Source organism: Pteropus vampyrus, unplaced genomic scaffold (assembly GCF_000151845.1).
Source record: "Pteropus vampyrus isolate Shadow unplaced genomic scaffold, Pvam_2.0 Scaffold26, whole genome shotgun sequence".
NCBI classification, from domain to species: Eukaryota; Metazoa; Chordata; class Mammalia; order Chiroptera; family Pteropodidae; genus Pteropus; species Pteropus vampyrus.
This window is the reverse complement of record NW_011888807.1, coordinates 10,008,653-10,080,741: the sequence shown is the minus strand read 5'-3', so window position 1 is coordinate 10,080,741 and position 72,089 is coordinate 10,008,653. Positions and strand designations below refer to the sequence as shown.

General features: G+C 34.1%; 3 pseudogenes; 1 reads left to right on the top strand and 2 right to left on the bottom strand.

Annotated features, from left to right (window-relative positions):
• Window positions 1-20,649: 20,649 nt before the first annotated feature.
• LOC105289655 lies at window positions 20,650-47,704 on the bottom strand (annotated as a pseudogene).
• On the bottom strand, window positions 46,454-46,569 carry LOC111737449 (annotated as a pseudogene).
• A 20,279-nt stretch (window positions 47,705-67,983) lies between the features above and the next one.
• LOC105289671 overlaps window positions 67,984-72,089 on the top strand; it is an 8,545-nt pseudogene continuing 4,439 nt past the window's right edge.

Genomic DNA, 72,089 nt, shown 5'->3' with positions numbered 1-72,089 from the left:
AACTGCAGGTGGACTTGAGAGAGAGCTTTGTGCTAGAAAGTTTAACTGGAAGGACAATGGGACCTGTATAGAGAGTCTGAGCAGGGTGGAATACCAGTGGTGGAGGAGAGAGATATAAACAAAACAATAAAGAGAGTCATTGCTATGTCGGGTGAGTGACATTTGGAAGTTCTTGGGGAGTGTGGATAAGGAGTGGGGTTGTGTTTTCCAAAGAATCTACAAAGGAAGTCCACAAAGGAAAGATTCATCTTTGAACACAAACCAAGACTAGAGAAAAACAACTCCAGATCTCTGAAATACCAGAAACCAGTAGAGTAAGACCTTTCCTGCTCCTTCCCTATCTTTCCCTCTTCCCAAATCCTATACAAGTCGAGTATGGGTGGTGAGAAGAAGGGGAGGAGCACAAGATGGTGAAATGGATAAAACGTCAACCATGTTATCTTACTTTGAGGTCCAGCATGAATAGTTACAGTTTTGAGCCAGAGGACAACTTCACATTTAAATTTTGAATTTGCTATTATATGTACTGGACAACTTAATTACTTGAATGAAAATGTGAATAACAGTGAGAGAAGTTTTGAAAGTGATGAGAAAAGTCATAGGGGGGACAAAGGCAGTTTGACTATAAAAAGTTAACTCTGCACTATCTGAAACTTCCACTGAAAGTTCAGTGTATGAATGTGTATGTGTGTATATATATATATATGTATACACACACACATATATATATTTATGTGTGTGTGTGTGTGTGTGTGTGTGTGTGTATACACACATATTTGGCATAAACTTACTGGGAAAAGAGAATTACACAAGAAGCAATAGCAGATCCAGCAGTAAACGTTTTCAAGTCTGGAAACTAGCAGAACAAGTGATAACAGATAAAGCAGAACCAAGAAAGCTGAGTCTTCCTCAATGGGAGGGCCAACAATCAATTTGATTTAATTAAATAATTACTAGAAGGCTTAGGAGTTGGCTAGCACTAGAAACATGTAGAAGTAGAGATGAAGTTGGATTGCTGAACGTCTGTTTTAAAACCATTAGAATTTCTAGATTGCCTTCAGGTTCTTCCATGCCCTTCCTCTTTTCTCCCATAGCCCTTGTATATCTCTCTATATTTCCAAATAATGTACTTATATTCTCCTTCCTGACTTCTCATTTTTAGATAGTATCTTTTGAGTTCCAGCTATTTACTTTCCCACACATTTTTCTATCCCTGGTAGTTTTATGTCATTTTAGGTGATCAGTATATTTATATTATTATGACTATGTAAATATTATTTACTGCCAAGCCAAATAGGACACTCAATTATTTTTCCTGAAAATATTTTTGTTTCTCATGGCATTAACAAATACTTTTCCTTATAAATTTTTATTATGTTTATATGCTTATATCCAGAGGAATAAAATGATGAGCCATACAGGATGTTCAGTAAGATAACATCTGCATTCACAAGATTAAGTCTTTGAGGAAAAACTGAAGTTGAGGATAGAGCAAGACAGTCCTGAATTAGAACCAGCAGGCAAGTCATATTGACTAGGGAGATTTGATGTCACTTCAGTTTAATTAGTCTAATATACTGTATTCTCAGCACTGTATTAGGCACTTAGAACACAAACATATTTATTTTCAATTCGGACCATGCCTCATCTGTCACATTCTAGTGTTGGCAGAGAAAAAAATAACCAAAAAGTATTTGTTATCAGGTGATGTGGGTTCTCAAAATAGAAATCAAATTCAATTATTGAAAAATAAAGAAAATTTATTTATTAGATATGTGATATATAGACTAGGATTCATATCTGCTATATACAGTAGAGAATTGGATATGCTTTCCTGGGATGCAATTGATAAAGCTCATCTGAAGGTATTAGCTTCAATATATCTGTGGTGTTTGAAAGCCTAGCAAGAATCAGATTACCTTGGTAACACATTAAGCAATAGAAAAAAAGATTGAGGACAAAAATGTCTAAAGAACACCAATATTCAAACAGGAAGAAGACAGTCCCTTAAAGAATACTAAGAAAGTATTTTTAGAGAAGCCTCCTTTTGAAGGAATGGCCTGTGTCTGAAGGTATAACATTGCTGGCCTTGCATTTCGATCCAAAAGGGCTATCATCTGATATGTTTAGGTTTCATGAGACATATTACATATTGCTAAAAGAGAAAGTCTTTCTTGCCTTTCATTGTTCACATAATTAAGCTAAATGAAATTCGTCGTTTTATATTAACTTTGACCTTAGCTGGAAAGGAGAATTTGAATGTTGGTACACATAAACATTTCAATAAGCTTTTATTTAAAGAAAAATCAGTGTTTATCACCAAAACATGGAACAAACACAAAAAAGAGCCTCAAAAATATGCATTAGATTATGGGCAAGCCATGATTCATCATAAACAGCTGTATTACAGAGTAGTCTGAAAAATTAGAGCTTAGTGGCTTGGTAAGTCTTGAATCTTTTTTAGTTTCAATTGTCTTCAAGGAGCCCATAGTAATAAATTTTCTCTGGTATGCATACTGGTATTCTTGGGTACTTTAGAGATATAGATTCTTATTTAGGATGAAGCTGAAGAGACTGCCAACATTTCATGTGTCGGCTCTGGTAAAAACTGATGTTCGTGAGTTTCTGTCAGTTGTCACTCAGGATGGATTTCAGTTGCCATTGTGAATATAAAAAGCTCACTATCCCATTACTAATTCCCATGAGTTATTTAGTCCTGTCTTTCTCTTTGTAAAGGTTAAACTCTTATCTTTCTGTTAAAAAGTTAGATAATTAACATTCTTACTTACAATGCTTCCATAACATCTGTAGATTATGCACCATTAATCAAGTTCCTCTGCAGGCATGACTGACTTTTGCAAAGAAACTTGGGGAATAAATCCCTTCTCTTTAGTAATAACTTTGTTGTTATTATGGTTAAAAAAATCTCTTTCTGAGAAACTCAATTTAGAGTAACAGTCTCTAGCTACTTAAAACGGATATTATAAAATCATATAACAGAAATATGAGTAAATGACATATTTTAGAATCTTTAGCAGTGCTGACATCTCTTTGCATTAAAAACTTTAGAAATTGTAATTTCCAAAGCATTGCATATTTATAAAATCATTTGTATTGACATTTAAATTCTCCATTTTCAAACGACAGAAGCAAAAATTAAGGATATATACTTTATTAGCATTTTAGCTTGAATTTAGAATTCATTTGTATAGAAAAGATACAAAAAAAATCAGATTTTTAACATTCTAGAATTTCTGTGCCTGAATTATTTGTCAAGAGCACCTGCACAAGGCAAGTGCTGGACATTTATAGAAAATATGTCCTAGAAATGATTTGTTCATGGGAAAAAATTTGTTTTATATCTGTGATGTTTCCTTGACATTTTCTTTCTGCTATAGGTTTCTTATAATGCCTTCTTGATCTGTCTGAGAAGATAGGTTATGGGAATTTTTTGGAAGTTTTAGAAATCCATTAAACATAGAAATAAAACCTCTTTTTTTTTCTATAATAAGACCTTGTTTTCAATTCTCTCTCTTATATTCTCTTTTCTTTTCTTTTTACTTCCCTTGGGTAAGCGGTAGAAAATACCAAAGCACATTGAAGAAAATAATATAAGATTGTTTTGGTTGGATGACAAAAAATACACATGAATTGGGTCAATAAAACTAAATATCAGTATTTCATGACAAAAATATTAACAAAATATCTTGACTTAAATGGCTCTTTCACTAAATTTTGTATATAATAAAATTTTCAAGAATAAATATTGACAACCTGATAGAAAAGCATGTATATTTCTAAATCTCAGTGGTAGTCATAACAATATTTTTTTTAGGCAAAGGATCCAAAGTTTTGGAAGACAGAAGTCATAATTAAAAGAAAATGGGGTGGTGCCAATAGATTGTGATTAGGTGCACTGTGAAACATTATAGAGTGCAGATATCTTCTAAAAAATATCAATTAATTAAGATCTTTATATGAGACTTAGACCTTGAAAAAATATGTAGAATAATTAGGAATCAAGAAACTTGCCTGCATAAAATATTTTTCTTGTGAAAATCTTTACATTTGGTGTTCACTTAAAGTTTAATCTCTAGTCTTATTGGACAATTCATAATTACCTATGAATTTTAAAATCTTTATAAATGAGCTTATATTTACCTCTATTTCTTCCCTTCTTGATGACCTTATACTTATCCTTAAAGAGGAAAGGAAAATCTTCTCTGTGAAGATTTTGTTAAAAAATAATGTTTCCTTGATCTGATTCTATATTATTTGGAGCAGAGCTTAATCACTTTGTATCTTACCTTTGTGCTTGTGTGTTTTGTTTCTCCATGTTAAATATTATCTTGGAAAGGGGAAGGGCCATATTTCAGCCACTATGTTTCAAGAAATGAGCTCAGTGCCTGATATGAGCGGTCATAATTTTAAAATATATGGAAAAGTATGGAAATTTATGGTCTTAAGAATTAGAAACAAGAAGGGGCACAGTTAATATCTTAAGCTTAAGAAATGCTTACTTCTTTCTTTAGTTACCAATAGCCTCTGTGATTCATTACTATTTCCTAATGGAAGACTAAATTAAGAGTAAAAGTAACTAAGAATAAAGATTTAAGTGGCAGACTGATAAAAATGAACAATTCAAACATTATGAAAAAAAATACTGTGACATATTTTGTAACCTTGAATTTAAGTGAACTGTTATTTAGACACAACGGAAGGGGGCGGGGAAGACTATAAAAATTAAGCATTTGGAAAATTATAAGGTATTTCTAGATTTTACTTACTTGACCTTTAACATATAAGCAAACACAATTATGTCAGAGTAAATGTTGAGGATATCAAGTACCAATTTCCACCTGGAAATAATAACCAAATGCCCTTAAAAGTGTTTTGTACCAAAAGTTCAGCAGATGTAGGCACAAGTAATTCTACTTGCATATTTGTTCTTACATCTTTTAATTTTAAATCTATGTGTTATTTTTATTTTTAAGTATACCGAGAGCAAAGTTGACTAAAGAGATGAAAATTGTTCTACTGAGTCTTCTAATGTAAACTCACACTCAACTCTTCTCTGTCTCTCCCCACTTCCTCCCTCTCTTTGTGTTTCTCTCTCTATATGAATATATTCTTGTTTAGTCAAAGACTTCTTTCAGTTTATATTTTTTACTTCTATATTTCCAATAATTAGAACAGTGGCTGACATATAGTAGAAACTCAATAAATATTTGTGGATGTATGTTATCAAGGTAGGTCATACATAGAAACATGGTCCTTGTTTGGTAGTTAGTGATACCTAATGACAAGAAAACCTCTAATAAACACACTAATCAGTTTCACTAAATACTCCTGCTAAAATTAGAAATATCTTCTTTCTATTCCCAGTCTAGTATTTAATAAAGATAAACTAATCACAGAACCCTTCGAGGAAGGCAATGTTGATCTCTATCCCAAAAGTCCAGAGGCCAGATTGATATAAACATTGGTATATTTCCTCTAATGAATCACTTTGAACATCAGTTGTACTATAATAAAACGTTTTCTAGAATATGCAGTTATAAATATTGTCAATAAGAGAAAAATCAAGTGTTTATTGAGTTGTGTGCTGAGCTTTCAGGGCAAAGAGAATTCTTCACTTTAACAGCAGTGTATAAGATTTAAGGGTATTCAATAATCTTAACATTTTGGAGTTAAAGTTTTGAGTTTAGAAAGTTATTTATGTGACTGAGCAAGGACACACCATTTGATAGTGAGTCCTCAGATGAGAGAATCTGTCACTCCTGGATCCCCATTTAATGCTCATTTCAGTACACCCCTATAATTCAACATACCGTGCAATTTAATAAAATCCACTTATCCAAATATTAAACTAATTTAACCATTATTATAAGATAGAATGTAATGTCTTAACGTAAGCAACAATCATTCAAGGACATCTGAGTGGGAAGCCTCAGTTTTCTTAATTGATAGAAAACCCAGATTTGATATGTATAATGCATATATAGTCAAGAGCTCCATTATGTGGGAATTTTGAAAACTTTATTGTAGGACGTCTCAGATTTCACAAGCCTTTGGCATTATGATAGGCCATGATCTTCCTTGAATTGCTTCATTTTCTCAAGCTCTACAATTGCATTTTTGTTGTCCATTTGTTTTTTGTTTGTTTGTTTTTAATTTAGTGGAAATTTCTAAGAATTCTTTAGAATCTATTTCTAAAAGTTATTTTGTGACACCTTCAACTGACTAGAAGACTCTATGTTTAGGACACTGATGTAAAATGTTATCTTTGGATGGTGTAGATAATTCTTTAAAGCACTATAGTGTTTGAAAATGGCATGTGAGTCAATGCCATTTTATGAAACAATAATTAAAATAAATAATTAAAATAATGATGATGATGACAGGAGAAATCTTTTGGGAAAAGTATTTCAAACTGAATCATTGAATTCTTTCAACATTTGAAGGTATCAACCTGATAGTCAGACAATAGAACATATACAAATTAATATCTTGGTCAGGTGGAGAAGTTAAAAAAATCATTTAATAGAACTCAATGTGTAGCTATTGATTTCTTAGGAGATAGGATTGCTAAAGGCTGAATTGCTTCTATGATTAAATCACAAGCTTTAGCTCTGGCATCAGTGTTTCCTTCAGTGAAAATCACAGAGGATATCTGCAGATCCCTAGAGCTGTTTTTCTGAGTAAACTAGTAAAACATAAATATTTCCCTGAGGGGTTTTGATCCAGTGCTAGATTAGCTGCCTGAAGTTGATCATTTCAGTTTTTCTTGGAGAGATCTATAGCGGTAGTTACCTACTTGACTTGCGCTTCTGTATCTGAGAATTAAAATGGATAACAGTTGAAACCTCTGCATTTATTTAGTGTACTGCCGGGCAAGATGGAAATGTAGGTTCCTAATGTATCAGCCTTTTATTTTTCTACCTTCTGGGTTAGATATTATTGTTTTTGCTGCTTGAAAATATTGTATTCTAGAAAGGGAAGTTAGGTATTTAGAGTCTAGAATTTATCACCAGTCACTCTTTAACCTCATGAGTGAAATAAGCACCACTAAAAAACAAATCTTATGAAACAAATTACACACATATCAAATCCTCAAAACCCCAAACAAGGTTTGCAATAATAAAATGATTAAGGAACATGGGGCGAAAGACTAGGTAAGGTTTTAATCAATAAGTTTATTGGGAAATCTCAGCTTGGTGATATACAAACCCAAGATAGTTTTCTTTTCCCCCAATCTTTGCCTTTAACCATACTTCGTTGATTTTCCTCTTTTTTTTTTTTGGCCCATAATGACATCTTAGGATATCCCATAAGTTTTCTCATCACTTTCTGTTATTAAAAAGTGCAATCTAGTCTTGTCCAATTTAAAACTTTATTTCATCACCTTTTCTCCTCCCAATGCTAACTCAAGGAGTGTTGCATTTCCACAACTTGAAATCCTTTTAAAAATAATAGTTAACTCTCATTTATGTTTTATTATAGTAGTCACACTTTACCTTATTTATACTTTTAAAAATCTCTTGGATGTTAAAAATATCATGTGTTACTTAGCACTTTTATTACCATAATTATGCAGTTTTACTCTTACTCTGACTGAAATGGAGAAGAATGGAGTAAAGGACAAGGCTTTTAAAACACAAGCATGTACAAGATGTGTGTGAGCCAAAGGTGAGTATATATAAAGGACATTGTAGTTCTTTCCCTAAATTCATTCTTTTGTTTCTGAGTAATTCTCCCATACAACATGTTAGAAGCCTAATCGTTTTGGAGAAAATTGGCTTTATCTCTGGCTCTGGGGATAGGTCAGGTGACTCAAATCTAAGCCCATTACTGTAAACCCATTCTTTATCATTCAATGTGAGCTAATGAGACATGCAAAGAGATTTGCTGAGAAACTTTTGGGACATAAATTGATTAGAGTCTTCTGAGATAATTTCAAAAAGTAACTGTATCTATGTGCTTAGATTTGGAAGCAAGAATTGGGAATTGATAGTGGCCACAGTATGTTGGGTAAGTCAGTCTTGGGGTGAAGCAGAAATTTAGAGAGGAAAATGCATGATACACAAAAAAACTGGGTTCTTAATAAGATCATTCTGCTGTGGAATTAAGTCACTTCTAAGCATCCCCTCAATACTTTTGGACTTTCCAAGCAAGAAAACCAATGGATCTCATTTTATTGTTTAAGCCAGTTTCAGCTGAGTTTCTGTTGTTCTCATTTGAATACCTCCCAAGAAGTACAGAAATTTATGAGTGGACAGTTCTGCTTCTCTTAATATTTTTAAAAAACTTGAGAGATGAAAATTTTTGCTCTTGAAACAAAAACAGTAAAACATGGAGAAATTTGATAACTTTATAAACTCTTTTGCGTTGGAATGTTTTCACCATAGCCATAATGTATGAAAAATATGCATCAGAATATCTGTTATGTTAGCATAGACATTATTATACAACACAGTAACTATGTTTCCTTTCCTTATTGAGATACCTTCCTTTAAAATTTGTTTAAATAATGAATGAGATATCCAGAAAACTTATCACAAGAAGAAAGCAAAACAATCAAAAGAATACTGTTACCAAAAGAACAAAAAAATGTAAACTGAAGTTAAAAGATATTTTAACTTTAACAATATGATAAAAAGAATGAGATTACTGGAAGCATACCATAATCAACTTTTCCATTTTATTGGTTTAGTTTAAGGGTGAGATGGCTTAAGATACATTAAAGACAAATATTAGTACTGCTTTTTTTTACCTCAACACTCCTCCTTCAATCTGTTTAAACTTTATATCCTTTTTGGTAGGAAAATTAAATTATATTAATACTTATTTTCTCCATTATGATATAAATTTTAATTTTTCAGCTATTTAGAACTCTTTTTTTTTTCAGTAAGAAAAATAGTTCTTACAATCAAATTTTTGGACTTTTAAAACTATTATCTCTATTTTGGTTTAAAGAACCCATTTTGATAGTCAAAAGTCTAGGCTTCAACACTTTTTCTTTCCAGTTTGGCTCTCCTCTAAGTTAACAAATCTCAGCCTCAATGTTCAGTTTTAATTCTGGAAGGGCCACAGTAAAGATAGTTTTGAGAACAAACAAAGAGAAATCATTTGGGTTATTATTTCAAAAAGTTATTCTACTGTGAATATTAAACTTACATAAACCAGAAGTTTGCTGTGCCAACCCTTTCCTTCTCAGAGGGTACTTCTCCTAATCTGCTAAGTGTTTAGAAGTTTAAGCTTAACTGTTGTTTCATATGTCCTTTGCAAAATGTTCCTCTGTGGTTATAGGTTACTGAGGCTCTTTCGGGTTACTGTTTGATTCTGTCAACTATCACTTTGACTTTAAGACATAGTCCACTCAGTGGACTAATGGCTCTTCTTTGATTGGGTATTGGATGGAATGAATGGAGCAAAACTCCTCCATTTTTTGCACCCTGTCAGTCAGCCTTCAGAAGACTAACACACCAAACTCCAGGCATATTTGGTCAGGGAAATTCCATATGGAAATTACAACATAGAAGAGAAAAATTAAAGTTCTAGCCAGTTGGGACTTCCCTTTGAACCTGCTATCTGACTTCAACTATATCTTTACAGATACATCTTAATTAAGAAGGGCACTGCCGTGGTTACTCCCTCCTTCCCTGACCTCGGGTTTGTTGTTTATGTTCTTTTCCCTTTAAAACTTCTATGTATGAAATTTGACCTCATTTGCTTCTTGCAAATGCTAACTTCTCTGACAGGTTGGACTCTTACTGCTTGTATCCTTCTTGAGTACTACAATGGGGCTTTGGTTAGGTGGGCATGCATATTTGCAACTTCCCAGTCTCCTAGGCTCCAGTCTCATGAAAGAGTTAAAATGAATATTTGAATTTTATGTTTGTTTTCCCTCTTCACACTGTTGTTATAACTGTTAGATGAACTGTTTAGAAGACTCATCTTAGAAACATAAACTTTTTTTTTTTTTTTTTTTTTAACACAACAGAATCTAAATCTCTATTGAGGTAAGACTATTTCTTCTATTAGTGAAGCTGTTTGCTGCTACTGGGTCTTCAATATTGTACAATGGAATCTGTATAACGTACTTAGTGTTTGCTGTAAAGAACTACTATAGCTTTTAATGGTTGCTTTCTTTGTTGGATGGGGAATGGCATGCATCCAAAGTTAATTCCTGGGATTCAGATTCTCTTCTGATATGAAAGGGTAGGACTGCAAATTTCTATCACCATGTCTATGTGGAGATTCCTTTAAAGTTAATCCAGAAGTTCATTAAATTTTTAAAATGTCTTTGCTTTTGTTTCAACTTAAAAAGATTTTTGACCTTAGGCAGGTTATATTATGCCAAGCTTGGTTTTATACTTTAGCACATGACAATTATATAAGCTAATAGTTCTGCAGATCTTGGCAGACTTTTAATATATTGCCCTTTGTTTGTTCCTCTAACTTAATCTTTACTACATTCTGTCTTGTATTATAATTACATAATTAGTCATATGTTAAGGATCTTCTTTAATATAGCAAAGTTCTACTAAGCACTATGTGGGACTAGAAGCATTTATGTACATATGTATTTTTCTCTCTTCCATTAAGTGGAGATATCCTTGAAAGATGGGCCTTATTAATTATTGTGTCTCCCGTAACATGTAGCACAGTGCTTTGTTCAAAATAATTCAGGGATTAGCCATAAGAACAGAGGATGAGAAAACTATTTTCGCAAAATTTGCAAGGCTATTACCGAAGTACATATCATAATACACTGATCTTTCTCTCAAAATGATCAGAGAATAGTTGAGATCTTTGACTCCTGTAGTCTAATCATAGAACTCGGTATTTTAACCAGGAATGGAGATGAGTATGACTCTTTCATCTTTGCTTATTGGTTGTAATCAAGTTACAGGGTCATTACTTCTGATCAATCATAATGATCTCCTCCCAGGACTTATAGGTAAGGGTTGCTTTCTTTAAAAGAACTGCTCATAATTTTTTAGTGTGTTTGTCTCTTTTTCTTTGTCTGGTACGATATTTTACAGACTGTGGGTGCTTAATAAATGTTAAATGGTAATTCTTTCTTGACCTGACTGGATTTGAGGAGCTTTCAAAAATTTCAAGCAAGTGTTTTAAATGTTTTGTGCTCTTTAGGATTTTAAAATAGAATTATGATGATCTTTCCAAAGGAAGAAAGCAGAAAGTTGCTCTCATCTGAAGGCCAAGCAGTTAAAACTGATATGGTTGGTCTCTTTTGGCTCATTAATTGCATCTAAGTGGATACAGAGAGCTGAGGCTTTTGTTAAATAATTGACACACTGTTAATTCCAATTTGTAAATTTTCTGAAGATGGTATTATAATAAAGCAAAAAATGGCCTCTGTGGCATAAAGTGGAGTGGAGAGTCAAATAAATGCTGCATAGAAAGCCAAACTAGATAACTTAGGTTTTCTCCATATCTTCAATGTATTGATGCCAATTGTGATGCTTATAAACTTGTGGCTTCATCAGCGCCAAGACCGCAGGAAAGTGGCCCTGTAAATAGCTCCATATCAACCTGTATTTCCTATTGCTGCTGTAAAACAATACCAAAATTGTGGTAACTAAAAACAATGCAAATTTATTATTTGACAATTCTAGAGGTTGAAAATACGAAATGAGTCTTACCGGGCTAAAATCAAAGTATCAGCAGAGCTGCATTCATTGTGGAGGCTCTTAGGGAAGAAACTTTACTTGCTTGTTCCTGTTTTTAGAGGCTAATTACATTCCTTGGTTTATGATTTCATTCCTCTATCTTTAAAGCCAGTAGCGTACCATCTTTGAATTTCTCTCCTGCTCTGACGTTTGTTTCTCTCTGATATGCACCCTTACAATTAAATTGGGCCCACTTGGATAATCCAAGATAATCTTCCCATCTCAAAGTTCTTAATTTAATCACACCTGCAAAGGCAAAATTCCTTTTGCCATGTAAGGTAATAATTCACAGCTTTGGGGATTAGGATGTAGACAGCTTTGGGGAGGCATTATTTTGTCAAATACATGATAAAAATAATAGTTTAATTATTTTAAAGGATAATTTTATATTATTATGGTATTTTTAAGGTATGAGAGCAAAATATTATTTCAATAGGAAAATAATAAAATTAAAAATTGAGCAAATATAATGATTTGTGTGGTGAAAAAACATGGTTTTTGAAGTCCTGGGTTTAAATCATATCAGTGCTAGATATTCATGGCAGATCTTCTAATTTTCAATTTTATTACCTAAATCCTAAAGCCTACCTCATAGGATTCTTTGGAAAGTTGTTTTCTTTTTGTTTTTTTGTTTTGGTATCAACACATACCATGATAGTTTCTAGACTTTCAATTTATTAACTACCTACTCAGGGAGAGCTGAAGTTTTTATTTTATTTATTTTTATTATTATTTATGCCTACAGCACCTGATCTTTCTAGGTGGTCTCCCATCCAAGTACTAACCAGGCCCGACTCTGCTTAGCTTCAAAGATCAGACATCAGGCTTATTCAGGGTGCCATGGCCATAGATCGTGGACTGTAGCTCCACTGGGGTGTGAATTCAGGACCTTCTGTGTGTACGTTGACTTACTAACCGTTACACTATGGAACCATGTCTGAGAGCTGAAGTTTTAATTGTTAATTATTCTAAATCAGTATATTAAAAAGCATTTGGGCTGGTCATTAAATGAAACTCAGGATGGCATTTAGAATGTTCCTGGTGTAGCCCTGAGAAGAAGAGTGCACAGATGTTCTATTGTATGCTAACACTTATCCTAGTAGGATAAGACAAAAAAAAAAAAAAAAAAATTCCATTTGGACAATTTCACTACTTGATGCAAAGTTCTGGCTTCAAAGACTCCGTCAGAAATAAATGCAAAGCTGAGTGTTTGATATCAGAGTATTAGGCCTATGATCTCACAGAGTGGTGACTAGACATTAATCAAATTACTGTCTTCAGTTAGTAGATTCTGTTGAAAAAGTAAAACAAATGAGAGCAATAGGTGTTTTAATCAGTTAATAAATAGATCATTATATCCAAATGAAAATGGATGAAAATTGAATTCTACGCGACAAAAACATTATTAATTTTAACTTGAAAATACATTGGCAAGTACTTGCTGTTAAAAATTATTTTATACCTAATTTTTTCTCTTTTGATTTTGCTATGTAATTAAATTTATTCAATGGCCTCTTCATTCCATTAACATTTATCTGAAGCATTGATCTAATACTTAATTTTATTGTCATTTGATATCAAGAGTTATTAGAATTTCTTTGGAAATTTGTATCCTTTGGGTGGCTGCCTTAAATATTTTTTAATCTGGAAATTTATTTTTAAAATATTTTGGCTGGTCATGATTTGTGAAGATAAAACAGGCTACAATTGAAAAACTATATGTACTATCATATTTCTAATTTTAGTAATGAATAAAATCATATGTTTTAGAAGATTTGATTTAATGCTTTTTGAAATAGTATTAAATGATACATTTTGATTTTGTTACACCATTGGTTATATAAAATTACTAATTTTTTAACATCGAATACATTCGTGTAAATGTGCCATCAAATAGCTAATAAAGTATAAAGAAATCATTAGCCTTTCTTCAGAAAGATATCTAAGCTGGTGATCTATAAAATTTTGAGTTCTTCTGAGTGTCACTTGGAGTTCTGGGGGATGTCTCTTTTTGAATTCAAAAATCATAAATTGAATATCTTGATATACTTGAGTAAGCGAGAAATGAGCACTGCTTTTGCAATTGACTCATAGATGTGATCCTAAGCAGGAGGGCAAGGATGAAGAGGGTAAGAATGAATAATAAATGTATTCGAAAATGAGATTTAACATGTAGAGAATACCAGAATTTTTCCAGTACTCTAAAGGATCACAGTTTTTTTCTTTTGCCAGGCATCTTAAAGAATAGAATATTTTACTGATTTTTTAATCCTCATTAATTGTTATTTTATCTTATAATGAAAATAAAGTCTTTAGAAATATTTCTTGCTTCAAAAATATGCCCAAATGGCTCTTCATTTTACAGACTTTATGTAGAAAACCATATTTTCCCCTAAGATTTTCTTCTAGTAATAGTTATACTTAATATATTAAATTTTTTGTGTGTGAAAATTTACTTTCTTAACTTGACATTAGGATTAAATCATTTCAATAGCAAATAAGTGAAAATAGAATCAGATGCAAATTTTATAGGGTTGAAAATTTCCTCACAACTTCAGCTTCTTTTTTAGACATAAATTTTCCTTTTATTTTTATTTTTCTTTAAAGATTTTTTAAGAATTCCAGCCTCCCCTACTGTTGCTTCTTACATAGATTCATGTTGAATATGTATTTCTCAGCATCTAGAGATGCTGATTCAGTGTAGTTGGTGACAGGTGTCTCAATGACAAAGGCAGGAGGCCTTTAAAATCTTCAGTTTGGAAGTGTAAGGATGGGTATGACATAGGCTCATGCTGACAATCTAAAATGAAGGCTCTTGGAATAATTGCTTTTCATTCAAAAGTTAAGAAATGCAGCTGGGTCCTCTTCACCTCCAATTCTTGCAATCTCTATGCATGGAATGGAGAATTGTCTCCTTCATTTCTGAATTTCCCTTCCCTCCTTCTTTAAAGTAACTAAAGATCAATGAAAGTAGTGCTATTCTGGTTCTTTCTAAACTCGGCCTGACCAAAATAATCCATTTAGCTGGAAAATAAGTCTAATATAAATAGAAAGGCTCTGTGTTCTTATTTATAAAAGAGCGAATATCTCTTTTCCTTCCAATGACAGGGGCACAGAGGCACTGCAGCACAACCTCAGGCTAAATAGAATAAGAAAAGAGAAAGCACTGCCTTTCTCCAGAAATGACTTGGAATATTTATTCAGATGACAGGAAGAATAAATTAGCTGAAGATTTATTGGAACCTATTAACTCTTGTGCATGAGTTGTAGATTAATTGAACTATAAGAATATGTTCGTCCATGAATTTCTCTTAGCTGTGCATGGCAAACTGTATGGATGAACACATGCATTAATAATTTTTAGAAATAAACATGACACAAGGAAAACAATAGTTTGCAATGGGTTAAAAATCAAGGTAAAATCAATATAGTTATATATATCTTTACATGAATTAATTACTAACATGTTTTCTGTCTGAATTTAGCTATACATAAATACAATTCTTCATAATACAGTGAGGAAGCTTTTGTCACAATGACTTCCTACACAGCACTTTGAATTTTTAAAGAAAAGCTCTTCATAAATGAACATCATTATAACCTTAGTGCTTCTGGATAATTTGAATCTGTTTTACAATCCACTGTTTAGTAGTGTAAAGGAGCCACTAGTGGTCATAAGAGCAGCCTTGACAATTGTCAGCTTCCTATACATCCAGGGCAGTACCTCTGAAATTGATTGCTGTCAAGAACAAATCACAGGTAAATGAATATCATATCTGATAATGAAGCAGACTGAAACGGCCAAGACATTCCTACTAAATTTAAAGGAATGCAGTATCATAGATAAATAGCTGCTACCCAACCAACATTTTTCTTTTTGATTACTCTGTAGTAAGGTGGAGAGTCAGATTGGTTTAAAAATATGTTGAAGCTACTGCTGAAGTTATCATACAAATATATAATGAAGAAAAAAATATCCTCGCATGGTCATTTGAAGAGTAAAACATAGGGTAATTAGAGATGTATAACTATTTAATTCACCATTATTATCAAATGCCTGTGAATGGGTTCAAATTATTAGTTTCTACTGACAGAATCTTTTATATTTTGAGCAACATTAGGTTTTGTGTTATAGAAAGCAAAAACTCCATTGTAATTCCTGAATAAAATTTTCAGGTGGTTCTCTTTTTTATCTTTTTTCCCTTTCTCCCTTCCTTATTTTCTTTGGGGTTTATTTCCTTTATTTGTGGCTGGTAGATATATCTTAAGTATTAAGACCTGCAATTTTTTTAAAAACCTGCAGATAGGACTGTTTATTTAAGTAGCATACACACATTTTGATTTCGTAGATCCAGAAAAATAGCATTACGCTGACCTCTGTGACTGTGAACTAAAAAGACCTATGAAAATTTAGTTCAAGCTCCCCTCTTGGCAAACATATTATTAGTGAAACTCTTCAGTCTTAAACACTTTCATTAAAATGTAATAATATCATTCAAAATGAACTAAGCCATAGGTTTCTTAGTCAGCTCATTCAGGTCTTCTGTATATTTCAGAGAGCAAGTCTACAAGTTCTCCTTTTCCTTGTGTTTTCTACATACTCTTTGAAGTAGGGATTCCTTTGGACTATGACATATGAAGAATACTTTGTATCTTGTGTTTTTTTAGTGTACCAGCTGTGGAGTGATTAGTGAATCATTTTAGGACACTACATACTAATTGCTAAAATGATTAAGGCTCTTTTCTATACTCAATTCCTTAACCTATCATTTTCTACTTTCAATTTAAGCACAGATTAACTAAATTTTGATTCACTAATATGCTTATTTGGTTGAAGATCAAATTTTGTTTCTGGGAGGTTTGCATTAGTTTCCCTGACCTCTTGCTACTGAAATATCAAAACATCGTTCTTGGCCAAATAGATTGAAAGAGAGGGAGTAGAGGGGAAGTAGGGGGAGTAGAGAGGAAGGGAGAGGGAGATTCGCTTATTCTGAGACTGACTTGGGGCTAAACTGTCTATCTCACCAAGAACCACACTGAAAAATTAAACACATGAAAACATTTCTGGCATTATTCTCCACCAAGGATAAACCTCACAGAATTCATACACTAACATTCCAAACAGGTGGAGATAAGACAATTAATGTATTTTTAAAAAACTATTTGAGAGTCTCATTTTGATGTAAATGGTCCTTTTATTGCACAAAACATTCTCAGAATTTGAATATCACTGTGTTTGTACAACTCTGATAATATCATATTCATCTCCAGAGATAAGAAAATGCTACTGCATTCTCGAGAGCAAAGAGAAAATTCTGACTGATAAAATGGTCAAACAGGGCTTGATAACAATTTATTTCTGACCTTTTAATGCCTTCCATTCTTAATGATTTTCTGTCATTTCTGTCTAGCCCAGACTTAAAACCCAGTCTCAGAGGTGCTTAGCTTTATGTTGCCACTTAACTTTCAACTTCCATTTTTCAGCACAGAAAGGTAAATCATTGATTGTCACTTTGGCTTCTCAAGGTTTGTCAGGCACCCGAGTGGAATTATGACAGAGCTGAAGGGTGTTTCATATGACTTTGACTTTAATTTTAATATAATCATGGAAATGTCTTAGGACTTCTGGAACTTAATTATTCTATTAACCTCACCTCTTCTTTTGCTTGGGTTTTTGGTTCACTACTTTGGTCCTTTTTGTTCCCTGATCTGTAGCTAAATGATTAGAGAAAAAAAAAGAAAGAAATTCAGGGTCATGTTGAATGATATATTTCCTTAGCTGATAATTATCTCTTTCTCAATGCCCTCATTTTTTTTTTGTCTTCTTTTTTTTCTCTTTTACATTTTATTTCTAAGAAGATAATATGTGCATTTTTTCTATTTTGGTAATTGTGGTACAGCTGTAGTGCTGGAGGAACCACCATCTGAGAAGTTCGTGCACTGCCCTTTGTTTCAACCTATTTTCAAGTCTGATTTTTACTTTATCAATTGGAGCCAAGTGAGACAGCAACCTGCTTAGAGATCTTCTTTGTAAGAGGGGAAAAATGGGTAAAAAGGATTTTGATGTAAATGGTCCTTTTTTTGCACAAAATATTCTCAGTTGAATGGAAGTTGAAAGACCAAAGAAATGGTCTATGGAAAATTTCTATCTCAAGAAGATAAAAACTTATGTTTCTAATACATTCATCCAGATAGATTTGTATAAAGATCTCTGTGTGTGTACTAGTCAAAACTTCTTCACTTGCAAATTAAAAAAAAAAAAAGCTAAACTCAAATTGGCTTAAAGCAGAAAGTCTTTCAAGATGACTGGATTCAGGAACCCCAGCAGTTTGTTAATTATCTCTTGCTCTCCCCACTTCACCCTTACTCTTTACTTCTCTCCTTGTTTGTCTCTGCATCTTTCTGTGTGTGGCCCTTATTCTCTCCTGCCAAAGATGACCTCTCCTCACATGATGGAAAAGGTGGCTACTGGCAGTCCCAGTCCAAAAAAAAAGAGATCATTTCTCTCAGTGTTCACAGAGTGTCTTGTGGGGAAGTATTAGAATTGGCCCTAAAAGGATTCCCTGGCTACCTCTGGGCTTAGTCATTGTGGAAGGGGGGTTGGGAGCCTGGGTCAAGTATTAATCTCTGCTGATAGATGGTGGTGGAAACCTGTGACTATATTGGATAGGGAAAGGGCAGCTCAGCAAAGGAAGATGGGTGTTCTGATACCAGAATTAGCAGTACAAGAAAGCGTGTTGAAAACGCCACATTTACTAAAACACAGACCTCTATATATTGCTACATATATAGCAAACAAAACAATCAACATACCTAGAGGTATATCTATATCTATATATCCACATCATCTGTATCTACACCTACACCTACATCTACATCTACATCTACATCTACATCTACATCTACATCTACATCTCTATCTCTATCTCTATCTCTATCTATCTATATCTATATCTATGTCTGTATCTAATCATCTATATATATATAAATATATGTATATATATATATATATTTCTTTTTAAGCCTTTTCACAGTGTGCACATGTGACACTATTTGGCTTTTTGCTTGTAATGTATTTGATGGTTATATTCTCTGGTGAAGATACAGGAAAACTGAACTAGTTCTCATTATCATCTTCACTCATATACAGAAAACATTTATTGAATATCTACTATATCTACTATATATATCGAATATCTACTATAGATATAAAATTGTTCCAGGTGCTACTATTTACCTCTTTTATCATATGAAATAATACGTGCACTTTGCATTTTCATGGTGGTTTTATATCTATTGCCTTAAAAATTTTTTCAACAGGTGTAGTTATTCTGTTTAAAAAAGTAAGCATGAAGGGGTTAGTAACTTGTTAACAACACCTGTGCAGTTTTACCATGTTCTTAAATATTAGTTTATAAAAAAAATTATATGAGCTTTTAAATGTATATATATTTAACTTCACATTATGGATAATGGAAAAATACCTTAAAACCACTGTCCTGAGAAGTTATTGCCGTTGGGTTTTATTTCTAGACTTCATTGATACATTGTTAACACTTAGATCAATAAACAATTATTGTTCTTTGTGAGATGCTGAGAGTAGATTTGGAGAGTTTAAAGTAAGAGGCATACTTTACCAGGGGCTGTCAAATGTCAAACTAACAACTAAAATGTATTATCTATTTATCTATCTATCAATCTCTCTATCATCTATCAATCATCTATAATCTATATCTGTGAGTCCAGAAAGATCTATATACATCTATCAACCAAAGTCATATAAAAGATATATATTTTTTTCTTTCTACAGATTTCCACAGGGATAGAGCTGATATTACTGGCTCTGTCCCTCATGGTGAGTTACAGTTATAATGGGGACAGCAGGCTTCTCTAACTCTGTTTAATAGAAAGCAGGGTACCAGCAGAGACTTTCTAACTCTGCATTTAAAATCCTACCAATAGCTATTATTACTTTAAAAACCATTTGAGCATTAGTGTCAAATCAAGTGGAATAGTTTCACTTAAATAATTTAAGGGGCTGACTGATGTTCTCACATTGGCCATAATAAATAATATTATTAATTTCAAATGAGAGAGGAGGATAAGATTATTGTGATTTTGGTTTTCTTTCAACTGAAAAGTATTTTGAAAAGGATTAAAGGAGCAGATTTTCCTCCTCCGGGTTTAACTCCCCATGTGTCCCACCTCTGGTGCTTTCATAGAAACCCCACCCATTGTGTTTGGCCCCGTGCACCTGCCCTTGCAGGGCGGCATCCCATGGTGGGAAGTTTTAGTCTTCTTCGGTACAAGCTGATTGATCAGCAGGGTTTGCTCACTCAGGTGTAAGGACATTCTGATTCTTTCCCTTGGGTTTTTTTTTTTTCCCCCCTTATAAAGAATTATTTTGCTTCTCTTATTGTACTTCCAATCAATCTTTCATTTGATATGAGTGAAAAAAAATAAAGAGAAATATCTTAAGATATATCTCCAGGGGAAAAACTCTCTACATATAGTAGCTATTCTCCTTTGTTTACATTATCTGTACTTTCTCTGTACATTATAGGATCATCATCGTAACTCTATTTTTAAGAGTAAAAATTCGAGTTTTATTTTGGTCTTTTCTGTGCTGCCAATAAACATTCAAATACCATTGTGTTTCTCCAAATTCTGATCATAAAAGTTATTTAAACAGTTTCCTCCTCCTCCTCCTCCTCCTCCTCCTTCTTCTTCTTTTGACAGAGCCAGCTAAGACTTTATTTTGGAGAAAACATTTGACTTGGCTTTTAGTTGGGTGCATGGATAATAGGTGGTCCCCTGGGCAGCAGACTCTTTCCCCAGGGTTGGGCTGAGGACTGAGGCTGAGCCTCAGATGGGTCTCCTATACCTGATGTTCCCCTCCCTGCACAGCTCCTTTCTGACAGGCTCAGAGGCCAGGAGGGATTGCTGTAGCTGTTTACTTGGGCAGGATTTCAGATGATTCAGACACCAGCTTCCCATCACGAGTCTCATTCTTCTTCACAGACATGGTCTTGGAGGAGCTGATGCTGGTGCAGCTGAAGGAGCCAGAGCTCCCACCGGAGCTGAAGTGGGACTGGAAGCTCAGAGCATAGTTGAAGCCAGAGCTTGTGAGGCTCCCATAGGTGGGGCTCAGCCCACCTAAGTAGCTGCTGGTGGTCTTGGTATGGATACTCATGTTTTGCATCCCAGACTCCGACCGGCTTTCCTCACTCTCAATCAGTTTGCAGTAGGTGGCAATCTTCATCTATCAGGGTCAGGACCATGATGTTCATGAGCTCCTGGTATTTGCACAGCTGCCGAGCCATGTCTTGTTTGGCCTTTTCAGAACATCCTCCAGCTCAGTCACCTTGGCCTGAGCATCGTTGAGGGACAGCTCTCCACACTGCTTGGCATTAGTGATGGCGGCCTCCAGGGAAAGCCTGTGGCCTTTGAGGGCCTCAATCTCAGCCTGGAGTTGACTAATGTTCCGATTCATCTCAGAAACCTCTATCTTGGTGAGATGCAGATAATCCCCGTGCTTCCCAGTCAATGTCTGCAGCTCCTCATACTTGATCTGGTACATGGTCTCAGCTTTGGCCCAGCTTCAGCTGGCAATCTCCTAGTATTATGCCTTGACCTCAGTGATGATGCTGTCCAGGGAGTGGTGTCCACGGAAAGCGCCACAGATGTGTTGAAGATCTGGGCCTGCAGCTCATGAGTCTCTTCTTCATACAGCTGCCTATAGAAGTTGGTTTCTTTGATCAGCCCTTCCAAGCCAGACTTCAGCTCTGCCTTGTTCATGTGAGCTTCATCCACATCCTTCTTGATGAGGACAAATTCATTCTCTATCTCCATGTGCTTGTTGATCTCATCTTCATACTTATTCTTTAAGTCCTCCACCAGCTCTTGCATGTTGCCAAACTCAGCCTCTAGCCTCAGTTTCTCTTGGGCCAGCATGTCCAGCTGCTGCTGGAAGTTGTTGATATAGCTCTCAAACATGTGTCCATGTTGTTTGCGATGGTCCTCTGCTGTTGTAGGAAGTTTCACTTGGTCTCTAGAATTTTGTTCTGCTGCTCCAGGCTCCACACCTGAATGAAGGAGGTAGATTTGTTGTCAAAGGTCTTGATCTGCTCTTTCTCCTGGATGTGCACAGCTTGGATGTTGGGGTTCACCTCCAGCTTCAGGGGACTCATCAGGCTCTGGTTCTCTTGGACAGATATGATGCTCCCCATACCTCCAGTACTGCCATAACCCCCAGCTAAATTCATGTTGATGCCTAGGCCAGTCTGGTAGCTGCTGTCCACCGGGAAAAGGCTGAGGAGCTGATATGGATGCCAAGAGCACTAGGGTACGAGCTGCTGCTGGAGGCCCGGGGACCAGAGATGGACACTTTGTAGGTCTTCTGGGTCACCCTCATGGGCACAGTGGATGCTGGAGTGGAGGCAAAACTGACAGAGACTCGAGAAGGAGTTGAAAAATTGCTTCTCAAAAGTTTCTTTCTTGAAATTTGGATTTATAAAGTCTAGGGTGTGTCATGGAATCAGGGTTTTTAATAATATCTCCAGGTGATTTAAATATGGAAAATATTAAATTATCTATCTATAATTTGACAATTTAATGACAACTATACCACTTGATATTCTATAATGAATATCAACATTCGTTATTTCACGTTTGTCTTTCTAATATTTTTGGCTTTACATTTCATGAAATTACCATTGTCATCTCCATTGAATCCTTTCATTTTAGAACTGAAGCTGCCTTCTAAGCTATGAGGAGAACTTAGAACATCTTTGGTTACTCCTGATGGCCTAGAAGAGAGGAGAGGAAAACCAGAACTAAAAGGTCAATTGCTACAATATGGCTGATTTAGTGCTAAGGGTGAGGACCAACTGGAAGTAAAATACTTTGATAAATATGTAATTAAAAATTTACTTGCAGAGGAATAAAAGCTGGAAATGTCTGGGAACCAAGAACATCTGTGTTCCCAGTATTCCAAATGCATGGATGCAGCATATGTAACTGAATATACAACAGAAACCCTCACACAATTCCTAATAACATGGAGGAGAGCTCCAAATTTGTATAGAAGACTTTCTGAAACCTGGAAAGATTAAAAATACTGAAGCATTCCCAAATAACATCATCAGCTATGTTGAGGAGAGATATTATTAAAGTGACTCAAAACAGTGAAGACAGTTTATTTATGTAAGAAGAAGGGAGGTCACCCATCACACACAAGTGATAGACAACTTGGGAAATACATCGTGTATATCAATACAATTACATTTAAGCATAAACATAAGAGATAAATATGAGATTCTCTTTTTTTAAGTTTGCTTCTTATGTGCCCTGTAAAACGACAAGCTCTTTCAAGGCCAGTATATTATAATGATCTTTGTCTTATTAAGTAGTTCTTCATACTTTTTCATGGGCTCAGCCAATAGTTCTAAAAATGACTGGACAGAGGTACCTATTAAATAGAATAAAATGTAAAATGCAGACTAGAAAGAGTCAGATGATAGCAGTTGCTGTTTTTCTTATTCCATTATACCAAGAATTTTTTTTTAAAACTCTTATTAAATGAGTATCTGGGTAGGCCAAAGTAGTTGACATAATTTTAATATTGTATATATGGTTAGGATGGACATGCAATACTCTTCCTTGGCTACATTCTAGCTAGAATTGACCATGTGACATAATTCTTATTAATTAGATGTAAGTGAAATTCTGCCAGGTCAGTTTTTATTTTCTCAATAAAAACAGAGAGACTATGCTGGCATGCCCACGTCCTTCCATCTTCTTGCCTGCAATGTAGACATGATGCTGGAGATGCAATAGCCATACTATGATTACGAAGTTAAAACCATAAGCATAAAAGCAGACAGTCTAACCACTGCAGAGTGGGAGGATCTATTTATTTTCTGATGGTCATTGTGCCAACACTGGACAGTAACCTCTGAACTTCCCATTATGTGAGAAAAAAATATTATTTAAACTACACTTGGTCAAAATTTCATATATCTTGGCTATGTAGTAGTAATAAATTATTAGTAACTCCAACTCTGTATGAAATTTAAAGTAAGTTTTCAGTATTCTTGCCTTGCTTTTCTGCATAATTGCCTCAGAGTCACTATTGCCAGTGTTACCTGTTCTCAATGAAGACATCAATTATTTAGGAGTCAAGTTTCCTCATCTGCTCTATCTATGACTTTCTCTTATTGATATGTACTCCAAAAATGATGTTATCTTTCACTTAACATTAATATATGTATATATATAATACACAGGAATACATTTATATTAATTATGTATTATATGTTATATATTGTGTATTAATATTAATATATTATTATATATATTTATATTAACATTATATATAATTGCTTTAAAATATGACCTCAAAGCAAAATATCATGTCTGCATTATATTAGGCATGAAAGTTTTGTCAATAGAGAAAGCATTAATCGTGGAGTTTTAGACATAAGCTAGGAATTGGAGAACTTTGGCAGTGGGTGGACAGTCAGTAGGAAAGTCTTTAGTAAGTTATATCACATACAAATTTCTATTCTTAAGACTAGCTCTGAATAAAAAAAATCTTGCCTAGTTTAGGTGAATCAGCTATACTAAATTTTTATTTTATATGCCTCCCTTTGTCATCAATCCTAATTTTTTTCTTGCCATTTTATTGGGGCTCACAATTAAATTTGTTTAAAATACTTATTTTCCCACAATATCCTCTTCCTTCAAATGCTTAGAGAAGTCACTAATTTGCTTAGATATATAACTAGATTCAGAATATTAGTTAAACTCACATGGCTCCAAGTTTGAGTGAAGGAGAGAGGAAAGGAAGTCTGAGTAAAAATGTCCTAGACTGCCATGATGTTTAAGAAGAGTTCCACAAGGCTCTTGTTGGGGAGTCATCCAGACAAAGTTGGCTCTCAAAGTTATCTCGCAAGAATAAGACTACCTTGGTATTTCTATCACACTTACTCACAGCTTTTGAGAAGCCTATGGAAAACATTTGCTTTAGTGCAAATATAGTGATTTCAGAGCTTATTTAATTATACTTCCATAGTTGGACTTTGACAATGTACAATCTCATGGCCACCAAAGTAAGTTCAACATCTAGGAGAACCATTTAATTTTTTTTCGTCTTAGAATTTTGAAAACAACTGAGAGTATAAGGTAATTAATTGCTATAGAATTAAAGAAAAGACAATATACATAATGACAACTAATAGAGAAAAATAAGAATTTTAAGAAAGCGAAAGATCTTTTAAATTACTGCTTTCTCTACAATGTCTTTATTTCATTTTCTCCTTTTTTATTGTCATCTCTGATTTCATGCAATGCTACTTTTGAGAATATAGGAAAGAAGAATGTCTGAAGTCATGATGCTTTATTTTAAACAAAGATGTATTATTCATTCATTAAACAAATATTTATTGTACGCCTTCTATGTACCAGATTTTTCTATATGCTAATGATATAGCAGTAAACAGAAAACAGAATAATTTTACTGTGGATCTTATATTCATTAAGGTGATGAAAGAATGACTAGATATTTAATTGGTCATTTATTGGATACGCACATGAATTTCAAAACTTAATTTTCAACAGAATCACCCGGAGGGCATGTTAAAAGACCAATTACTGGGCCCTATTCTCACAGTTTCTGATTCACTGGTTTAGGATAGAGCCAACTCACGCTACAGTAGAGTCCCAGGACATGAAAATAAATAAATGAAATATTTTGTGAACGTTATTGCTTCTGCCACAGGTGTGAAGAGTAGAAAATGAAGAATAGATTTGAATAATTATTAAACTCTGTAAACCAGGGCAAAATTTTGTGGTCAAGCAATTCATTAATACCAACTAGAGTAAAGATATGGAGACATATTTTCAGACGAGATCAGGCATTCAGGGTGGTATGGGTGTACACAAGACATATTTTCAATGTTCTGAATGACATATAATTAGGGAGGCTAGTTAAAGTATTAATTGACATCTGGAATGAGAGATCAAAACCTAATGATGAAATTCACTACAAGCCATGCATCCCGGTCTTTAAAAACAGAATCATTAAATATAGGATTAAAAATTCATTCATTTATTAATTCAACAGCTATTTATTTAGTAACTACTATGTTTCCAGCATGAGCTCATGTTTAGGATAGAATCATGATTTTTCCTATAAGCTTTATTGAGTATCTTTTATTGACATACATTCATACGATATTGATTTTTTTTGTTTCTTTTTTAAAATTAAGTTTATTGGAGTAACATTGGTTAATACAATTATATAATTTTCAAGTGTACGTTATAATTTGACGTCTATATATTCTGTTGTGTGTTTACCACCCCAAATCCAGTTTCCTTCAAATATACCATATCACATATACCATATATTTGATCCCCTTTACCCACATCATCCTCCTCCTAATCCCCTATGTTTGACCTCCTTTACCCCATCTACCACCCCTCTCCTCCCTCCCTGCGTACCTTCTAGTCCATGTCCATGAGTCTCTGCTTTTTGTCTTGTTCCTTTGTTGATTTTAGGTTTATATCCCACATATAAGTGATAGCATGTGATTTTCAACTTTTTCTATCTGGTTTATTTCACTTAGCATAATTATCTCGAGTTCCATCGATGTTGCAAATGGCTGTATTTCATCTCTTCTTGTGGCTGAGTAATATGCCATTGTATATATGTACCACAGCTTCTTTAGCCAATCATCTATCATAGAACACTTCGGTTGCTTCCATGTCCTGGCCACTGTGAATAATGCTGCTGTGAACATAGGTGTGCAAATATCTTTTAGGATATGGGTTTTCAAGTCTTTGGGGTAAATACGCAGCAGTGGGATTGCTGGATCATATGCTAGATGAATTCTTAGTTTTTTGAGGAAACTCAATACTGTTTTCTATAGTGGCTGTACCAATTTACAGTCTCACCAGCAGTGTATGAGGGTTCCTTTTCCTCTGCATCCTCTCCAACATTTGTTACTACCTGTCCTGTTGAATATAGCTATTCTAACAGGTGTGAGATGGTATCTTATTGTGGTTTTGATTTCCATTTCTCTAATAGCTAGTGATGTTGAGCATCTTTTCATATAGTTGTTAGCCATTTCTATGTGCTCTAGGGAGAAGTATCTGTTCTGGTCCTCTGCCCATTTTTTGATTGGATTATTTGGTTTTCATTGTTGTTGAGTTGTATGAGTTCTTTGTATATTTTGGATATTAGATCCTTATCGGAGGCGTTGTTTGCAAATACATTTTCCCATTCAGGTGGTTTTCTCTTTACCTTGTTGATGATTTCTTTTGCTGAGCAGAAGCTTTTTAGTTTGATGTAGTCCCATTCATTTATTTTTGCTTTTACTTCCCTTGCTTTTGAGGTCAAATTCATAAAATCCTCTTTAAGTCCAAGTTCCTTGAGTTTAGTTCCTATGTTTTCTTCTATGTGTTTTATTGTTTCAGATCTTATATTTAGGTCCTTAATTCATTTTGAGTTAATTTTGATGTGTGGTGATAGACAACAGTCTTGTTTCATTCTTTTACAGGTGGCTTTCCAGTTTTCCCAGCACCATTTATTGAAGAGACTTTCCTTTCTCCACTGTACGTTTTTGGCTTTTTGGTCAAAAATTACTTGCCCATAGAAATATGGGTTTACTTCTGGACTCTTGATTCTGTTTCACTGGTCTGTGGGTCTGTTTTCCTGCCAATACCATGTCGTTTTTGTTACTGTCACTTTGTAGTATAATTTGAAGTTGGTAGAGTGATGCCTCCAGCCTCATTCTTTTTTCTCAGGATGGGTTTGACAATTCGAGGTCTTTTGTGCTTCCATACGAATCTGATGATTTTTTGCTCTATTTCTTTAAAAACTACCAATGGTATTTTGATGGGGATTGCATTAAATTTGTGTAATGCTTTAGGTAAAGAGGTCATTTTAACTATGTTTATTCTTCCAATCCAAGGACATGAAATCTCTTTCCATTTCTTTATATCTTCTTTGATTTCTTTTAATAGCATCTTATAGTTTTCATTATGTAGATCCTTCACATGTTTCGTTAAATTTATTCCTAGGTATTTGATTCTTTTTGTTGCTATTGCAAAAGAAATTTTTTTTCTACTTCTTTTTCTGACACCTTATTATTAGAATATGGGAACGCTATAAATTTTTGAACATTGATTTCGTATCCAGAAACTTTACTGTATTTGCTTATTGTTTGTAATAGTGTTCTTGTGGAGTCTTGAGGGTTTGCTATATAGAGAATCATGTCATCCGCAAATAGTGACAGTTTGACTTCTTCATTTCCTATTTGGATGCCTTTTATATCTTTCTCTTGCCTGATTGCACTCTCTAGGACCTCCAAAGTTATATTGAATAACAGTGGCGATAGTGGACAGCCTTGCTTTGTTCCTGATCTCAGAGGTAAGGTTTTTAGTTTTTTGACATTAAGTATAATGTTGGCTGAGGGTTTGTCATAGATGGCCTTTATTATGTTAAGGTACTTTTCTTCCATACCGATTTTGTTAAGTGTTTTGATCATAAATGGATGCTATATCTTGTCAAAGGCTTTTTCTGGATCTATTGATATGATCATATAATTCTTATTTTTTAATTTGTTTGTGTGTCATATCACATATAGTTTGTTATAAGTATTGCTACCTCAGCCCTTTGTTGTTATTGTTTCTATTTTCACAAAATATTTTTTTTCCATACACTTACTTTTAGTCTCTGTGTGTCTTTCAATCTAAAGTGAGTCTCTTGTCAGCAGCATATGTAAGGTTCTTTTTTTCTTATTCATTCAGCCATTCTGTCTTTTGATTGGAGCATTTAATCCATTTACATTTAAATTAATTATTGATAGATATGTAGTTATTGCCATTTTATTATTCATATTATTTCTTTCTCCTCCTCCTCCTCTTTCCTTCTTTTCATTGCTTTGGTGTTGATGAACTCCTTCAGATTTCTTGTCTGGGAAATTCTTTATCTGTCCTTTGATTCTAAATGATAGCTTTCTGGGTGCAGTAATCTTGGTTGTAGGTCTTGGCTTTTCATCACTTTGGATATTTCATGCCAATCCCTTCTGGCCTGCAAAATTTCTGTTGAGAAATCAGCTGACAGTCTTATGGGCACTCCCATGTAGGTAACGAACTGCTTTTATTTTGCTGCTTTTAAGATTCTCTCTTTGTCTTTAAACTTTGACATTTTAATTATGATGTGTCTTGGTGTGGCCCTCTTCGAGTTCATCTTGTTCGGGACTCTCTGTACTTCCTGGGCTTATATGTTAGTTTTGTTTGCCAGGTTAGGGAAGTTTTGTTATTATTGTCAAATAGATTTCCAATTTTTTTGCTCTTTCTTCTCTTTTTGGTTACCCCTATGATGTGAATGTTGGTATGCTTAATGTTGTTCCAGAGGCCTCTTAAACTGTGCTCATTTTTTTTTTTTTCGATTCTTCTTTCTTGTTGCTGTTTTGATTGGGTGTTATCTGACACTTTATCTTCTATATCACTGATTTGATCCTCTGCTTCATTTAATCTATTGTTGATTCCCTGTAATGTATTCTTTATTTTAGTTATTGTATCCTTCATTGCTGACAGTTTTTATTTTTTTTATGTTTTCCATCTCCATTTTTATGTTTTCTGTTTATTTGTTGAAGTTCTAACTGAGATCATTTAGTATCCTTAAAATGAGTTTTGAACTCTGCTTCTTGTCGATTGCTTATCTTCATTTTGTTTAGTTTTTTTTCTGGAGCTTTGTTCCAAAAAGACATGTTTCTTTTCTTTCCATTTCGGCTGCCTCCCTATGTTTGTTTCTATTCTTAAGTAGAGCTGCTAGGTCTCTTGGTCTTAGTAGAGTCACCTTATATAGTAGGCGTTCTGTGAGGCCCAGTAGCATAATCTCCCTGATCACCTAAGCCAGGTTCTCCAGTTATGTCCCTTGTGTGAGTGATGTGAGCCCTCCTGTTGTGGTTCAGCCTTGATTGCTGTTTGCATGTCAGTGGGAGAGATTGACCCTTGGGTTGATTGGTTGTGAGGACAGACCAATGACTATATTGGAGGAGCTGTTGTGCAAGGGTTGACCCTACCGAGAAGGATTCACTCTGTCAGGGCACTGGTGCCTGTCCAGCCCACCCTTTGTGTGTGTCATCCTCAGATGTAGCCCTGGGTGGTTCTCTGGCTGGGTCCAAAGTCAGCTACCATCCATGCCAGTTCTGGGACCTCCAGGGAAGGGCCTTGCCACAGGCCAAGATTAGCCTAAGCCTGTCCCCTGCCTGGGGCCACATGGTAAGATTCATCAAGCAAGCTGTAAATGGCCGCCACCTGCGCTGGGCTTGGTGGTACCTCAAGAGGCCAAGCTGGGAACTGATGCTGGCTGCCACCAGTGTCAGGCTTGGGGCTGCTCAGCAAGAGTTATGGGGCATGCTGAGTCCATATGATGCTTGTTTGGGTTCTATAAAACTTTGAGAGATTTTAATAAAGTACTGAGCATGAGCCAAGACAGGTCATTCGTATGGAAAAGCCACTGGAAGCAGCTTGGGTGGGCCCACACGTTGTGAAGGGCAGGGTCTCAGGGAATCACCAGGGTGGGGTGATCAGTGTTAGCCAGGTTGATGGAGTCTTAGTCATAGCAGCTGCCTATTAGGTGGAAGTGGTCTCATCAAAGGATCAATGAATTATGCCTGTACTTCTATCTTGGAGCAAGCTGCCCCTCCAGGCCTTGCCCTGAAGCCAGACAATTATGATTTTCTCCATATGTTCCTGGTGACTTTCAAGCCGCTGCCCCAGTGCTGGAGTTCACAGTAAGTGAATTCATCAGCAAGTAAGTCTGTGGCATTCCTTAAGAGAAATGTCTGTGACTTCAGCCACCTTCTGTCACATTCAGCCACAATCTCTGTTGGTTTTTACAGTCAGAAGTTGTGGGGACTTCTTTTCTGGCACTGGAACCCTGGGCTGGGGATCTTGGTGAGACTTTGCTCCTCCGGAGGTCCTCCACAGCTGAGATATATCTCCAGATTCTCAACCATCACACGCAGGTATGGAATCAGCCTGTTTCACATCTCTGACTCTCCTATCAGTCTTGAGGTGGCCTTTTGTGTATGCCACCAGTTGTAGGACTTCTGTTCAGCTAGACTTCAGGTGACTCTCAATGATGGCTGTTCTGTAGTTTAGTTGTAATTTTGATGTGGTTGTGAGAGGAGACACAGAGAACATTTTACCTACTCTGCCATCTTGACTGCTAAAACCTAAAGTCTTAATTTTGTTTTTTCTTAGACTTGTTAAAAGTTTGTCAATTTTGTTAACCCCCCCTCCCCCAAAAAGTATCTCTTAATTTCATTGATCTTGTCTATTGATTTTCTGGTCTCTGTTTCATTTATTTCTACTCTGATCTTTGTTATTTCCCTTCTCTGCTACCTATTGGCTTGGTTTGTACTTTTATTTTTCTAGTCGTTTGGCTGTAAAGTTAGGTTGTTTATTTGAGATCTTTCTTTTTTCTTAATGTAGGTATCATCAGTACGTATATTTCTCTTAGAACTGCTTTTGTCGCCTCCCATAAGTTTTGGTATGCTGTATTTCCATTTTTATTTGTTTCAAGATATTTTAAATTTACATTTTGATATTTTCCTTTGACACATTGGTTGTTTAGTAATGTGTTGTTTGATTTCCACACATTTGTGAATTTTTGTTTCCTCCTATTATTAGTTTATAGTTTCATACTATTATATTCAGAAAAGATGCTCAGTATGATTTAAATCTTATTGCATTTTCTAAGGCTGATTTTGTAAATTTAACATTAAAATGTTCTGTGTGTGCTTCAGACGTATATATTTTCTTCTGCTTTTTCATAGACTGTTCTGTATATATCTTTTAGGTTCACATGATCTAAGGTAGAGTTGATGTCCAATGTTTTCTTGGTTGGCTTTCTTTCCATTGTTGAAAGTAGGGTATTGATATCCCTTACTCTTATTGTATTTTTGTCTACTTGTCCTTTCATATATGTTAGTATTTGCTTAATAAATTTAGGTTCTTCAATATTGAGTGTATATATGTATTTACAATTGTTATATCCTCTTGTTTGACCCCTTTGTCATTATATAATGACCTTCGTCTCTTGTTACCATTTTGACTTAAAGTCTATTTTGTCTAATATAAGTATAGCTACCTCTGCTCTCTTACACTTGTTATTTGAATGAGATATCTTTTTCTATCTCTTTAGTTTGAGCCTATGTGTGTCCTTAAAACTGAAGTTAACCTCTTCTAGGCAATTGACTGTTGGATTTTGTTTAATCTATTCAGTCATTCTGTATGTTTTGATTGAAGAGTTTAACTCTTTTATGTTTAAAATAATTATTGATAGGTAAGGACATACTAATGCCATTTTACTATTTGATTTATGGTTATTTTGTTGTTTCTTTGTTTCTTTCTTTCTCTTTTTGCTGTTTTCCTTTGTAAATTATTCTCCATAGTGGTATACTTTGATTCCCTTTTTCTTATCTTCTGCTGTAGGTTTTCGCTTTGTGGTTATCCGGAAGCTTACATAAAACATCTTATAGATATAACAGTTTATTTTAAGCTAATAACAAGTTAGTTTCAATCTCATACAAAACTCTACCCTTCATTTCCTCTCTTATTTTTTTTGTTTTGAATGCCACAATTTACCTCTTTTTATACTATGTATTATTTTGGCCACAGTATTTTTAATAATTTTATCCTTTAAACCTGTAACCTAGAATTAAGTGATTAATATACAACCATATTGCATATTAGAGTGTTCTGAATTAGGTTATATGCTAATTCAGTATGTACTATATTTTATTAGTATGTTCTATATTTCATAAAGTTTTATGTTACTAAATAGTGTCCTTTGATTTCAGCTTGAAGAACTTACAATATTTCTTGTAAGGCAGGTCTAGTGGTGTTTAACATTCATCAGCTTTTGTTTGTTTGGAAAAGTCTTTATCTCTCATTTCTGAAAGATAACTTTGTTGGGTATAGAATTCTTGGCTGGTAGCCCCCCCCCCCCAATACTTTGAATATATTGTCCTACTCTATCCTGGTCTGCCAGATTTCATCTAAGAAATATGCTGTTAGTCATATAGGGGTTCTTTTTTAAATGTCCTCCCACCGCCCCTTGCCGCTTTCAAAATTCTTTCTTTACATTTGATTTCAAAGTGTTTTATTATAATGTGTCTTGTAGAAGATTGATTTTGGTTGAAAGTTGGAGTGATCTCTTAGCTTAATGATTTGGGGAGTTCTCAGGCATCATTTCTTTAAATAATCTTTCTGACCCTTCCTTTTTCTATTCTTCTTTGAGACTCCAATAATGCATAGGTTTTTTTTATTTATTTATTTTTCTTTTTATAGTATCACGTAATTCAAATAGACTTTCTTCACACTTTCTTCTTCTTCTTTTTCTCTTTTCTTTTCTTTTCCCCAGGATGTATGATTTCAAATTAACTGTTATCATTCACTAATTCTAACTCCTGCTTGGTCGAGTCTGCTGTTAAAGCTCTCTATTGAATTCTTTGATTTTTATATTCTTCAACTCTAGAATTGTTTGCTTTTTTTAGTGGTTTATAATTTTTTTTATTGAACTTCTCATTTTGTTCATGCATCGTTTTTCTAATTTTTAATCATCTGTCTGATTTCTTGTATTTCACTGAATTTCTTTAAGAAAATTATTCTGAGTTATTTGTCAGAGAGTTTCATAATCTCCATTTCTATAAGGTCAATCATTGGAGCTTTAATACTTTCCTTTAATGTTGTCATGTTTCCTTGATTATTCGTTATTCTCATGGCCTTTTGTTGGTGTCTGCACATTTGAGGAAGTAGGCATCTCTTACAGTCTTTACAAACTGGCTTCAGCAGGCAAAGCCCTTCACCAGGCAGCCCACCCAGGGATTCTGAGTGAGATGTCCTGTGGTGTCTACCAGTGGGCATGTAGCTAGAATTCTTGAGTGAGCAGGTCTGGTGCCTGAATCAACAGGTGGGCAGATCGGCTGCTTGGGTACATGAGACCAGCCTGGTGCCTGAGTCTTCAGAGTTGGCCTGGAGCCTATGTTCACTGGGGTGAGCCTGGTGATTCAGTATGTGGTGATGGGCCTAGGACCCGAATCTATGTGTATGGACCTGAATCTTGTGTCTACAGGGACTAAACAGATGCTGAAGACTTTTTAAATGACATTTTGTTCTGCATGAGCTGGAGCAGACCTGGGACAGATTGGGAGCCCAGTTTCTTGGTAACTGGCCTAGAGGCGATGGCCAGGTGATTCAGCCTGGCACTTAGGCAAACCTGAAACCAGAGACAGCGAGTCAACATATAACACAGGGTCTTCAGGGCCATCCTGGAGATTAGGTCTTTGGGGACTATTCTAATGCTGGGGTGTGCCGAGATCCTGGGTCCATTGGAACCAGTCTTAAGTCTGGGACCATAGGAGATGGCGTGGTACTGGGGTGAGCTAGAACCTGGGTCTGTGGGTTTGGAGTCCAGTTTTCTGTGGTTGGCTTGGCACTGAGGTGAGATATGGTCCTGGGCTGTAGGATCCCATCTGGTGCTGGGGTGTATCAAAAGTCTAGGTCTGCAGTATTCAACCTGACACTAGACCTGGCTGACAGCCTAGGTTTGTGGGTCTTTCCTGGATCCTTGGATTGTTGGAGTCTTCTGAGAGCCTGAGACTATGGAGTCACCTCAGGTCATGGGAACCACAGCCAGTGCTGGAATGAGAAGGCTTCCTGGGTTGACAGAAATCTCTTAAGAGCCTGATGCCATGAAAGTCATCTGGGGCTGGTGGAGCCAGCAGACATTGGAGTGAGGGGATATGGGTTTCTGGAAGCCCACGAAGAGCCACCTAGGTCCACAGGAATTGGCCTGGTGCTGGGTAGGCCAGCTCCAAGACACTCACTTTACACCTCTTCTCCCATAGTGAGTGTGTCTCTCTCCACATTGGGCTTTCTGAGCATGGGGGAGGAGTGATGGGGATAATATGATTCTATCTTTCTTATCCTCCTCAATGCATCTTTTTTTTTTTTTTTTTTCCCCCCCTGGGCCTCATTTCAGGTGCTGTAATCCTTCACCTGGAGTCCTTAGCTCTTATGAAGGTATTTTTATATACAGATAGTTGTTTAAATTGATGTTTTTGTGGTGAGACAAGCACTAGAAATGCCTTTGCTATCAGTTTGCTGATGTCATCAAAAAGAGATTTAGTCATATTCCTGTTTGCAAGAATTTGCATTAGTCATAGGCACAGTGTGAGTTCAAATATCACAAAACCATTTAAAAGCTAATGTTCTATTAGGTCACCTTAAAAGAAATATAATTGTAGAAACCAAGTTCACGATGCTATTGGACTGGAACACAGCTGAAAGACTGCTTTTATTTTGAATAATCCTGCGAAAGGACACTGATCAAAAGAATCTAGAGGTACAATCAGGATGGTGAGGAGTCTGAGAAACATTTCAAAACTGAAATGATTACTGCAAATTGGGGAGATTTAGAATTAAAAAAAAAAAAAACAAAAAACAAAAAAAAAAACAAAAACAGAACCAAAATTTTAAAATGTATAGTCATGACCTGATAACAATTTTCAAATTCTTGAAAGGGTTTCAAGTAGAAGAAATAAATTTTTTATTGTTTCCTCCAAAGGCTAATATTAGGACAGATAAAAATAATGGAGAGGAAGATTACTGCAAATTGTGAAGATTGCTGCAAATTACTGCTGGATGATAAAGATATGTTTTCTAAGCATTAAACCACCTAACAAGGAATGTGCTGAGCCATCTTTAAAGATAAGATTCTCTTTAGAAAAAGAAAGTGAGTCTCATTTACTTTTGAAGACCCAGGACCCAGGATATATTTTCTCCTTATTAATATCTATGTAATGAATGAATTAATACTATGATATTCAAATAATCTATGAATTTAAATTTCTGTACAGTTAGAATATATGCACACACTTATGAGATCCCTCTGCCATTCTCTAGTTGCATTGCTTTACAAAGGTATTTAAGACAAAGCATCCAGCCATGCTAGGAAATAAATACATACTGACTTCTCAGGAAAGAGCATTGCTGATATCCCTTTCTTGGTAAAGCAAACTGGGCTAAAGACAGCACAAGCTCAGAATGCTTAAAGCAAGACTGGAAGACATTTTATCTCTTAGAGTCCAGTACTCATATATATCTATTATGGAGATTATGGCTCATGAAAGTGTATAAAAATGATTATCTTTTCCTCTGGTCTTTTGGATGTGAAGCACAAGCTTAGAAGTTGCTGCATCTAGGCTCAGAAATTGATTCAAAGAGTTGCTTATGCTTTCAGGACATAATCCTCTGAAACAGTTCTAGCATCAGTTTTTGCTATTGTGAGCTGTCTATTATTTGGTTTTCTGTCAACCAGACAAGATGTCAATTCATGTTTCCTTGCTTTGAATTGCTGCATATTATCTATCCCCTGGTGAACTTCTTTTCCACATGTTCATATTTAAGTAGAAATAGAGATGGATACATAAAGTTGAATGCCTGAATTGTTTTTAAAAGGCCAATTCAGAATATTTTAAAAAGTATTTTAGTGTGTCAAATGTGAACTGACACACAGTATTTTGCTCAGAGCAAGATGAAAAATCTTCAGAATATGAACTTTTTATATGACTTGTAACTAACAATTCAAAAAGGTAAACCTGACTGTTTTGTAATGAATGTTTTTGGAAACATATTTGAAATCTATTCTTTATTCAACAAGCTTGGTTATGCATATCCTGGGCATTATCTTTTCTTCACTTGGCAAGCAGAGCTGCAGACAATGTTTTTTCATTTGTCTAGAGTTTCTTTGGTAAAACTTATCTCACTTCATAGTGAGACAGTAGTGTTTTTGAGAAGTAACCCTAAAAGGATTTTAAGCTCCTGTGTTATAATGCCAGAGTTTATCATTAGGGTTTTTTATCTGCATATTTGACAAGGATGTTTTTATGTTTAGAATAAATAATTTTATTTTATTCAAATATAGTTTTGATATTTATTTAAGAATAGTCAATTCTCAATTTCTCAGAGTGATGTAGAAAAGCTCAGTTATGAATTAACCAAGCGATGTTTGAAATATGTAGATTAGGTATATACAGTAATTAACATGCATTTTTCAAAGTAGAAACTAATGTTCTGCAGTTTTGTTCAGCTATAACTGAAAAGTGCTGAAACTTCAAGCATAGTTATAACCTTCAGTGTTATATATACAGCAAAATGTATTCATATTCAAAAGAATACAAAAACAATGATGAATATAACAGAAAAAAAACAGCTCTAAAAAGAAAACATTGTTATCTATCTATTCTTTTTTTGTTTGCTTGTCTTGCACAAAGCTCCTAGTAGGGTTTGGTGGGTGAAAAAGTAGGAATGACGAGTGGCATTATTATTGCCTGAGACACTGAGGTGATTGTACAGATCTTGTGATGACGGAGTAGGAAACCAGGAAATAAGATAGCTTCAAATGGTAGGAACAAGGTAAATAGAATGGTCTAAGAATGAGTGGAAACCATGAGAGAAAGAATAAAGAGAAAAAAAATGTTACTCAATATCTATTATGTCTCAATTCCTATTCAGTACTAGATATTTTATAATTATGAACTCATTTAATATCAAAATCAACCTTTTAATATAGATAGCATCCTCCCCAATTTGTAATAAAAACAAATAATCAAACAAACAAGTCTCAGAGAGATTAGGTAACTCATCAGAATTATACAGCTAAGTGGAAAATTTGGATTAGTTTTGATGCCTATGAGATACTTAAAAACAGAAATGGTAAAAAGACAACTGAGTATATAGTTAAAAATTAGAGGGAGAGGTAAGGGTTGGTAGAAATTTGGGATGTAAAAGATCATAATTATGTTCCATGTGTCAATAAAATCACTTAAAACAAGAGTAGAGTCGGAGAGGAAACCACAAATTGGAGTTTCTTAGTTCTAATGCTGATTAAAGAATTCTATATAGGAGTAGTCTTGACTGCATGAATATTTTTGTTATAAATATGTGGAAAATTTCATTTAAATTTCATTCTATATAGGAGTAGGCTTGACTGCATGAATATTTTTGTTATAAATATGTGGAAAATTTCATTTAAAAAATACATCTACCTTTTCCCCTACTCCCTTTTCTTATTATTTGTTATAGAAAGAAGTGTGAAGAAGGTGAATACCATTTCAGCCCAATTTGCAGTTGGGAGATGTGAGAGTTAGTGTTAGGCAGAGGACTTCAGTGTGAGTTTTGGTGTCAAATTGTTTGCACTGTGACATGCATAGGAATTAATTATAAATGTAAAATTAAGGAATAAGGTAAAAGAAGTGGAAAAATAAAAGTGACACATAATAGGGTATTATTATCAAGGCATAAAAGTGGTCCTCCCCAAAAGACTTATTGGACAAAAGATTTTGGCACATAAATAATGTACTTAGTAAGAAAAATTTTCTAGTATGTTGTAGGACTTTTGGTATGACAAAGAGAAATCAAGAATAAAATGGCTCTTTTTAGTGTATATGAGATCCTGTTATAGCTATATCTCTCAGGCTGGTCTCTCCACTTGGACAAACAAGCTCAAAAAGAAGGGAGAAAACAAAGACAAAACTCCATGTCTTGTAAGACAAGGTAAACTAACTATAGGGCTATCATCTCAAATAAGAAGGTGTTTAATATTGTATTTGAAGAGTTAAATTAAGAAAGGTATAAAATAATTATTGTCTATCTATATTGCTAGATAAATAGACTTACATTTCCTGAAGTGAGAATTTTTAAATTCTCAGTTTAAAAAAAAAAAAGAATTTTTAAATTCTCAGTTTAAAAAAAAAAAAAAAACCTTCTTGGAGACATTAGGCAAAGTTACAGCAGACATTTTTTGATAGACTGGTCTTGGAATGCCTTAATGTGACACATTTAATATAATTATATTTATCTGTCTAATTTCCCTCACCTTCTTTATCTTTAAATATCTGCATTCTTAAGTGTTTCTGTTTTTTCCCAGGTCTTTTATTCTGTGGCTAGTTTTTGCTGATATTAGCAGTCAACTAATTTTTTTAAAAAAGTTGACTCAAGCTATTAAAAAGAGGGACAATGAATGAAAAGAATACTGGAGAATCATGGAATTTTAGTATCTCTTCAGAGGGGCATTCAAAACTCATCTCTACTCTAAATATGCATGCTTGAGTCAAAGAACTAAAGACCTTGAAGAAAAAGGAAGGAAGCAACATACAAATATATGATGTTGGCTTATATCAAGAAGTAGAATTTGGGGGTATGACCTATATCGACAATTGGTTTCAATGCAATTTAATTTTATTTAACACCATACCCATCCTTGAATAATGATATGACTGCTTTACAAAAGAATCCAATATAAGAATATGTAAAATTTGGCAAGCTTGCTGAAGATACGATGAATTGAGTCAGGTAGATCTTGGTATGAATCTCATTTACACTTTTGCAGGGTGACCTTAGGAAACAGAAAATTTGTCTCAGAGTTCCACATTTATACAATGAGAATGATACACACACACACACACACACACACACATTCACACACATATATATGTATATATTAGGACTGTTATGAAGATGTAATAATACTAGATTTGTAAAGGACTTGGTATATAATCTGATCTCTACAAGTAGTCAATAAATACAATTACTAGTTAACTATCTATACATCTATGATCCAAATGCATTAATTGCATAAAATAAAACATATCAGCTATTAACTATTAAAAAAAAAAAAAGTACTGGAGAAGAAGATTGCAGTTGTGTATGTCCAATACTGGTTCATGTTAAATTTCTGTGCCTGGTTTTTATTAAATACAAAATAAAATATAGATGTATTAGACTCTTTAAGGTTAAACTAGATCTCTAGGGTCATTTCAGCTTTAAGATAATTTGACCACCTTCTTTTCATTGGGAACTTTCTATGGTTATTTGCCTTTAGTAGTAGAAGTGTTATGACTTCTGGTGGCAAGGCCTATTAATAGTAAGTTTTCCTGGAAAAATACCATGGAAAATATTGTTGAAACTGTCAGAGGAATTCTGTAAGTATTATATTGTGCAGACTAACCATAATGTAGCGTCACCTTGTACTTTTTTACTTTCTTAATTTTTTTTGACTTGTCCATTCTACTTCCAAATCCCATTCATTCTTTCTTTCCTACTACTACTGCCCTTTTAAGGTCCTCTCTAACTTAAACTACTCCAGTATAATTTGTTTTAGAATTCTGGTGTCCATTTTAAGCCTTCTCCAATGTCTGATGAAAATATTGAGTGGTTTTCCTAAGCAAAGACTTAGTCATTGCTCAAAAATGTTGATGCCCCCTCAATTGTCTACAAAGTCTAAACTTCTCACTAAGACAATTAAGGCCCCAAATTTTTCAAACTGACCCATGATTCTGGTTTTAATGTTATCTTTATCAGCCAACTAGTCTTTGAATGTATCAAAGACTCAATAACCACTTTGCCTTTGCTAGTGATGTTCCCTCTATCCAGATTATTCTCTCTCTCCTCATTTCTTTGTCAAAATCCTACTTATCTTTTATACCTCAACTCAGTCACCTCCTCAGTGAAGTTATTTTATGGCTAAATTTTATTTTTCTGTGTATCATAGAATAAGACGCCTTCTTTTATTATTATTTATGGTTGAGTCTCCCAAAAGACTGTTTAAGTTCCCTGAGGTGGAGCCTAAGAATATTATTCATTTATGACCAGCTTCTATGGTTTGGCATCACACAAAAATCTGGAATTAGTAGCACTAAAATAGTGAAACTTGATGCATTAATTATATTCTAGTTATCTCGTCATATAACAAAAGCAAGAGAATGATATTCTTGGTTTTCTACTCTCATTCTCTCATTCATCCCTTCACCTACCTATATATCAAACATTTCTTGAGAAAATAAAGCTAGATGCAAGGGGAATGAAATGATAAATTAGCATCAATTTTTGATTTGTTTCCTAGTGTAGTAGGGCTGACATGCAAGTATATAAACAGTTACAATACAGTCAGAGAAGTTACATAATTGAGAACTGTACCGAGTACATCTGAGGCACAATGGACCACTTTCATTCAAGTTGGGAAGATGAGAGAAGGCAAATGACAGGCAGAGAAGAAGCCCTCTTGTCCTTTTCCTTTTCTTACACATGTAGGCTATAAGAAACAAACCTCATTATCATTCTCATCCACAGAATATACACTAGAGAGAGCTATAAAGATTTCTTATGGCATTCTATTAATAATAGTACAGTTTTATTCAAGAAATAAACATAACAATGATCATACTTTCAATCTTTGACTGTAACAATCACATATAGTGATTCTTGCAAGTTTACATTATAATATTTATTCAGTTTATCAGCATGCCTATTTCTGGTCTTATATTAAAAACAAACAAAAAACCTAATGGTCTCTCATGTCCTTGCTTTGTAATTTTACACATTATTTTCCTTAAACCACCCTCTTGCTCCTTATTTTATTTTTATTATTATTTTTTTCCTTATTTTATTTTTATTTTTCCTTCGTACACTTTGTTGTAGTTTTATTTCTAATCCTCTTATTCTTCTGTCATTTACCAACAAAGAGTAGAAGAGTGTCCATCTAAAAACCACTCTAGAATTACAGATCATAGAATTCAGAAAAAAATAGCAAGAAGTAGCATGCTATAATGAGGGATGCTGGTGACAATTTTTAATCTACATTATAGTGGGAAAGAGGAAGAAAAGATTTAAACGGAGAAGCTTTTGAGAGAAAAGCAAGAATAATTTAAAAATTTCTGATGCATATTTTTATTTACATCCATTTTCTAAAATTTCTTACTGTAGAAAGTAAATTGACAGTAGAAAGCTAATATCTGTCAATTGATAAAGAACCAGGTTCAGCGATGTAGATTTATTTCAAAGGAAAATATTTTTATATTTAAATGTTAGGTGAGCAGAGTAATATGATGAGTAGGTTTAAAAGTTTCATTACCTGGTGGGAAACAATAGAAATAATTATTCAAAAAATAGAGAAGGGCAAGTTAATTAGATTGTAGCATGGAAAAAAAGGCATAGTCCCTGAGAAAAATGTAAAGTTATAAGCAACAACTTATAAACAGTAGTCTGTGGTTTCTTAAACTTGATGTAAATAAGATGATTATACTAATATCTTCTATTTCAAGAGGCAGAATGAAATGAAAAGTAAGCAAAACAGTGATGACATGTGCCTTGCTCTGACATAAGAAGCTACTAGTTCAAGTTATATAAATGTCTATGGCAGTAGCAAAGTTCCTTTCCAGAAAAAGTTCATGGAAGAAGAGGAATAGCAATGTCTATTTACTGAGAAAGTCATGGAAAAAGACTTTTGAATGAAATGGCAGTGCTAAGGGAAAAACATATAAGTCATCTATAATTACAAAACTAATCAAAACAAAAGGAAGAGAATGGAGATAAATGGAAAGGAAAGAGAAGAACAGAAATGTGCCTGGGGAAGCAAAAAAACTTTAGGGTTTAAGTGAGTAAATGGCAGGAGGCTAAAAGAGTATAAAACAAAAAGGAAGTAGCAAAATGAAAAATTGTGAAAAAAAATGTGTATCATAATTTTCCTGATTTGCAGCCGAGCTCATAGCTATTTCTTCCTGAGACACCAGTCATGCACCATGAGAAGCTGGCTCAGAGTCAACAATGAATAAAGGTCTACTGAATGAGTCTTGATGTACAATTCAATTAGCATTTGGTAAAAATCTAAATATGGAAAGTGTAGGAAGACCTTATAAAATGAAATATCCATGAAAATTCCTTGGGAATGAATATAAAAAGGTCTCTGAAAGGATAAACCACTGAAGGACTAATTGTTGTAACTACTAGGGAATGAAAATGGGGGACTTGGACAAAGGAAGATATCTAATGATTATTATCATCAGTTTTGCTTGGATTTTATAGGAATAGGTCATAATGTTAAAATTCTATGATTAGTAAATATTTTTTGAAGCTAAAAATAGACTAAACTTTGTTACCTACCTTTTAGTTAAGAACTTTCTTAAAGCTACAGGACCAATTAATTGGTAATTACTGAATGTATCTCCTACCCTTTCCTTCATAAAAGGCAGAAGACATTTGAGTATGAGACTAAATCAGATGGGCTATGAATTTTCTCCATTATTTTTTTAAGATGGTGGGTAGAAAATTTGAAAATTTTAAGTTTTCCACCTTTCCTAATTGTATCTCCTTCTCAGTTATAACTGTATGTTCTCTGTTAAAAATCCTATGCAGTACTTGTTGAACTGCAGATTACCAAGTTCTATCTATTAATAGATATTCTGATTCTATAGCATGAGGTTGGGCCTGAATATCCACATTTTAAATAAGCATCTTCTAGGACAGGGTTTGGCAAACTTTTTCATTAAAAGACCAGATAGTACATATTTTAGGCTTTGTGTGTTAGAAGGTCTCTATTGTAATTTTTCAAATCAGTGGCTGTGGTGCAAAAACAGCTTTAGGCAACATGTAAAATGGATGTATCTGTGTTCCAGTAAAATTTTGTAACTAAAATAAGTGACTGAGTGGATTTGGCCCATAAGCAGTAGTTTTTCACTCTCATAATAGAAATTTCTCTTCATATGGCCTCAGATGATGTTGTGAGGATGTATGTGTTTATATGCGATATTTTAGTTAAGTGCAACTCTCACAAGTGTTTTAAGAGTTCCACAGCAGGGAGAGGTAAGAAGTGTTTTCTCTCCTTTCACAGGGATAGTTTTAAATCAGGAACTGGAAAACTTAATTATGTGTGTAAAAATGTAATTAAGGGGTTTAGTATCCTGACAGCACTAAGCTATTACCACTGTAGAATGCTTTTTTGATGAAATGTCAATGGTAGAATACCTCATGATAAAATGCCTCCAACAACATTGATGATAAAATGTCATTGATAAGGTGCTGTATGAGAAATGTTCCCACAATAAAATGTTGCATAACAAGATGTCCTTACAATGAAATGGTCAACAAAATGTCACCACGACAAATAAATACTCATACACACACATACACATGCACATTAAGAAATAACATGGAAACTTGGCTATCCGATTAATTTCAGTCTAATTTATATTGATAGGAAGCCACTTTTAAAATCAGAGACTGCTAGCACATTTAAATGCCTCTTAAAAAAATTTCTTCCTGGGGCACTGCAGGTGGCCCCTTTCATCTCTGTGATTCACACTCTACAGAGTGTTACTGAGCAGGTGATCCTGGCATATCTGAGTCAAGAGAGCTAGTTCAATCACCTGCTTTGCGTTCCCTGCCTCTCCCACCTCCTTCTCAGTTGGAACAGTAAGTTCTCCATGCAAGCTTCTACAAATGATGACAAAGAGAGTGCTCAGGAAAAGCAACTGAGCTTTAATGCAAGTAAAATTGTTCAAAATGTAAAACACATTTGAAAATCTAAATGTGTGCCCCCAAAATCACTTCAATAGAACCTTTAATGATCTTCCAAACCAGCCTTTTCTTTTTCAGTCAGTAGGAAGATTGTTTCAAATCTGTCTGTGCCTGAAGCACTTTTGATTGTGACAGTCTTCTCATTCATGGGCTAAACATGGTGTCCCACTGGAAGTGCTATCCAGGTTCACAGCAATACAGTATGATATGAAAGTATAAACAGAAGTTAGAACTGCATTTCTCCTCTGAGATAACAAGTAAAAATAAAAGGGAAATGAAAATAAGACTTGCTTCATGTCAGATGCCTGGTTTGTGGAAATGAAACTTACCAGGTCAATATGGAGCCTGTTAATTGACTTCTATTGACAGTATCTTGATCCTTGCTCCTGGCCAGTTAACATTTTTCAGAAGAATTAAAGCAGAGATATTAACAGCAAGCTGAACTTCTGCTTTTTGTGGGTTGGTTAATCACACATGATTAAATAATAAATTGTTTTATAACATGGCTTAGATTTTTTTTCTCTTTCAATTTGGTCCCTGACCAAAAATAAGGGCTGTCAAACCTAATCTTTGGGCTTCCCAACATATATATCAAGATTTAAGATTCTTGTAATCTTTTTCTCATAGTAATGAGCTGACTGGATAAAATAACACTGGTTTTCTATATAGCTAGATATACTCCACCCTCATTATAGAACTATTTTCAAAAGCCAAGGATATTGAAAGTTATAACAGTAATGTCAGCCCTCATGATTAAATCATGAGGCACATGAGTTTTTCGTTTAAATTTGATGTTCTCATGATCTCAATATTTTTCATGCAAATCTTGTTATTTCTGCATCCTTTCACACTCCAGCTTAAATTGCTTGTCAATCGCCGTGCTTTTCTTGAGTGCAGCACTTCTGAGCTTCTCCAATACGATTTTATACATCTATTTATATCTAGTTCTTTAGTATATTTTCCCCTAAAGAAGACATTGGTACAGCATTTGGAATCAAATTTAATGAAGTCTTTTGAATTGGGAGCAGTGAGTTTGGAGGCCAAAAGATGAGGCAAGAGGGTTGATTTGGCCGGGAGATAGAAATGAGGAGGAACTATATATAGGTTAAGAGAGAAAGAAGCCCTTTTATATTTTAACATTTTTTAACGTTATAACTAGGGTGCTTTTACTAGGATTGATTAGAGCGTGGGCAAAGCCACAGCCTAGCAAAGAAAAACACCATAAATAGATCATTATAAATTTAGGTAACAAAAAAGGACATTTGAGAACATCCTTCACAAAATAACCCTTAAAATCTCAAATATTTCAAGGAATCCCAATTTTTCAGAACCTATAAGCCCTCAATTTTAAGTTTTTTTAGCCAAACATATTCTCATTTTTTTTAGCAAATACTATTTCTGATTTCCATGATATTTCCTAGCACCATCAGCTTTGACCTTAGAATTCAAAGAGGAAAGGACCAGAGACAAATTCAAATCAGTGCTCCTTCTATTTCTGAATTTTACTAGGCTTGCACTATAGATAGCTACAATTGCACTGGCAAGTTTTAGTCCCCTGTCATCACTCTCCCAACCAGTCCTCCATGATGTTTTCTCATACAGGGGAACATATTGCCATGTAACTTGTAAAAATCAGCTATTGTGCTTGCACAGGGCTGGAATGTCCTTGTATAACAAGACACATAACAATATGTGCTCATGTAGGTGAGGACATTTCTAATTGATTATACATTTATTTGCCACACCACTTTTCCCCTTAAAATATTGTCTAAGAAAAAAAGTGAATAATCTCATACTATTTCAGAGATTCTTGATGTTTGTTAATAAACACACTGCAAAGCTTTATTTTTCAAATGTGTTCTCAAATGTGTGACCTACTTATTGCTTTTTTTCCATGTATTTTTATATTCCAGAGGATCCTCTAGTGACAGAACATTTTCAATCATTACTTCTCTTTGGTAGAATCAATTACCTCCTGATAGATTCCCTTTCCAAGTCTAAAATTGCATTTAAAAACTCATCTCTTTTCTGAATTCTAATTGATTGTACTTTAAACTCTAGATTCTTTTAGTGAATATTTGATTATAAATTTTTCTGTGATTTAAAGGGCTTGCTAACATATTTATGGGCTGAGTGTAAAATTAGCATATAATACGTAATTCGAGGGGAAACTTACATTGGTTAAACAAAGATTTTAGTAATTCTCAAAGGAAAGCTCCACAACAATTCTAACAAAGTAAAAATTGAGAAGTAATGATATATTTTAAACATATTTTTGCCTACATGATTTTTCTTTTCTTTTCTTTTTTATTCATTATTATTTATGCCTATAGCACCTGGTCTTCCCAGGTGGTCTCCCATTCAAGTACTAACCAGGCCCAACCCTGATTAGCTTCTGAGATCAGACACGGGGCTTGTTCAGGGTGGTATGACTGTAGACTACCCTATGTGATTTCTTTAAAACCACAGTTGAGTACATCAAAAATAGAATTGCCTGTAGTTATCTCTCTCTTACACACAGAATCACATATAGTGGCTCATTTACCTTCCTTGTGTTCATAGCAGCCCATCAGCTTTTCAATGGTCATTGTTTAGCAAACTTATTAATTTGCTATAGAACCAAAAGGTGAGAAAGTAAGTAAAACATATCTCTAAATTATGTAAATATGTGCAAATATTGCATTGAGTATTATCATGTACAAAGCACTTTATTTATATTATGGGATTTATTTTTTACAATAACCCTATGAGGCAGGACATTTTGGTCCTGTTTTTCAAATGATAAATATATAGGAATGAGCTAAAATTACCTGTTTGAATTTATATAATTAATTACTAGCAGAGTTGGGATTTGAACCTAGATATAGCTCACTCTAAAGCCATATGTAGTCTTTCTAATATGGCAACCTATCTCTCAAAGTAGATAGTTAAAAATTTTTGTTTATAACACATACAATTTTATCTATAGAAAATTTTGGGTCTTCAGTTAGAGCTGCTTCTTTTATACAAAAACAAATTTTATTGCTTGTTTAACTGATTTTCTTTTTTTTTTCTTCAGTCCCTAATATGAGATACTAAATAGAAAATGAAGAGGGAAGACAATGGTAAATACAGATCTGGCAATCTCTCTTACCTTAAAATCACATGTAAGATACACAGTGACATGTAATGAAAATAATGCAAATTTTTCCTCTACTCTATCATCCTGGAGGATTTAGCACTATTCCAACAATGGCAAAATCCAACCGCAGAAGCCAAACATTAGAAACTTTAATCCCAGCACCTTCTAATCTTAGGTGAGTGTAAAACTAATCTTTTAAAACTAATCTCACAGAATTTCAGTTCTTAGTCTTGTTTTATTTGGCTAACTAGTGTCTTTAAAAATCAGAATTTGAATGCTTTTACTTTTTCAAATGTTTGTTTTAATCATAGGCCTTTTCACACACCGCTATCTTACCACAAACCTACTTGAATCACTTATATCAACTTCTTCACTCAGGAAGATATTCGAGTTTCACTCTTATCCTATCCATGTAATGATAGACTTCTTCTTCTTCTTCTTCTTTTTCACCCATGGTTCTTCTGAAGTACTACTCAACAGGGTTGGGATTAGGGTGAAATAATTTTACCTTGGACATAAAATTTAAGATCTAGTCCTTATTCTGGTGTCTAACTTGCTCCTTAGAAGCTGTTATGTTATATACTAATAGCTTTGAATCAAAGGCCCTCCTTCTTACTTGGTTAGTTTCTGCTTCTTCTGCCTCATCTCCTAGTCTGAAGAAAAAAGAGGGAGTAGTAACCAATCCTGATGAAAAGAACTCAAATAGCAAAGCCATATGGCTTTACTAATAATAAGAGCTTACATTCAAAATACTATGCTTTGAAGAAATTCTCTGTATAGTTAATAATTTTAAAACAACAATAGCTAACAATTATTAAGCATTTATGTGGAGGCACTGTGGTAGGCACTTTATTTAAATTACTTCATTAATATCTGATAACTATTTTATGTAATAGAGCTAGCTATTATCCTCAATTTACATATGAGCCTACGTCATTTGACTAAATTAATACATGATAAAAAAAGTAAGAAATTAAACTAAGACATCATAACCATAGAATACTCATTATTAGGGAGATATCAAAACTGACCAAATCATAAATAGAAGGCCAACTGATCTTATCTTAAGTAGCAAGGAAGTATTATACTAAGAGAGGTTGTATATTATCATGGTATAATATTTGGAAATTTTAGCCTATTTCTTTTCTTTCTATCATTATAATCATCATTTTAATAATTGCATTATAATTATTAAATGAGCAGAGACCATAAACTTGAAAGTCCTCCAGTATACCCATTCATCAATAGAATCAGAGTATAAATTTTAACATTCTAAAGATTTTAATATAATTTTCATGTATATTTTATGACTGCTACATCTTAAGGTTTAGAGATACTAGATTTTATCAAAATCCATTAAAAAAATTAGGATATTTTTATGATCAGACATTCACACTGATCTACCAGTTTCCCCAATATTTTTCAGGTTATCGAATAAGGTTTGAAGATTTTTGCTCTTAAATCTATATTCATCTTCTATATTAAAAAACTCCTGTGGTACATGTTTTATTAGGGGGTTAAGATATTTCTCAATCAGAAATCAGTTTATATTTAAATTATAACTAGCACTCTGGAAATCAGCATAAGGAAATAAAGAAATTGGGGTAAAGACAGGGTCTGGTAGAAAAGAAAAGCCACTCTTTTTGGTTATTCTTTCAAACCTTAAACAATTACAAATGTTACAATGCCAGACCCTGAGCTACTTTGCTATAAACTTCTTTTAGCTACATGCTCAAGGTGAAGAGGCATTTTATTTGTATAAGGATTTATTTTTCTGGAATTCATGATATTTACTAGAGAAATATAAAATATTCTGATAAATCATGGAGAAATGTAAAAATTTTCAGGAGCCTAAAATAGAAGTTCAAAGAAAATGCTATGTCTTGGCAAAGAGATTTTGAACATTAGGATTGAACTTTAGTATATTGGGATTTTTTTCCCCCAATTTGTTGAAGGAAAGCTAAGCCTACAGTGATACTGTATAAAAACTTAAAATATTAAATGGAGTAAAAACTTTTCCTTTTCTGAAATCAATACACAGTACCTTAGCAAACTTTAGCTACCTTAAAGTAAGGATCTCCTAACCCACATATTTCTTTTAATAATTATTTGATAATTTTGTAAGTTAAATGTATAATTTCTTACTTTGAATTAACCAGCATATTATTTCAACTCGGAGCAGTAAAGAATAAAAATCCTTCCTTTACTATATATTTGAAAACATCACCTGTTATCTGATAGAATAATTATTGTTATTTTGGTTTCTAGATTAAAAGCAAATGGTAGGAAGAATGCAAGTAGGTGTTGCTGGGAAGGCTAGAAGAAATTAGAGTTAGAAATGTGAAATGTGTGTGCAAGAGTTTGTCTAAGGAAAAGCAAAGTCACTTTATTTAGAAAAGGTTGAAATCTCATTATTTTGCCAAGAGGTATATTAACAACTGCAAAAGCTTCAGGAATTCCAGGTAATCAAGAATCGTAGAAGCTCACTGAGCCAGCATGCTTCTTCCTATGAGTCCTGCTTCTATAAAGCAGATTTTTCATTTTCACATTAATAGCATGGTTGAGAAGCTCTTGATAAAGTAGCTTCTGGAGGAATGGAATTTGTCTCTGAAGAAGAAATAAACCTGGAAAAGCCAGAGTAGCCATAACTAAAGGCTGAAATTTATTTCCCTACAGGCCTTCTTTTTGGAGGATAGTTGTGGAGAAGCTCTGTTTCTGACAATTTAGGATTCCTGAAATTATCAAGGACCACAAAGAAAAAGATTTAAAAAAATATCTTGTGAATAGTTTTTACTTCTTTAGTTAAATAAAATGTTTAAAAAGACAATAAAAAGATGCCTGGTGTCTCCTCGGATTTCTCTGAGCAGTTGTGCTCATGATAAATCTTTAGCACCTTTCCTTTCTGTCTTATATTACTCTGCTAGTTATTGACTGTAGCCAGAGGTTACAGAGAGGAATTGCCATTCCCTCTCTCCATTTCCACCTCCTAACTGTGCTCCTTGATCACTGCTCTCCTACTTTGCACATTTTCTCTCTGATGTACTCATTTCTTCATCGCACCATTTCAAGTATAGAATTAACTGGTGAAGAAATATAGCATGGTCTGAAAACAAAACAGAACAGAATTCTGTATTGTCATAGATGGCTCAGACAACGCGGTGAGATTTTTTAAAAAAGGAAAACCAAAACCAGAAAAGAAAAGGAAAAAACAAGTAAATGAGAAATAAAGCAAAAAAGACCTAAATTCAAGGTGCAACTTGCTTTTCCTCAGACTTACAACTCATTACAACCCAAAGCAATTTACTCCATAAATATGCAAGTAGTATTTATTTAGAGGAGCTTGCAGTTAGAGGAATGTTTAGCTTTGTAAGGCTAAGAATATTTCCCTGGAGCACTGGAAAATTATTAAATTTGATCACATTCCTTTTCTTACCTATTTGACATACTGTGTAGAGGTAAAGGAAGAAGCACAAACATTTACCTCTGGTTTTATTACTTCCAAAACCTAAGCTTTAATATATTATGTTAAATTTTATGAAGTTTGCATAAATAAAATTAATACCATATATACTATTTGGTAGCTTTTTATTTTTAAAAATTTAAATTAAAGTAATATATGCCCAGTTAATAATCAAAAATGGTATTAAAATTTATTTTTGAAGAAACACACTTCTCTGTTCTGCCCCTTCTCACTCTGTTTTGCTCCCTGTTAGCATCACTGTCAACTCTTTTTAACCTTTTATTCTATGTAATTGTGTTCATATTTTTAAACAATATTACAATACTGATAATTCTTGCTTTATAGAGTTTAGACCTTGTCTGTTGCCTTCCTATTATGGAAGATGAGGATTTAGCTCTCATACAGTTCCTTCCCTGTTTCCAAACCATTATTCCAATAGTCATGTCCCAATTTGAAGTCGAGCTATATTAAGATTTTATATTATCTTAAATAAATATTACTCACCGTGGAGCCAAGGAGCATACTATGTTTCTTGTCTTGTATATATTTTTTTCTTTTTCTTAGAGTCGATAATTTCCTTATTGTTTCCATTTGTCTAGTTTTCTATGTGCCAGTTCTTTCCACACTTTCCGATGGCCCTCAATACAGTTTTTTACATGTTCAAATATATCAGATTATTTTTCCATTAATTTTTTTTTTTTCTCCATCAGATTCTCCCAGAACAGATTCTTATCTTACTGCTTCAAGTTAGACTACTAATTTTCTATAGCTATTTAGCTGTGATATGGGAAATTTCCCTCACTTGACTCAAGTGGAAATTCCCCTCACTAGAGCTCCTGGAGCTCTATTTCTTTCATTTCTTCTTCTTTATTAGTTATCTTCACATATTTAAAAAGTGAAGCTTCTGTATGACAATTAAATGAAAGATCTGTTTATTTATTTATGGATTTATTGACAACAATTGCACTATTCTATCATGTTGTGCTTTGGAAATAATAACTTAGAATTCCAGGTATACGAAATAAAAATTGACCCTTGAGTTTCTTCTTCTTATTAACCTAGTCAAGTGCTTCATAAGACTCTCAATAAAATATTCTAAAGAAAATAATAATCTATGAATATAAATAGATTAAATTTATATTATAATCTTTATATTAGTGGGAAATTATATCTACTGGGTTTATCTAATATGAGAAAAACCATTGAAGCATCGAAATTTTCTGAATAAACTGGAAGATTTTTTTCATTGGGAGGACACTGACATGAAACCATATGTGTGTGTGTACATAAATGCCACTTAAAAATAGTGGGGAGAAAACTAATATTAACTGAACGTCTGCTATATTTGCACTAAGTTCTTTTACCGATGTTATTTCATTTAGTTCTCTGAGAGCCTACATGGAATACCTGATGAAATACAGACTTTCAAGTTAATGGTTATTTTTTTAAAGAAGATTTTACTGAAGTGTACTTGGCATGCAATGTTAGTTTCAGGCACAACACAGTGATTTGACATTTTATGGTTTTAAAATTTATGGTTTTAAAAGTCATGGTTTTAAATGCTAGCCCTGACAATTATGAACTTATTTGGTTGCAGTCTCTTCAGGAGCTTCCCAAGTGTGCTGGCCCCCATACACAGAGGGCAAGGACAAACAAAAATAAAGGCAGACCACTTCAGATTGGTAGATGGCAGGTTTAATAACCAAGGGAACTTACATAGAAGGCCTGTTGTGAGCAGCTGCAAGATAAGTAGATGTCACATTTGCCTGCCAGAATCTTAAAAGTTCATATAGAGGTCTTAACTGGGGACATTTACACTCCCAGGAGGCCTAACAGGGCTCAGTCATGTACCCAGTTCAGAAAGTCTTATCATCGTGGTACCATCTCTAGGTTATGTCCTTGGGCAGCTTCTAGCAGTGGCAGCAGTGGGGAGAAAGGGCTCTAAAGTGCACATTACAAGCACAGGGGAGGGAGTGGAGAACCTCCAATTGCCCAGGTCCAGCTCACAGGTCAAGCCAGCAGTCATGTCTTCTTGATGACCTTACCCAACAGATCTGTATGATCTTAAAGACATCACTTAACTCCTCATATTAAAACCCCAGTTTCCTTACTTTTAAAATAAAGATTATGTTATCTACCTTATAAGGGGCTGTTGAAAGTATTACATTTGATAATATGGGCAAAGCGACTAGTACATACTACTACTTCCATTAATACTACTGTTATATAACTATCATGCTCTTACATTTTATAGGAAAAGAAACTAAGAGCTTAGACAGGTTAATAAATTTAATCAAGATCATATTCCTGATAAGTAAAAGAACAGGGATTTGAAAATAAATCTTTCCAACTGACTCTAAAACCTTTCCAGTATATAATATACTTTCTATCAGGAGCAAAGTCATCCACATCATTTTAGGCCTTCTGATTTGCAAAATAATAAACAATTCCATTGGCCTCGTTAAGATATTTAAAAAGTTTAATTTTACACTGTACTTGGGAAGCCAATCACTGTAAGATTTGGATCAGAATTGGGGAATTTTTCCTCTTGGAACCTTCAACAGAACATTTATCTCTTTTTTTCGTGGCCAAGTGAAGCACCAATTAGCAATATAAATACTGAGTAATTTTTGATAGTATCCTGGACATATTGTGTATTATGTTATAAGATTCTTGGTCATACTTAAATCTATGTTTGAGCAGGCCTCATGGTGATACCATGCTGCTGGCAAATGGGGAGCACCAGGCTTCCTCATTACTGTCAATTGGGGACATAAGCCTAGGTACTCCTCTGTCACCCTCTAGAGGGGAGTGCCTCCTTACTTCTGGGTGAGGCTAAGTACAGGCTCCTCAGTAGGCCTATGCTGACCCCACCAGGGCTGGGAGGGAAAGGGTCTTCTTGTTACTGCTCCCATGTAGGCTACTCAGACACTGTAGGGTGGTGGGAGACACTGGTGGAAAGTGGAGAAAGTCTAGATTCTCGCTGGGCCTCCTCTGATATCTCTTTGGTGGGGAAGAGGAGGGGTCACCTCATTACTACTGGTTGGGAATGAGAGTTCTGGATCCCATGTGGTCTACTGACACCACAAAGTAAAGAGGCTTTATATGTCCAGACAGGCATGTAAGTCACAACTTCCATACCACCCTAGCAGGGATAGGTGTTTTATTGCCCACAGCTAAAGATCTAAGGTTAGATTTTTAGTAGGCCTTTGTTGATTAAAGTGAGAGTGGGGCCACAGGGCTTTTTTTTTCCCTCCAGCTTTATTGAGATATAATTGATGACACTGTGTAAGTTTAAGGTACACGATATGATGATTTAATATACATATATATTGTGAAATGGTTATCACAGTAAGTTTAGTTAGTATATCCATCACCTCACATAACTACCATTTTTTTTTTTTGTGGTGAGATTTAAGATCTCATTTAAGATCTACTTTCTTAGTAAATTTCAAGTTCGCAAGACCGTATTGTTAACCATAGTCACTGTATTCTACTTTAGATCCTCAGAACTTACTCATCTTATAACTGAATGTTTGTACCCTTTGACCAACAACTTCCTATTTCCCACACTCCTCTACATTTTTCCATGTTGCTTGGCTGGAGTAGATCTGTTACTGTCTAGAAGTTTTCTGTCTTGCTGTGCTGTCATTGCCTTGTCCTTTGTTTAGAGAGAGCAAGCTTTTACTGGAACTTTTTTGAATTTTCTTCTCTGGCATTTCTGGGTTGCTGCTTCTCCAGCATTGAGTCTGGGATATATGAGTCCAAAAGAATACCCAATAAATTCACTGCCATCTCATTCCTTAGGTTCTGAGATCCCCAGCTAGTCTAGCTCTGTCTTTCTTTCTCTTCCCTTTATAGTCTTCTTATGTTCATTTTCTATATAATGTTCAGAATTTTTGTATTTTTTAGTAGGAACAATAGGGAGAAGGTCGTCTCATCTGAAACTAGAAGTCTTGAATTGACTTTCAAGTTCTGTGTTTTTCACTGAATCCAGCAGCACAAATGGGACACTTCACTCAAAGAACTGTATAAAAATACAAACACAGAATTTGTTCTTAGACATATATTGTTACTTCTGAACCTCATACAGTATGTATCGTATATGTGTGATCCTTGGAGTATGCTAAATAAAATTGTTGAGAAGTGTGGGAAATAAAATGGTTTGGAAGATGGGACTATTGAACTGTGTTGACAAGCAATATTAACATCAACTAGAAATGTGTTAGAAATACAAATCTCCTTTCCAACTAAGACCTATTGATTAAAGAACTCTGGGAGTTAAGGCCCAGCATTCTGTTTTTAAACAAGCCCTCAGGTGATTTGGGTGTGAGATAAAGTTTGAGAACTGCTGAGCTATGGGGATACCTAAGAACTCCTGAAGTATAGTAGGGTCTTCTGGTGGGAGAGTGCTCCATAGCCTAGACGTTAATACGCTGTGCTGCACATTTGTGGCCTGGTCCTGGAGGCTTCTCATATAGTCTTTTACAAGCTGCCTGTACGGTATTACAATGAGTGGTAAAACTTAAATCTTCTGCTTATTTCCACATGACTAATATTAACATAGTCAGAGACTGCCTTACATTTGGGTCTCAGAAAAAGAGTAATGTTTAAGTGTTCCTTGTATAAAATACACTTAAAATTTCACTACTGAAATTACTTTGAAGAAATTGGCATCTTTCAAAATGAAGAGGCAACACACAAAGCTGTCTTTTCTTTTGTAATAGAGGAAGAATAAATTGAAAACTAATAGATTCTAAGCCTCTGTCTGAAGAAGATCCAAGACATGCAAAGGAGCCATAATGAGAGGGGATGTTGATGGGGATTGTGCCAAAACATACTTGGCTGCCTTGCAAGTTTATCTAGAACTTGCAGTAAGAAAGATTATTGCACTGTAATGCCATGGGTGCCCGTCCATAAATGGCTAGTTCTGACTGAGTTGGTTATTTTCATTATTTATTGCTGATAACACTTATGGAATTTAGCAAAAATCCTATGACTTTGTAGGCAAAAGAACATCTAACTTTTAAGTAAGACTGTCTTCTCAGGCCTCAATTTTAAGGCAAAGTAAAAATTTTGCATGTACAAACAAAATGCATTGTAAGGGACATCTCTAACTCAGTTGAGCACTATATTATTATTATTTCTTAAGATTATCATAAATCTCTATTGTCTTTCGACAGTGTAGTTCATCATCATCTACCTTAAGGATTCTGTTGTTTAAAATCTCTTGGCACTCAGGGGCAGATAAAATCACATCTCACTTGCTCCCCTAAAAGGCATAAAATCAAATTATACCAAAAGGCTCCTTAGTGTACAGCTCTTTGCCAATTACTTGAATTATTTTCAGCCACTTTGGCACATTTCCTCTCCAGACAAAATGAAAATCTTTTAGTCTGCACCAGTGAAGGATTTCATATTTCTTAGTGCTTCCATATATACAGTATAATGAGAATAAAAGCTTCTCTGCCTCACAGATCTTTCCTATGGTGCCATAATGCAGGGAAAATAACATCCATTTCTAACACACAAAGCCCACATATTTTCTAAAGAAGAGGAGAAAGACATTAATGTTACACAAGAAAACTATTTGCTCTTTGCTTTAAATTCCCAAATTTGAGCACACCAGAGATTTCAACTTCAAAAGTACATACATCTGTGCTGAGATATGGGCCCTCTAAGGTGCTTCATTATTGGCACTGAAAGCTGGTTTCATGAAACATCTACTCTGAGTAAGCAATGTGATCAGAGAGTGTCAGCAGGGCAGACAGATTTTAAATGGAAGATTGTTACTTACCCAAAAGCTATTTGGAAACTAAAAACAGCAATATCAGCAAAACAGTAACAATAACTTAATATCGTCAGGTACATTGTTAACACTTCCAGCCCTTTGAAGATTAGATGACTTTTTACAAGTTTTTGTGTCTCAGGAGAACAAATCATTTCTCTACATTTATGATTTTATAAAAATATTATTTGGTATGATAGTCTTATTTATCTTTTATTATTCTCAGTCGTCCCTTTATTTTTTCTTCTGATTTGTGTTATTTCCTCTCCACAAGTGACTGCAGCAGCATTCATTGAAAACACTACCCATTGCTCAGTATTCTTCTCTGTTCTCAACAACCCAGCCTTTAGGATTGAATCCTTTGCCTAGAGCATTAAGAACTCGGGGGAAAAAAATCACTTCTCATTGCTTTGCTTGCAGTTCTCATTTGGGCTAGTGCTTGCAGAAATTGAACTGAACTTTCTTCACTCTTACTGCATCTGTAAAGTAATTGCCTAAACTTGTTGAGCCAATCGGAATTGCTGTTCTTGAGTTTTGCAAACGTGAAGAATCTGATGAAGTAATTTGTAAGCCATATGTCTTTCCCTACTCAAAGTCATATTGCTCTCTATAGGATGTGTATGACCCTTATGAAACATTACACTTCAGAATTCTATTTTAAAACTCCAAACATTAGTGTTAAAAAAAAATCATTCCTATTTATGGGATCATTTTTGTTGTACCATTCTTATATTAAATCGAAGGGGCTTGAAACTCTTTAGCACTTTCTCTAATGTTTTGGGTAACTCAAAGAAATAGCTTTCAAAAGAGAGAGAATACACAAAAAATATATGACCCTATAAAATAAAAAGAGTAATACATCACGTGCTTGTGGCACATTTTGCCCACTATAAAATTTGTATTCAATGTAAAGACATTTTGAAATGCTTCATTACTATTTCTTTCTGAGTTTGGAAAATCTAATGCCATATATATGGGTGTGGGAGGACAGAGGGAGAGAGAGAGAGAAGGAAAGGAAGAGAGAAAGTGAGAGCTTCATATCATCAGAAAAAAAGCTCAGGGAACTTAAGAGCTTCATCTATTTTCTTGCTTAGAGGCATAGGAAATAGACAAATTATGTATTTCCCGGACCATATTACTATCGTTACTCGTTAAAGTGTGTCCCTTCATAAAGGAAGGTATTGCTTCTAATCCAGTTAAATCTTCATTGAGTGCTTAACTAGCTAAATTATCCCTTTCATAGTTGATGTCATGCAAGTCATTCTCCCTTCAAAGAGAGAATTACTGAAGAATAGTCCAATTTCTAAAAATTTTGAAACATTTTTCTCTCTTATAGATAAGTCATTGAAAAGATAAAATAATCGCTTAAGGTAACCATAATTTTGCAGATCTTATTATACTTAATTACCCTACTATCTCATTCGTTTAAAAGTAAGCCATTTGTTCACAAATCCTAGATTAATATTAATACTAACTTGTCTGAGAAGCACTATAGTGAGACTCAAGGTAAAGGTCTAAAAAATTTTACTTAGCTTAAGACAGTGCAGATGATTACATTTACAAGATATCATAGGTTATATTGTTATGCAAAGGCTATAAATTTAAGAAATGAGAGTTCACAAGAATTAAAGTGAGGTGGAATATAGACAGAGCTTATTGAAGTGCTATCATGCTATCTATAAGAAGCAGTTAAACCATTTTAGTGCAATATGGAAATTATAATGGTTAATAAAAATTCTAAATTGTTGTGGGATACTGTACTTATGCAGATGTGCTACATAATAATGACTGATAGAACAATATTTCTAAGCTATCTAAAGAGTGTCAAAATAGGGATTTCAGCAGGAGTTATGCATTTGTAGGAAGCTATAAAGGTTGAATGAAAAATAAGAGGAAGATAACAATGGAAGTTCATTATCTAAGACTAATCATTATGATCATTAATACCTACTTTGGACAAAGAATTACTCTAGGTGCTAAAAGGATTGACACAACACCAGGATTATATAATATAGCCTTTATTTTCAGCAAAATAGTAATATAATGAGCATCAAACAGCAGCAAAGATGTATTCCATTTATCAAGCATTTATTGATGAACAAAACACATGTTTATGTATAAATACGTTAAATATAGTTAATGAAAATACTTAGATGCACATAGGCAGACATGCTGGTGAAGCAGGTACCACTAGGATATGGAACTGAGTTTAAAAACTCAGTAAAGATTTCTAGTAAGAGTTAAAAATTATTTCTAAATATAATGGACAGAATAGGGGCCACTTTGAGAATATGGAAACTTTTGAGAAAAAATATAAAAGAACTCAGAAAATTAGATAAGAGAAACTCATATAAAAACTAAGTTGTTGGCAAGGAGTGGGGGCGGAGGTTGAGCGGCAGGAGAATATGATAGAGAATTTAAAAACCTGGCCAGGAATTCTAATGTCAAAATTTAGGAAATTGAAAGCTTTTCATAAATTTGAGGGAAAAAAAATGTAAGCATGCTTACAGAAGATAAAGCTGCCCATCAGAATGCCCTGAATATGAGGGCACAGAATAGAAAAGTAATTAAGAGTTATAAAAATTTTGATATAGATTTCTTCTACAAAATCATTTCATCTATAATTGGAAGATTCTCAGTCCTAGATAACTGAAGAGAGTTTAATGCTAATTAGATTGTTGCAGTGATAAGATCTTATTTTTTCACATAAACATATTTTTTCTCCATTGACTACAAAAATATTTTCCTTTTCACTTTATCTCAGTAGCTCATTTTGATTATGCTCAGACCTCAGTGCATCACCTACACCTACCCAGTTAATCTGAGTAATTAAAAAAAAATGATGCATGATGCATTTATAGTTAAGTGAAATGAGTATAAATCGCACATAACAGCTGGATTCCTATACTTGGCAACATGGCACAGTTTGAGAAAAGCAATCATCTTCCTTTCCTGTTGGCAAAACACTTCACTGGTCTCTCCAATTTGAGTCCTCTTCAGGATTTAGTATCTTCTGACTTTGTAATGCACAGAACCCTACTTCCAGATGGACAGCCTTGTCGTATGCTATTTTTATGCTACACTTTAGAATTTTAGAATGGGAATAGTTATTCACCAGACATGGAATGTATCATTTATTGCATATACTGGAGCAGCTTTTCAAATCAGTATGCTCAACCAGCTGCTGCTGAGCTTAATATGCTCATATGAAAGAAAACATGCATAAGTCGAATGGCATACTTTTAAATGTTCTTATCTTGTGTGGCACTGATAGGGATTGAGGACAACTCAAAAGAGAAGAAGGCAAGATTTTTGCCCTTGAAGGATTTCCAATTTAGCATGGAGATTAAAACAAAATGTATATATTTGACAAGAATTTTAAAATCAGAAAGCATCTTGATAAATGTATTATGCATACACAGGTGCAGGGTGTGTGCGTGTGTATGGGGGGAGAAATATCAAAATTGGACTGCCATGTAGCAGAAGATTTCCAGATGCAGATGAGTTTTAACTAAATCTTGGAGATTTTATATATAAATTTCAATAAGAAAACCTATATTTGTAGTATTAAAAAAGTTAACAGAAAAAGTGAAATATTATTTAGAGCAGCTAGAAAATTGAATTGGTTGGAATGAAAAAAACTATATATATAACTGAGATATGACAGAAATAAATAGAGGATGAAGTGTTTGGACTTGGGATTTGGTATAAAAATACAATAGGAAGACACTGGAAATGATAGAAGGTATGAAAATGGCATTTAAAAAAGACAAGTTTGGTAACCATTTGCAGAAATATGGTCAGAGATCAGCTGAGTAATTCAAGCATTAAAGGGATAAGAGCCTAGTCTACAGAAATGGATAAGAAGTGGTAACTTCTCCATCAAATTGTAATTCTCTGTATATATATATATAATATATATATATTTTATATATATATATATATTTTTTTGGATAAGATTAGTATTTTAGTGGCTTATTAAGGGAGTGCCTTATAAAGTGAAGTCAATAAGAAATATTGCCACCTCTCTAAATTTTGCCTAGAAATGTTTGTTGAGTTATGTGGGGTTAGAAGAAATTTGAACTTTCGTGAAGCATCTAAATTAAAATGAAAATAAGTCTTTCTCTTTATTTCTTTTCATGTATCATGTACCCTGAATCATAATCAAGTGGCGTCAACTTATAAATCAGATTATTGCCCATCCCTTAAGTATTAGTTTTTTGTTTGTTTGTTTGTTTGTTTGTTTGTTTTCAGGAAGTAATTTGAACTGAGTTTGAGAGATACTTCATCTTCAGCTAAAGATAGTGCTTAGTGGTTCACAAGTATTCTCTGTTCACTACACCTGTGGGGTATGATGAAACACTATCAATATTGGGCTGGCTATAGATATAATTCTGTGAGTCTGGGGTAGGTGGTGAATGATGGTCAGGGCTGTATTATTTTTGAAAGTTCTATTAGTATTAATTTGGAATCCTGATTTTTCCCCTAAAACTACAATCATGAAAATCATTGACTTATGGAGTTTTCTTTGTGGGGGAGTTTTGGTGGGATGGAAGACATTTTTTCATATATAGCATATTTGTTTGGAAATAAATAGTGACCAACCAAATGAGAAAAGCAAAGTTTATTTATTCTGCACTTCCTCATAGCAAGGGAGTCAGCCACCATCACTTGTGCTTTGGCAGACACTCAAAAGCAGGCAGAAAAGTGGGAAAGCTTTATGCTGGAGAGAACAAAAGACTTCAGGTATGCCCTGATTAGAGGCTGTTGGCACAGGGAAGCCATAGGCAGGCTAACTAGAAGATTTGATTGGTTAGGGGTGTCTATTTAGATTTTTCTGGTTGGTCCTAAATTGAAAGCAGAAACAAAAACTATGGAAGCTGTCAGTTATTAATCGAGTTCTGGCCATATTGAACTGACTGATATAGAAGTTATTGTTTAACTTCCTGGAATATCACTAGATAACAATCTGGCTTCCTGCAGGTCTGACTTACAACTGGCTGGATTCCTGGGCTGTTTATTGTGGATAAGAGAGTTGGTTTCCTGGGCCTGTTGTTGCAAGTTGTAGGTTGAAGTTCTATTTTTATATACGGTCTGGCCCTGGTTCATTTGTATATTCACTCTCTCAGTTGCTGTTGACATTTTCTCCCAACAGAACTATCCTGTCATTGCTTAATGCTTGTTTTACCTCATCCCTTAGCATACATGCAAATGTGTATCATAAAATTTACACAGATTGCTAGCTGCCCTTCTCTTAATGTTTGCACTTAAAATTTTTCCAGTTTATGTTGTTTAGTGAGAAAGTCTCTGTGTTTTTTTTAATTGTTAATTTAAAAATACTTTGTTCTTTATATAAATATCAAGAAATCAAGTTGCCATTCACTAGAAAAGCCTTAATTCATTTTGATGACAAATTCACTCTGTTTTCAAAATTGACTACTGCTTCATCACATCTCATAATTGAAGGCTGGACTATACTAGTTGATATCTGTCCTAACTACTTAGTAGCATGGCCATGTCACTCTCTGTGGCTCTATGCATTCTACCTTGCCCTGTGTCTCTAAAACCTTCCCTTCTTCATTTCTATCTACTTCTCAGCACCAGTATTGCTATAATCATCTTAATTTCTGAATCAAAGAAAAGAAAGTAATTAGTAATAAGGTTGACTTATGGAACAGTGCAATAAGAAATACTTATGTGGACAATGTAACAGAATATTTGAAATCAGGATTGCTTTGTAAAATACAGGTTATGTGGTATATTATTTTTGATGCTTTTGGTTGCAATAAACAGAGGACAGACAATATGCAAAACTGCTTAAGCAATTAGAAGATTCATTATCCCAGGAAAGAAATCCAAACGAACAATTTTAGGTTTGGTGAACTCAGTGAATTAATATATCTACAGTGACTTAGGTTTATAACATCTCCTCATCTGTGTCACGTCATCTTCAGTGTGTTAACTCTTGTCTTCAGTCACTCCATTCATGATAATAAGTTAGCAGCAGCAACTCTGTATTAGTTTTCTAGGAATGAGTGGCTTAAACTATAGACATGTATTGCCTTATTGTTCTTGAAGGTAGAAAAGTTTGAAATCAAGGTCTTGACGAGGTAATTTCCTTCTGAGGGATGTAAAGAAGAATCTGCTTCATGCCTCTCTCCTAGTTTCTGGTGAGTTGCTGGCAATCTTTGAGATTTCTTGGCTTGTATATGTATCACTTCAGTCTCTGTCTTCATCTCCACATGACATCCTCCCTGTCTGTCTTCACATGGCCATCTTCTTATAAAGACAACAGTCATACTGGAGTAAGGACCCAGCCTATTTCCATATGACCTCATTCTAACATTTCATCTGCAATGATCCTATTGCCACGTAAGGTTATTTTTCTGAGATATAGAGGTTAAGACCTCAACATACCTTTTATTGTGGAATACAATTCATGCCATAATGAAGTCCTTGCATAAATGACATCCTTATATAACAATGTTCAAAGACTGAAAGAGCAAATGTCTATTCTTTATTTTTCTTTTGAACATTATACTTTCCTGTGCTCCTACCTCACACAAAATGGACTTCCCCAAGCATCTCAATGGTAAGAAAAGTATCACCTGCCTTTGTTTAAACCAGTCAAGCGAGGAAAATGGAATTACTGTTATTGTCTTAGACTAGAGATTGGCAAACTTTCATTGTAAAGAATTATATAGGAAATATTTTAGGCTCTGTGGGACATATAGTTTCTATCGCAACTACTTATTGCTGCCCCAAAGCATCCATAGAGAGTAATGAATAGGAGTGTCCCAATAAAACTTATTTATATTTTGCAAATATAGTTTCTGAATTTGACCCAAGGGCCATAGTTTGCTAACCCCTGGTTTAAACTAAAATAAATATACTATCTGGAGTTGGTGACTTACTCAGACATCCTGACCAATTTAAAGCTGAAACATTTTTTTCCCTTTTAATAAAAGGAAGAAATTTGATATTTGTTAGAAGACAATTTATGGTTGTCTATAGCGCTCAGCCTCTGTAATCTTGAGTGGCTTATGGTACAGTTTGTCATGACTGCCATTTGAAAATGCTGCCTTGTAGGACAAGTTTTGAGCATAAGAGCATAGCATGGGGGTCAGGATGACTGTGTTTAAATACTGGCTTTGTAATCTGCCAGTTGGATGGCCCTAACAAGTTACTAACCCTTCTGTGCCTCAAATTCTCATTAGTAAAATGATGATAATAATAGTATATACTTTAAATATAATATTTTATAGTTTTGTTGTGTGGATTAATTAAACTAGAAATGACTATTCGTTTACATGAACCATTGTAAGTGGTTGTATTTTGAGTATGTGGCTTATTGCCACATTGTGGAGAGACAAGAATTTGAGGTAAAATTATTATATAAATTTGCTCTTCCCAACAGTATTCTTTCTTAGACTACCATTCTTTAACATCCTTTCAGGATTAATGAATTAATTTATATAATTACATATATGAATGAATAATAGGTACTAAAATGAGCTACAGTATAGGAAGGGATAAGACTGCCAAGTTTAATGATACTCATCGTCACAGCTGGAGAAAAATGGACCATAGCACAATAGATTCAGCCTATGGATTTGGATTCTATTGGCCTCTACAATCAATACAGATCACCCTAGTATGTTAAGAGCAGTAGTGATCCATACTGGTGATGACACTTGGCCAAGGAAACCCACAAGGTTTGTGCCTGCCCTGCTCAAGTTGATTTTTATCGCTCATACATAGAAGCAGTTTAACTGATGCTATGTCTAATCTCATCAATGCTACTTGTCCCATGCTTACTGGGTTCACAGCACTATTGTTTACTCAGGGAGAGAAGAGTCCTTAGAATGGCAAAACTTGGCTTATATTCGTTTTCTTCTTCCTAGAACTCACATTAGTGAAGCCTTTCTATAGAACACTAATTTAACCACTACTCATTTTTCTTTTTCAGGCTCCCATTAAAATCTGCTAGAAATGACATTATTGAATAAGTCTTCCTATCCATCTCTTTATATTCCATATTTATTTTCATTACAATCAAAATCAGGCTTACCTTTTCTTGCTGTTGAATTTCAGAATTTTAGAAAGGGAAGGGACCTTTGCCATCACGTGGAGACCAATCAACTTAATACAGAAAAAAAGTGTTAACCAAAGTCATAATGCCTTTAATGCCAGATATTTAATGTTCTTTATGCTACATAATATTTTTATGGAAAATTTCAAAACATATACAATTTAAGAGAATGATATAATGAACCCTTTATGTACCTATAACTCAGGTTCCACGATTTTTAGTTCTTGTCTTTGTTTAGTTTGTGCTAAACTTAGGCTGGTCACATTTCCTAGTTTAAATCAATATATGACTGCTAATTGTCTTAACTTTACTCTCTCAAAGGTGTTGTCATTTAGATAATGAATCATATAGTCATCCTATCTATATACCTTACTAACCGCCCCTCCCAACATGCTGACACTGGGTTATTTTGAAACAAATCCCAGAAACTCCTATCATCTCATCTATAAATATTTTTGAATAAATATCTTTCTTAAAAGCAATTCTTATCTTACCATATGTTTATTTTCTCCAAAATCATATTAAAATTTTAATCAATAATAAAATATTTGAAAGTATAAAATGCTATATCTATACTAGATAATCTTCTTATCCTCTGCCACTTCTTTTACCTTTTTTTATCTTTGAGCTGCTTTTTATGCTTCAGATGAACTATTTTGACTAAATTGACTGATCAGTGTTAACTTGTGTGACTCATTATTTGACTTCAGGGACTGCTTAGTTAGTGGATTGGCCAAATTCACTGGTATCTTTGGCACCTACAGGTTGCTAAATGTATGATACATGTGATACTGTTTAGGGCTATGGTAAGACAAAATAAATTAAGTTTAATAAATATTATTTCTGTATGTATTGCTAACTGTAAAATTAAATACATAGAAAAAAACTTTCAGTTTTTGATGTTTCAGAAAGCTCTAGTAATTGTCTTTTTTTCCCTACTACTGTATAAAATATTAACTGACAAAATCTATTTGGATATAAAGATTAATTAAAATATGAGAGTTTTATATCAGCTAGTTTGAGGCTTTCATATAATGTTTTATTTTGTAGTTGAGCAAGAAATTTGTTTATGCATGGCACAGTATTTTGTATAAGATGTGATTTTAATAGTGCCAATTATTGCCTTTTTCTTAAGTTTTCTTAAGTTTTAAGATGGATATGACAGTAGCAAAACTGGAATGGAAGGACCAATATGATTAACTCCTAGTTAATAATCACTTTTATCTAAAGCATCTTCCTCTAAAATATTATACGACAAAACTTTCTCTGCTCTTGGAATTTGCTTCTGAAGATCCTGAGATGAGCCATCACAAAGACAACAACCACTTGGGAATATTTCATTCAGTATAAACCAATAGAGTCCAAGTAAATTTCTAGCTGAGACATTTTGAGCAAATTGTACATCAGGCTTTCTGTGTAATAACAAAAGTCTTAAGACCTTTTTCTTAAGACAAGTTCTGAAGCTCTTGGTTCATTTAAAAACAAAAACAAGTTGTGCGCACACATGTGTGTGTGTGTGTGTGTGTGTGTGTAAAAACTCAGGATTTATTTTTATTTATTTATTTTTAATCATTAAAACTTAACCTATCTAATTTAAGCAAAAGCATCACTGATCTTAGAATTGAAGATACTGGGATTGGCAATCATGATCCATTTCCTGATTAGTTTCTCTCCTTCTCTCTCCCCTCTCCCTCCCTCTCTCCATTTCCTTTAAGGTTCTTGGTTTCCCTGAGGTCTCTTTGCCTTTGGGTTAAAAGCTATAAAAGTCTGTGTTAGAAGTTACAATGCAATTCACTTTGCTTGGCCCTGTGTTTATGACATGATTGGTATCTTTGAGCAGGTGGAGAATTGGAAAAGCGTTACATCTAACTTTGTGGCATAGTCTGATTACAGCACAGACTACAAAGCAGATTTCTTTGCTCTGATCCTAGGTACATCCTATTGCTCTTAGACTGACATCAGGAGTGGTTCTGTCTTTCTAACTTTTCCCAAAGACCAGATTATTTCTGGTTCTGGGCCTTGGCTATAATTCTAGTGTGTTATCAGTTGTCAAGGTATGCTCTCTACAACCTTAATACATCCTGACAATCACTATACTGAACGATTATTCCCTAACGTCTAAGAAATTCCTATCCTTATCAAATATTGCAAAAATTTTCACGTACATATGCAACTAAAGAAAAGAAGTTAAGCCCAAAGCTTTTAGCTTAATTGTGCAAGCAGTCAAGATAGAAGAGTCAGATACCGCATCTTCCTATAGCAGTGACTTGTATTTTCTTAAAGTTAAGCCTCAAACTTTTCTAAACTGGAATGCATAAATAAAAAGATAAAGGAATTGAACTTGATTCCTGAAAATGGAACTTTAAATATTTAGAAAAGAACTTTCTGTAAGAGTGGGCAGAAATCTGTTCATCTTCCACAATTCTAAAGAACAAGGCAAAAGGTCCACTAGCTATAAAAAGATAGAGATAAGAATAGCTGGAAAAGCTTAAATAGCACCTTTTTTACTCATTTACATCCTCTTCATGGTTCTGATTTTCCTCTAAGAAACCATTTTAGAAAGCGAATGAAGAAATGTATCTGGAAGTTGATAATATGCTAAAAGAACTACAGAATAAAGATAATTTGAAAGTGAGGGGAGAAAAATCTTTGTAGAAGCTACTTTGTTTTTTAATGATTACCCACCTTACCTTAACTGATATTCTATAGATAGGCCTAATGTCAATTTTGAAAGGAATTTTTTAATATCTAAACATTTGTTTTGGCAATGTCAGAGTGTCTCTTGGACTGGAAATACCTTTGTTAGTTTCAGAGGATCAGACAGAGTTTTATATGCAAAATGACTTCCTAGAGAAATAAGCATTTCATTAGGCAGCTGCTTGGAAATGTTAAGAGATGCTAATTGCTTGGCAGACTTACATGAGCAGGGAACACAGAGGATTTTTGTTACCCTAACTCATTGAAAGCAAAAAGTGACACCAATTTGAATCTAAGAAATTTATTTTCTGGTTGTGTTACTAACTTTTACATTGCTTTAAACAAGTTTATTTATTTTGTATTTCTCATAAGATATCAGATATAATTCAAGAGAGAGTAAGACAATTTAATTCTTCAAGATGTGAAGAGTCTCAAACACAGTAATTGTTCTTTGTTAAATGAACTTAAAAAGAGTTTGAAGGCTTTAGCTAGAACTAAATGATAAAGATTTATTCAAGGATCTTAGAGTTTGCAAACTGATAACACAGTTAGGCAAAAACCCAGAAGTGATCCAAAGAAGAAAAAAACGTTTAAAGTTCTTAGAGTAAAAAGTACATTCTTGCGAATTATCAGTCCTGAATCTTTATTCCTAGGGTTGATCCAGGGTGGTTATTAATCATAAGTCAGACAGTCAGGATGATGGATGCCAGGTGGTCCAGAAAATGGATGCCAGGAGATCTGGTGACTTCCAGTGGTCTGGATAATGGATGTCAGGTAGATGTATATATGAGTCCTTCAGGGAGTAATCAGAGAGTTATCTGGAAGTCCGGATGTATATCTAGGTATTGATGCACAACTGGAAAATTTTTTAAAAATGTTTAAGTTCTCAGACTAATTAGAACAAGAATAGAGTCTTTCCTCATGCTTTAAACTTCATAATGTTGATAATTCTAGCAGCTTAGATAAAATGACTACATTTTGTATATTCTCTATCTTCGCTCTTTCCTCAGCTTGAAGGCCTAGATGTCTTTCCGAAGAAGTTTCATTCTTTCAGTGAAAATGTTCTCACATATTATTAATCAAACATTAAACAAATAATATCACATCTAGAGGTAGAGTTAATTACTAGTCAATTTCAGTCCTAAGAAAAAAGTGAAGTGTTTATCTGCACATTGTGGCTAAAAAATGGTTAGCAGGTCTTTACTGAAAACGACAATAAAATATTCATTTATTGAATATTTCCATCTTAAGCAACCATGTCTTTTGTTGAAACTTTACATTCTCCATTGTTTTAAAAAAACAAAACTTGACCTTCCAAATAAAAGTCTTTTAATTAGTAAGTAATAAGCTTTACGTTTTTAATGAGTATTATGAATAATTTCAAGAGTCATTTGCTTTTCTTTTTTTTAATGCTAAAAAATGGTTAACTTTATTAAACAAAGATCAGTTCATTTGACAAAAAATTTTAAACTGTGAAAATCTGGACAAAGAGCATGTAAATATCCTATTATATAGTGAAATTTTGTAGCTGAGTAGAGTTCCAATAGTATTGGAACTAAAAGGTGAATTGCCAGAGCAATTTCAAGAAAATATTACGTCAGAATTTGCTGTGTGATTTGAAAATGCAGAATGGCTGCAGGAAAAAAAAGCCTACTGAGCAGATATTTTTCATCACATGAATAAGTTGAACAACTCTGTTGTAAAGAAAACCTGGAAATGTTTCCACTACTATTTGGGCTTGAGATTGAGTAAGAATACTATCATTTATTGAAAACCATCAAGAGTTATTTAAATTTTAAAACAAAAGAGGATTTTCAAAAGTCATTTATGCCTTATAACAAAACCAAAGCACATTTACTGAGTGCTTATTCTGTGTCAGGCATTGCTCCAGTGTTTAACATATATTAACTAACTTAATCCTTACAACAAGTAAGTACTATCATTACCATCACCCTCATTCTACAAAGAAGACAACAGACACATAGATTTCAGGTAGCTTGCCCAGAGCCATATAATCAGAAGTGATAGAGCAAAAATTTAACCCAGTTTAGTCTGGATATAGCACCTACATGTAAACACTACGCCAGTGGTCTTGAACTTCAGTTTGCATCAGAATCACTGGAAGCTTGTAAGATGCAGATTGCTAGGCCCCAGGACCAAAGTTCTTGATTCAGCTAAGTATGGAGTAGGGCCAGAAAACTTGTGTTTTAAAAAGTTCCAAGGTTACTGATGCTACTCCTGAGAGGTCTGTATTTTCAGAACCTGTGTGCTGTGCTATAGTAGTATTTAGTTTACTTAGAATCATAATCTCTTCGACTGGACCAGACTGCTGTCTTTTAGAGAGCAAGAGAATATGTGTGTTGTATTCATTTTTCAGTTTTCCACAACTGGTGTTTGCAAGTAGCAAGTAAATACTCAATACGTATTTATTCAAAGTAGCAATGAAAGAAAAAATGAATGAATCTCCGGAATCCCCTTTTAAAATGTGAAAGATCCTAAGAGTCATATTCAATTAAGCTATCACCTTACAAATAATTTAATAAGAATTTATTTATTAGAAATTAATAAATTTACCACTTAAAAAACCCTAGAGGGATTTATGGCAGTGCTCTCTGATGCAAATTATGAGAAATGACTGGGAACAAGCCAAGCAACAATGCTTGAGGACAGTCCTGGGTGTAATATTACACTGTAGGATCTGGAAATGAAAACATGAGGCTAATTCAAGCTTTATTGTATGAGTAGGACTCCACAGTGGGAAAGGAACACTGAGAAAATAGAAAGCTGTTCCTTTGCTCAGGAACAAAACTTCTGAGAAAATGTGAAGTTTATGGACTCCTTTGAAAAGACTACAGAAATGTGGTAGAGAGAGCTAAGACTTTAGAGGCAGGCAGATATGGGTTCAAAATGTTGGTTCTGTAACTTATTAGCTGCATGTCACTGAGTAAAAGTACAATTCAACCTTCACTTTCTCACTTGACTCATAGGATTAATATGAAGTTCAAGCAACTTAACATAAATAAATTATACATCAGCATGTGTATGATTGGCACTCACCAAAAGTTAGTTTTTTTCTTTCTCTAACATTTTCAATTCATGCTACAAATTAATGCCATATTCTACACTTGGCAAGGAGTCATTAGTAAAAGAATAAATATGTCTATTTCTCTTTCATTACATATTTACTATGTGGAATAGACTTAAATTTGTTGGACTATTCACTAAATTTGCTTGTATTATTGCTGTGCATTTTATACTTGACTAAACAGAAGGTCCAAGATTGATTTTTTTAAAGATTAAATTTTCATTATTTTTTTGCACTACATATCAAGGATAATTTATTTATATTGGCTATGTCTGATCAACAACATGTAAACTATCAGTGCTGTACCTTTGTTCTTTTGGTATATCTTGATTCTTCCTAGAAAAGGTTTTCTTCTCTACCTTAAACAAAAAAGAGACACTGAAGCACAAACATGTGAAATGATTAGAAGAAAAAGTTGTGTAGTGTTAGAATTCAGCTTTTCAATGCCCACTTCAATGCTTTCTGTAAGATGTTGCTGCTTCACCGAATTACAAACAATAGAAACTGATATATTTCTGTGTATTTGTATTAACCACACTAAAAGTTTTGTTATAATACTATAGGAAAGTTTTCACATCTTAGAAATCACTTATTCATGTTTTAGCAAGACCATTTGATGCAACACTTAATTTAAAATGTTTCCTTCTTTTTAACCATTGCATTTAGCGCTTTACTTCCCCTCCTCCCTTGTTAGTTAGGTTTTGGCAGGAAATGAGATGGAAATGAGGAGAAAACTTCTTGATGCTCATAGAGCTCTGCAATTATACTTACTCTACCTGGATTAGTATACATGTTATGGTAGTCCTTTCATGTATTTCAAAACAATTTCCAAGCACATTTCTAAAATTTAAAGCCAGTTCTAAACCAAAGCATATTTTGCTTTAAATCTGTAGTTTGTCTTTTTTAGAAAACAAAACAAAACAAAACTGACAATAATGATCAAAATGAACTGTTTAAAACATTTATTGCATCCTACCCAATTATGTAGATAATACCCTCTATCTATAAAATGTCTCATTTTACTTGAAAACATCCTTTTCCCTTTGACTGCTGTATTCCCTATTTTCTCATTATACATTATGGACCTCTACAGAGAGCTAAACTGGGAGGTGTTCTAAGAATGCTGTAAAGCATTTCAATTATTGCTCCCACAGTCATGGTTGCACATCCTTGTAGTCAAGGATTTGTTGGAAATTCATATGCACACCTTTTTTCTTTTTAAATGATTAAAAAGCTCTTTGCATGGCTTTGTATTTTAATGGGTCTCTAAAACGCTGTTGCTTTATGAAATAGCCTTTATAATGATACACCTTTTCCTTTTAATTTAGGTGTCAACACATAGAGATGTAAATATGCTAAGGTACTTGATAATAGGCGAAGAGAAGGTTCACCTTTAAATCACTAGCTATAAGCTAGTTAAGAACAATGGGTTATTTATCGAATATCAATAAAATAATTGCATCTCTATGAAGTAAAAGGGTTTAATGACTGCCAAAAAAATCTAAATAGGTATTTAACTTCAGTGACTGTAGGTCTCTACCACTGGTTCTGGACCTTCATTCAGTCCTATTAGACCTGAGACCTAATGCACAATCCCATTTGTAACCTAGGCTTCCTGTAGGGCATGGTAAACAACTGGGTAGTATTTGAAACTGAGACTCATTAATTAATTGATTGGGCCATTCACTTAACTAGTACTGAGTACCTACCAAGTTCT